The sequence below is a fragment of the Dipodomys merriami genome, unplaced genomic scaffold (genome assembly GCF_024711535.1).
Source record: "Dipodomys merriami isolate MVZ:Mamm:240054 unplaced genomic scaffold, mDipMer1.0.p SCAF_56, whole genome shotgun sequence".
Taxonomy (NCBI): Eukaryota; Metazoa; Chordata; class Mammalia; order Rodentia; family Heteromyidae; genus Dipodomys; species Dipodomys merriami.
The window spans coordinates 4,728,884-4,800,972 of NW_027206135.1; the positions used below are offsets into that span (position 1 = coordinate 4,728,884).

At 39.3% G+C, this 72,089-nt stretch overlaps 1 protein-coding gene, 1 long non-coding RNA gene and 1 other non-coding gene across 6 annotated transcripts; 1 reads left to right on the top strand and 2 right to left on the bottom strand.

The window, feature by feature from the left end:
• Positions 1-4,002: 4,002 nt before the first annotated feature.
• LOC138812190 (phosphatidylinositol 3,4,5-trisphosphate 3-phosphatase TPTE2-like) lies at positions 4,003-38,863 on the bottom strand. 4 transcript variants are annotated; one of them, XM_070000182.1, is made up of 11 exons: positions 38,844-38,863; positions 37,191-37,293; positions 36,993-37,056; positions 32,282-32,342; positions 30,978-31,057; positions 30,792-30,880; positions 24,786-24,847; positions 21,930-22,010; positions 16,058-16,163; positions 13,183-13,288; positions 4,003-4,370 (listed from the first exon to the last, which is right to left on the bottom strand). In XM_070000182.1, exons 5-10 carry the CDS (start codon positions 31,019-31,021, stop codon positions 13,215-13,217), a joined length of 456 nt encoding a protein of 151 aa, XP_069856283.1. In that variant the 5' UTR covers positions 31,022-31,057; positions 32,282-32,342; positions 36,993-37,056; positions 37,191-37,293; positions 38,844-38,863; the 3' UTR covers positions 4,003-4,370; positions 13,183-13,214. The 4 variants fall into 4 exon arrangements, with proteins under 4 accessions (XP_069856283.1, XP_069856286.1, XP_069856284.1 ...); XM_070000183.1 differs by lacking the exon at positions 4,003-4,370 and adding an exon at positions 11,789-11,987; XM_070000185.1 differs by lacking the exons at positions 13,183-13,288; positions 16,058-16,163 and adding an exon at positions 5,372-5,410.
• LOC138812192 (uncharacterized) lies at positions 37,928-44,435 on the top strand. The gene is made up of 3 exons (XR_011367567.1): positions 37,928-38,103; positions 41,987-42,033; positions 44,400-44,435. It is a non-coding gene; the product is annotated as an uncharacterized lncRNA (long non-coding RNA).
• Positions 44,436-45,038: 603 nt separating this feature from the next.
• Trnaa-ugc (transfer RNA alanine (anticodon UGC)) lies at positions 45,039-45,101 on the bottom strand. Its single transcript has one exon. It is a non-coding gene; the product is annotated as a tRNA-Ala (tRNA).
• Between the last annotated feature and the right edge of the window lie 26,988 nt (positions 45,102-72,089).

The window sequence follows — 72,089 nt, forward strand, 5'->3', positions numbered from 1 at the left end:
GTGCACCCCCATTAACAGGAAGGAAGCTTTAATGGATTGAATAATCTCCATCACCTGTGTGAAACATATGTGAGGAAAATGAAAAGGGAAGGAAGGGGGCAGAAGAGACCACAAGCCAGCAGAGATGACCAAGACTGTTCTGTGGACTTGACCTGGGGGTAGCCCTGCTCACCTCTCACCACCGCTGTGGTACTCCCGCAAAAGACCCCCACCCCCTCTGGCCCCAAAGAAAGATGTTTCTGGAGACCCTGTGAAGTTCAGCCAGTGCGCTTGGACTTGAATCTGTATCTGTATGTGATCATTTTCTGCTTTGAAACTAAACAGAAAATGATAGAGTATGTCAAGAGAAATTTGTTCATGATCTTTGCTGAATTCATATACTAGCAACTATTATCCTTAGATGTAAAAGTGCATGCATGCATCACACAATGATCTAAAGCAGGTGAGCATCCCTTTCAGAAAAAGGACCTAAGAACCCAGGAACAATTCTTCATTCTCCAGGTTTGTGCTACCCTGAAAGGCCAAACACCACATTGCATGGGAGTCTGCTTCTAACATGCTGTTCCTAGTCCCTATCTGATTGATAGGCAGAAAAAATAGCCATGATTAGTGAAAGTAAGGAGGGAATAATGGCAATAGGAAGCAGAAAAATAGATGGCATATAAAGTTTGAGTTCTTATGAAGTGACTTGAATTTAAAATTAAACAGCAATAGGGCATTAAATATTGGGTTAGGTTTAATAGGAAAGAATCTTAAACCTTGCAAAAGACCTTTCTTTTGCAGATGTCACCATTAATTTCCACGAGAAACCTCATTTCTAGGGAAAACAGAAATACTTCCTTTTCATATAACTATGTATAAGTTTCAAGTTCTACTAACTTCCTAGTTTTAGGTAAATTTTAGCCAATTTGAATTCACATGGAGCTTGACCAAGTATAATTTAATCTTTTAGTATGGAGAGAAATGAACTAGCAGATCCTACATTGGAGGGTATCAACAATGAAAAGTCTGATACATGCATATATGTGTGTTATGTATATACACACATGCATATTAAAACACACGGGTATTAAGCTAGATTTTTCTGGGAACTACATCAAAAGGATGGGCAATGCAGCTTAAGTCTGTACCACTCTTCCCATTTCCAAGTTAGGTGAATGAATGAGAACCCAGTTAGAAGAAAAATTTCTTGCTATTTCAGTGAGCAGTGAGGAAAACTCTTAGAAAGCTGTCATATAGCCTGTGTATGAGACCCTACTGGAATGGGTAGTGTACATTTTCTAGGACTGTAGTATCAAATTCTCAGGAGCCAAGTAGCTCATGCGCTAACAACTTATCTCACAGACCTAGGGGATGGCAGTTTCGTGTCAAAATGCCTGTGGGGTTGGCTCTTTTTCAGGACTGTGAAGAATCTTTCCATATTTCTTTCCCCTGTTTTGCTATTTGTTGATAATTCTATGAGGTGAAGACTGTATTTTTAATGCTAGTTTATGAGTCTGATTTCGAGGTTTCTAACATCATTTGTCTTGGAAAAGGGTTTTATCCCTGGCACTATGACATGTTTGTAACTGCTTAGATATGTAGTAACTATGTTTCATAATAAAATCTACCATTATGCAAGGCTGGTTCCCATCCCAAGTCTGTAATACACTGAAAACTGATCCTGAGGCCTGAACTTATGTTAAGGGAAGATAGATATATATGTTGATGGACATGACAAGTAGGCACAAGGACTGGAGAATCAGCAACTGAACATAGGGTAAAAGGGATTTTTACATATAAACAACAGTACAGTTAGAGGAGAAACACAAAAAGCTACTTTGTTTTAGTAGCAAACCAGGAACTGAAAAGTTTGTTTTCATGTTTTCTCAGAATAACTATGTCCATTCCCAATCCATAACCCTCATTCCTTTATACATATACATATATATGTATATATGTAATCTTTTTTGTGTCATTATCATGGTCTGTAAAGTTTGTAAATTCTATGAGCTGTGCCAATACAACTCTTTCTTCCACATCGGGTGATATGTGCATTTCTTTCCTTTTGCTTAGTAGTATAACCGGTTCCTCTTTCCCTCTCATTCCCTCCCTCCCATCACTGCCCTTAGCTGATGGGCTGCTCTCTTGTATGTTTTCCCCTGTTTCCCTCTGACTCTATGCCCTCCTAGCTTCCCTCAGATGTGCACATCTATGTGTGCACAGGCCATCTTTGTCCTGTAGACAAGGGGCTCTCGCAGGAGACAGCTCCCCACATCCCACGCCCCGTGGCGGTGGTGGTCTCTCCGAGCCCGGGCTCCACCTTGCCAGCTGCCTAGGATGCCGTGTTCCTGGGTGGTGGCAGGTATGGCTCAGCAAGGCGAGAAGCATGGAGGAGACCACAGGTGGCCTTGGGAGCTAGCCAGCATTTTAGGCCCTGGAGCCCGCTGATCTGGGGCCTGGTGTGACCTGCCTGCCCTTCAGAGGGAGACCTCCCCCTGCCACGAGGACACATGAAGGCCCTAACGGTCCTGGAAGGCGAGTGGAGCCCCAGATGAGGGCGGTGCAATGGGTGGCGGCCAGGCGGTTGGGCCGGTGCCAGCGGAGAAACGGAAGTGAGGACACAGGTGCTCACCAGAAGTCCCGGAGGTCTACTGGCCCTCGTGGGCCTGTGCACGTAATATGGAGATGCTGCGCTCCACTTCCCCAACCTTTCTGTTTGTTTTTCTCATGGGGGTGACAGGGATTGTCCGTTAGTGCTGGCAGCGGGGTAGATGTGCGTGGACTGGAATAGAGATGTAAGGGGATCGGTGTGATTCCTGGGGTGCTGGGCAGGGTAAAGGTCAGGCCGGTGGCAGAAGCAGGAGTCTGTGACTTAGTGGTAGAGTGCTTGCCCATAGTGCATGAAGTTTGGGTTTGATGCATTTGATTCCTCAGTGGCACATAAAAAGTAAAAGCCAGAAGTAGTGCTGTCGCTTAAGTGGTAGAGTGGTAGCCTTGAGTAAAAGAAGCTCAGGGACATTGGCTAGGCCCTAAGTTTGAGCCCCACCCAGGACTGGCAAAAAGAAAAAAGAAAAAAGGAAAAAAAGGAGCAGGGAATTGGCTTTAGTATTAAGAGTGCCTGCCTAGTATGCATGAAGCCCTGGGATTAATTCCGTAGTACTATATAAACAGAAAAGGCTGGAAGTAGCACTGTGGCTCAAGTGGTAGAGTGCTAGACTTGAGTAAAAGAAGCTCAGGAACAGCGCCCAGGCCCTGAGTTCAAGCCCCAGGAGTATAAAAAAAAGTTAGCACCCAACGTCCCTAAAGAGGTTTACATTCAAAATAAGGCAGAGCTGGGCATTTGGTGGCTTATGCCTGGAATCCTACCAACTCAGTAAGATGAGATCTGAGGAATATGGCTTGATGGGAAGGATATCCCAGTGTTTCTGGACTCCAAAACTTAGACCTGGCCAGAAGTAAACCTATGGCTCAAAGGGAAGAGCACTATCCTTGAGCAAAGCAAATTCAAGGTTAGTGTCCAACTGCTGAGCTCAAGCCCCAAGACTGGAACAAAATGATTAAAAAGGCAGAGAGCTAGAGAATGAGTCTATATGCCAACAAATAGGGAAATGGTAAAAAAGAATTATAGAAAGATTCTTTTTCATAGTTGATAAAGAGCTAATGACACAGAAATTTTAACATGAGACTTCTTACAACCTTAGGGTTGTAAGATAAATTGTGAACAATTTTGCTTGTAATAATCTATTACTGCAGTCATACAAAACATATACTCCCCAATTCAAATAGCTATCTGATAGTTTTCTAAAAGTTTTCTTTGCTGCTTACTGAAATGGCATAGTCTGTCTTCTCATTCATTCATTCATTTAACTTGGAAAAGGAATGTTACAGACATAGTTGTAATGCTCAAACTTTTGATACAATTGCCAGAAAATCTGGCTGAATATGTGTATCTTTATGTACATGTATATATACACATAGGAATGCATTTCACCTTTCAGTGACATATTGCAGTATATACTCTGTTGGCTTATCCTCCAGTGTAAACTCTGTTGGTTTAGCTTCCAAGGTGATCTCTGTTGGATTATCTTCCAGTGTAAGTTTTGTTGGCTTATCTTCCAGTGTAAGCTCTGTTGGCCCATCTCACCTTTCACTGATATCTTCATGTACATACTCAGTTGGCTTATCTTACAGTGTAAGCTCTGTTGGCTTACCTTCCTGTGTAAGATCTGTTGAAGCATCTCACCTTTCACTAATGTCTTCTTGTAAGATCTTCTGGCTTACCTTCCAGTGTAAGCTCTGTTGGTGCATCTCACCTTTTGATATCTTCCAGTATAAGGTCTTCTGGATTATCTTCCAATGTAAGCTCCTTTGGCTCATTTTTCTCTGTGCTAAAGGATTAAAATATACAGAGTCAAATACCAGGTAACTTTCACCAATGTTATGTACAATTTACCTAAAACTAATAAGTTGGTTAGTTGTATGAAAGGGGGGCATTTCTGTCTTTTCCTAGGAATGAGGCTTCTAAGGAATTTTTATATTAAACAAAGGTTTCATGCAGAATTTAATAATTGCTCTTTACTAGGCCAGGAGTCTGGCTCAAACTTGTAATCTTAGCCTCTCAGGAGGTTGAAATCTAATGGGCACAGTTTCTACCAGTGTGGACAGAAAAGTCCATGTATCTTCAATTAACTAACAAAAAAGCTGGAAGTAAAGCTGTGGGTGAAGTTGTAGAATGCCAGATATAATCAGGGACATTGCTCATGCCTTGAGCTCAAGCCTAAGGATGGCACATTTAGAAAGAATATTGGTTTCCTAGTAAACCTGACAAAATGTTTAATGTCCTTTTGCTGTTTAACTAATTATAAATTCAGTTCAACTTCACAAGAACTCAAACCTCACTTACCACCTAATCTTCTGCTTCCTATCTGCTCTATCCCCTCCTTACTGAAGTAATCATGGCTGCCTTTCCTGGCCTGTCAGATACAGATGAGGAGCAGCAGGCTAGAAGCAGGACTCTCTTCCTGTGTGATGGTGGGCCTTCAGGATTACTGAGTTCTGGAGAGTGAAACACTGATCCAGAGTCAATGATCTCCATTCTCCTGAGATCTACAGAATAGTAGGACTGCCTGTTTCTAAAAGGGACTCACATCCCTTGGCTCTTTATGAGTTGCATACATGCACTTGGATACTCCAAGGATTGTGGCTGCCAGTCCTTGAATTCACAGCAGACCATGTCCAAGTCTCTTCTGACCTGCTCTATCATTTTTCTAATTAGTTTCAAAACTGAAAATCACCAGGTGCACTTTTTGATAGGTCATCATGTATTCTGTCAATTGTTGTCATACTCCAAAATGGTTTACCCTGCAGATGACTAAAGAAGACAACTTACCCAATATTCAGGTTTTTATCACAATGGACCAAAATGTCACTGTGAACAAATGAAAAAGAGAAAATTAAGTTGCACTATGTAGCTGAAATCCCATTGTTTTTCTACAGTCATGACCACTGAAACCATGGCCTTGTGCAGGCTATACAAGTGCTCAGTCACTTGACCTAAATCTCCAGCTCTTCTGTCTCTACCACCACCTCTCTCAAGTACTGAGGTTTGAACTCAGAATCCTGCTTGCTAGATGCACATTTGGAGTCATGCTTTAGTCTCTGCTGGCTTATTCAGTGATCTCCTTGTTTGTGTTTTCAGCATAATCTGGGATGGATGAGCATGCCTCGGTCTCACATCTATTACCCTAGCTACTCAGAGGCTGAGAATAGGGGATAACAATCTGAAGCTACCCAAATATCTTGGGGAGTTCATCTGCAATTAACGAGCAAAATGCTGGCCTGAAAACAGGTTAAAGAGTTAACGCATCAGAATAAGTACTGTAAGCTTATTTACCCCCACTTTGGGTTGACAGCCCTCTCCCTGGGTCCTTCACAAGACAGGCCCTGCCATAGTTGTCTATTCCCATGGCCCTGGCCATGTCAGCAATGGAGTCTGGATACTAGTTTTAAATGCGGATCCTTGTGTTTTTGTTATTTGGACATCTCTGGGGATTCAGTTCCAGCCTCTAGCCCTGTCATAGACCTGCTATGTCTCCCTCCCTGTGTTGCTGCAGTCAAGAGATGGGGCATGGAAGGTTGCATGCTGGCTTGGTCCTCTATAAGCCGTAGGCTGCATTTTTTCCTGTGGAGGCTGCCAGAGGAGAGGTGAGGGTTTAGATGGCTGTGAGCCTCGTGTGGACATTTGGCTGGTCCTGGCAGTGTAAAAGGCTGTAAAATGCTCTTGTCTAAAATTGGCTAAGAGACAGTGTCAGGCCAGTTTCAGGTGACCCCCACCCAACCTTCCTCCAACTGAGCGTATTCAAAAGGCCAATGGTAATATGCCTGGCTAAACAAACAAGCCCAAAAAAATATGTCCCAGCAAGTGCTTTGTTAAAAATCTTGTCTTAAATCTTTGTCATCTGCAAGAATATAAGACTGGCAGTAAAAAAGATCTCTTGCCACTAAAAATTTGACAAAATGTACGTACAACTGATTTTCCTTTTTTGCGTGGTTTAAGATCTGTATAAGTGTGTGTATGTGTGAACATTTTTAAGAAAAACTGTCAGAATATGAAAAATATTTTGGGTAAATTAAGATTAAAATTCAAAAAGGTCATGAGTTTGTACACTTACCAAAGATCTTAAAGAATTACTGTGTTGTTTTAAAGAGGAACTTTAATGAAAAGGCTTTCTAAAGATTTTTTAACTTAAAATTAGAAAATCTGGTATTTTTAAAATACATAAAGTTGTTTACACTGTAATCAAGTTATCTGGCTTACAAAGAAAGGCATCAGGAATTTGGGATTTATTTCCCTTGGCTCAAATTTAGAAATAATTATTAGAAATTTAAATGTAAAGGTTTGATTACCACTGCTAAAGAGTTTACCTGTTCTGTCTGTCTAAAACTGCTTGAACTCAGGGCCTGGGCATTGTCCCTGAGTTTCTTTTGCTCAAGGCCAGCACTCTACCATTTGAGCCACAGTGCCACTTTTGACTTTTTCCTTGTATGTGGTACTGAAGAATCGAACTCAGGGCTTCATGCATGGTAGTCAAGCATTCTACCACTAAGACGCATTCCCAGCCTAAATCAAATTCTTATTGCATGACAAGAATGTTGGCTTAAGCCCTTGATTTTCCTCACAATTCAACAACTTTTAAGACACATAAATGTATTTTATCATTTAAAAAGAAGGAAGAAGGTGAAAATTTCCTGTCTCATCCTTTTTCTTTTACTTGTGTAGATCCTTAGCCCCAAAGAAATAATTTCTCTCACCATTTTTCTAGGCTAGCCTGGAAAAATGTGTGACCCTATCTCCAAAACAACTAGAGCAGCTAGGTATTGGTGGCTTTTGCCTTTAGTCTTACCTGCTTGGGAGGTTGAGATTGAGAGGATCACAGTGTGAGCTAGCCCAGAGGGAAAACTGTCAACATGGTCATGGGTGCCTATCATCCCAGCAAGGATGAGAAGCCAAACACAGGCAGTCTTATTTCTTTGGAAGTAGGCAGCATCTTGGTAGTAGCTAAAGGACTCTGGTAAAACACTACTTTTTCCTACCCATCACTCTTCATGGAGATTCAGGTGGAGGGGGGGAGAGTTTCCAAGCTGCTCTTTAGGAAGCTTCTCTGTAGTACCTATTCCTGTGTTCCAAAACTGTTTTCAGCTTTTTTCTTTCCTGGCACCAGAGTTTGAACTCAGAGCCTTGAGCTTGCTTAGCTTGCGTCGCTGGCACTCATCACTTGAGTCATGCCTCCAACCCTACAGTCTCTGGATATGTTATACACGGAGACTCAGATTTTTCTGCCTGGGTTGGCTTCAAACTGATTCTCCAGAGCTCAGCCTCCTGACTAGCTAGGATTTTAGGTGTGAGCCTTACCAACACCCAGCTTGGAGTTGGCTTTTTAAAAACCTATGCACTGATTTCTCTTTTCTGCTGATCACCCATGCTGAATGCTAGCATAAGGCCTATCCTGTCAGGGGACTCAGTTATGTGACAGCAAATAAAGCATCTGTGATCAGATGTTTAAGGCAGGTGCTGGGGATGTGATGCTTAGGAGGAGGAGGGAAGAGGGAAAAGAAAGATTGGGTGGATTAGGAAAAAAAGGACTAGATGAGAAAAATGATACAGGGACACTGCTGCTGAGAGAAGAAGTGGGTCCAGAAAAGTATCTCAAGGGTTCATGGGTCTCCTCACCTCTAAAGGCTCCAACCCTGAAAGGCCTAGACTGAGCTGAGACTGGGAGCCATGAGAACAGAAAGCAAGGGGATGGAGCCCTACCCTCAAGTGGAAATAGGCAAAGGAAGAAGAGAGTTGCTGACATGGCTACACATTGCCTGCCCAGTGGGCAGCTCCAGAGAGGAGTTCCTGTGTGGGGAAACTTAGATGGCTAGGAGTTATGACCATCTATGTATATAACCATGAGAAAAACTCAGAGTGGGAAGACTTATCCTCAGGTCCTGTCCCTCAATTCTACAGCACTTACCTTAAATTGAATAAATTACAATCTTTGTAATTTTGAGGGTTCTTTCAGGTGGTAAATTCCAATTATGTATGTTTTTCATTTCATAATATGGAATGTAATGACTTTGTGGTAAAACAACAGAAGCCTCGATTTTAGTGGATTTAACATGACAAAAGCAGTTAAAAATTAAGCAGACATCGAGTTCCATTGCATAATTAATAGTCTTATGTATTTGCCTCATGACTAATTATCTACCATGGGAAAAAGCGCTGACCTGAGACCTGCAGGGAGGAACATGGAAGGAGCAGGTCCTGCCTATGGCTTGCTTATGACTGAAAGGACAACTACGGGAATAAAAATGCTTTGGTAGTAGCTGCTGTAATGAGTTAGAGGAAGGACTGTGGTTTAATGGATGGTTCCTCATCATGGGAGAAAGAGACCTCCACTAGCTGCAGTAGATAATTAGATGTCTTTTTTGGGTGTCTCTAAGAGCTAGAGTTTCTTCATCTGCCCTTTTCCCAAATTTGTTTTTGTAAGGAAACCCTGGAATTCTCTAAGTCTCACATTCCTCTTCTACAGAAAGTTGCTCACAAGGGCTTTTCTGGGACCTCTCTTTGAGGAACTGAAGAGTTTTGGCACTGTGCATTAACTATCACATCTTCAATTAGTAAAAGCAATATGCTGGGTGTTGGAGGCCCATGGCTGTAATCCTGGCTACTCAGGAGGCTGAGTGGGGACTGAAAAGTCTGGGAGAATCCATCTCTAATTAGCAAAAATTTGGGCTAGAGGTGTGGCTCAACTGGTAGAGTGCCAGTTATAAGCAGGGAAAGCCTACTGAGTACACGGTCGCTGAGTTCAAGCCCCAGTACTGGCAAAAAAGGAAAGGGCAGTGGTGAGAAAGTCTCCTGAAAGTTTTTATCTCTCAGGTAGCAAGGGGAATGGCCACAGGAAAGGGCAGAATGTGACAATGTGTAAGAAGGACCTCTGAGCAGAGAAGACTTGGTTCTGCAGCCTCTCTACCCTGCATTGCTCTCCCAGTGACAGCAGAGCTCGGTAGGACATAAACCAAGGCCATGGAATAACTTCAGCAGGGCCACCAGGAAAATCCTTCACTCTGGCATTAGTGCTTAAAGTGCCTTTTTACTCATTGCATGCTTCACACAGCCTGGGTAGGTAAGCAACAACAGATATGGAACACTGACCAAGTCCAGGCCTTCGGCCCAGCCACCCAACCAAGCCCTGGCAGAACTTGTAAAGCAGAGGATCCATGAACAGCAGACCATTGTCCATTGCTTATTCTGATTGCTCTATGGAGTTCCAGTAGAAAGCCAATCCAGACCTGTCAGCCTGAGCCTCCCCAGTGCTCTTGGTGGTATGGCTATTTCCATGGCTTTCTGCCAATCCACAAACATGGGAGGTGCAAACGTTTTAAGTGTGCAAACCAGAAAAAAAATGCGGCAACTTGTAACTGTCAGAAATTTGGATGAGTCTTGACATGGAGAGAAACCTCATCTATAACCTTCTTATTTCTAAAAGAAGGTTTTTAAAAATGAGAGATTGCTTCCCTTATCACTAGTATTGAAAAAGACTTTACTTAACCAGCTATTCTACCGCCTGGTTGCTTAAGCTTGCCTCGTTGTCTGACTGGATTACTGCTGCTTGAATTTTAAATGTTGAGCCACAGCACAATTCTGTTACTGGGATTAAAGGGAGTAATACTGTGGAAGGGTCTTGAGAGCATTCTCCTTTAGAGGAGTCAGATTCAGGGCGGGGAAGGAAAAGCCTTGATGTGGCTGCTCTACTGGCTGTTGGAACCCTTTTTCTGGATATTGGTGATAGGGAGACCAAGGGACAGAGAGATGTAGGCTGCCTGATGTATTTTCAGGCTGCTGGCTCGTGCCCATCTTCCATCCCACAGGGCTCTGAGCTCCTGTCTGTGTCACTTTGGCATCCATATTTCCGTTACAAAAGTCCACATTGGTAATTGGCAGACTTCCCTGACCATTGTGCTCCAAGTGGTCAATGTGCTGATTATAAGGTTGCTAAATTGGAATGGTCTGCTCCAAATACTTCCCTTATCTTTATGAATTCTTTGCAGAGTGTGTTTTCTGCATTGTAGGGGCTTGAGAATTGAGTCAACCTTGCCTGCATGATGTTTCTGTCAGTGAGAGGCCATGCATGATGATGGTTCTGTGAGCTTTTATTACCTAGTGACACCATAGCTGTGGCCATTTGTGGAAAGATATCCTGATATTTGCACAATGATTGTAATCACCTAGTGACTTGGTTCTTAGAAGGTGGCCCTGTGAAGCAATGCTAATAAAAGCAAAACCATTCAAGTAAGGACATCATTCCAGTCATGTTAAAATAGAACTCTTTTTGAAGGCAATCATGGCCTTAAAATAGTGTGGCAGTAAGTAAGGTACTTAAAGTACCAATCTGTACTAACGAGAAAGTAATGATGACTGTGTGTTCATGGGGTTAGCCAGTGTTTGGAAAGATGTCTTTCCCTTCTCAGTGTTACCAAGGCTTAGGTGAAGTTGGTTATGAGCAAAGGTAGTGAATTTTCAAATAAGAACTCTAGAGTATTCATTTTTGATGTTACACAAAAGCAGAAGTTAATGAGATTTATAATTGTTTCTCAAAGTCCTTTTGTCCTCCCTCGTCTGTGTGTCTAATCAAAGATGGTTTGTCACATAAGCCTCTTGTGTCATGTGTGGTATTGAGGTGAGGGGTAAGTTGTAAAACATCTCTCCCCTTTAGCTTTAAAACTTTCCTGACAGTCTGACATAGGAATAGTTTGTGAATCAAGCAATCTGTTTTCTGTTTTCAGAAATGACAAATGTTAACCACTTGTGTAAAAACATGGGAGTCCATAGGTATTGGTAGGATTACAATTTTTAGATAGCTTTAAGCTATGTCAGAGTTCTTTCATGTGATCCCCACTGCTCTTCTGTATGCTGTGTTCTCAAATTAAATACAAGAGGGAGACTATGTGAAGTATATGCTTTCAAGAAGACATCAGTGAAGCTGGGCCTCACTGACTCACACCTATAATCCTAGCCACTCAGGAGGCTAAGATCTAGATGATTGAATTCAATGCCATCCAGGGCAGACAAATCTTCAAGCCTCTTATTCCAATTAACCATCAGAAATCTGGAAGTAGAAGTATGGTTCAAGTGGTAGAGCATCAGCCAGGAGTAAGATGCAGAGTTCAAGCCCTAATGCTAGCACACCACACCAAAACAAAACAAAATCATTAATGATACTTTGATATAGAGTTTATTTAGTGGGTTTCTTTTTTTTTAGTGGTTTCTTAATATATACAGAAATATAAAGTATCATGAATTTAGACATCGGTGGTGTGGTGCCTCAGATAGTGTGCCAAAATAGAATAGTTTATGTAACTACTCTTCAAAGTAGATCTCTACAGCAAAATCAGTGGGATAAAACCCACATATTTTGGGTTTATGAAGATTATCCAGTTCATTATGCGTTAGGTAAAGCCTAAGGATAGGAAGAAAAGCCATTACCTTTTATTTTAGGGCTAACAGAAAAGTCATACAATACAACACTCTTGTTTAGAAAGAGACTTGCTCCTGTAACCAGAAACTAAGCTCCATTTGCTTTCCTTACTTGGCTAATTCCACCTCTTGGAGGTGACATAGATACCTTAATTTTCAGATGCAAACACATTGGTCCCAACATGCTTCCAAGGGAATTAGTTACATCCAGTTTGAACAAACTATGAAAATGTCTATAATTGGCAGAAATTACCCACAAATATATTAGGTATGTAATGAAACTCAGTAATAAAATACTGTTTTGTTTCTTTTGTGTCAATAAGGGTCTTGTGATATCACTTAGCCTTTCCTGCTCAAGCTAAATCTATCACATCAGACTATTTCACTGGCTAATTGAAAAGTCTCACAGACTTTTCTGCCTGGGCTGGATTCAAACTGTGATCCTCAGATCTCAGCCTCCTATGTAGCTAGGATCAGAGGCCAGTGAGACACCAGTGCCTGTCTGTATCTCTTATTTCTTTTGTTTTTTTACATTAATTTACTTTATTGTTATTATAAAGGTAATGTACAGAGGGATTACAATTACAGGAATCAGGTAATGATTACATTTCCTGTTGTACAATGTCTCTGTTCCCTCATTCTCTTCCAAGTCCCTTCCTCTCTCTCCACCCACAAGTTGTATAATTCACTTTCATCTGTGTCCAGTGAGCTCCACTGCTGCCCTTTTTCACCCTTTATCCCTCAAGTTCTATAGTCTTCATACTCCCTCCTTGAGGTATAGATGTGAATACACCATACAAAACCAAGAAAGAATCATCAAAAATTGATTTTTGTAAAAAGAGAGCTCTTATTTCTATATGCTGAAGTGCTAGCATTCTCTCTCTCTCCTCTCTCTCTCTCTCTCTCTCTCTCTCTCTCTCTCTCTCTCTCTCTCACACACACACACACATACACACACAGTTTTAAATAAATATGAAGAGGCATGTAGGCATTGTGTCTTTGCTATCATAGCTATGAATCACCTGCCCAGTGGGTAGCTCCAGAGAGGAGTTCATGTGTGGGGAAACTTAAGACAGCTAGAAGTTATGATGATCTATATACATAACCGCGAGCAAAACCCTCTCAAAGAATGGGAGCACTCGTCCTCAGGTCCCATCCTTCAATTCCAAAGCACTTACTGTGAAGCGAATGGACTACAATTCTTTCAATTTTAAGCTTTCTTTTTGGCGGTAAATTCCCGTGAAACACATTTTTTACAATTTTGAAATATTCCACATAATGATGCTGTAGAGCAACAGAAGTCCCAATTTTAGTGAGAATGCAAAGTTTAGAGTCAGTATCCTAATCTCTCTTTTTCAGCTTAAGAGCAGGAAGAAATTAAGCAAACATTTATTGTGTTCCATTAGATAATTAATATTCCTTAATATTCTTATGTATTTACCTCATGACTAATTATCTACCATGGGAAAAAACACTGACCTCAGACCTGCAGGGAGGAACATGGAAGAAGTAAGTCCTGCCTATGGCTTGCTAATGACAACTAAGGGGCTAATACTGCTATGGCAGAAGCTGCTGTAATGAGTTAAAGGAAGGACTGTGGTTTAATGGATGGTTCTTCATCAGGTGAAGTAGATAATTATATGTCATTTCTGGATGTCTCTAAGAGCTAGAGTTTCTTCATCTGCCCTTTTCCCAAATTTGTTTTTGTAAGGAAACCCTGGAATTCTCTAAGTCTCACATTCCTTCTCTAGGGAAAGTTGCTCCCAGGGGCTTTCCTGGGACCTCTCTCTGAAGAACTGAAGAGTTCTGGCACTTTTTAGAAGCCCAGTTCTTAGAAAAACTTTTTAAAATGGGAGTCTATAAAATTAATGGTTTTCAGACTAATACTTATCGGGCCTTGCCATTTCTGTCCTAGATGTAAATGTGCCAGTGTTAGCTTGAGGCCACCTAAAGCCTTCCTCGATGAATCACATCTTCCTTCAGTATTACCATAGTACATCCACACCCCCTCAGGACCTGCCATATTCCAGGAACTGAGCAAATGTAGACTTCCCTGGGAGGAACTGCTCATCACTAAGATCTGAGTAACTGCATTTTAACTTACACACCATCCCATGACTGGGGTTTTGAAATGGTTGCTCAAGGGGTTCTTTGTATTTGTGGTAAATGTAGTTAGGACAGTGGGCAAAAAAGACCTGCCACTGTAGTTTATACACAGACATGGAAGATGAAGCTGTTTCTATTGGATTACATCATATCCTCACCGATTATTCTTTACTAACGAGGTGTGGAAGCACAAAAAGAAAGCACTGCTCTCATAGTATTTCAGATGATTCTAAACACATAGGGTTAAAGAAAAAGGTTATTTTCATAATAAAATGGATACCAAGAACTAATGATCCCAAGAGATTAAAATTACTCCCTTATTTCTTTATGTATTTATCAGCTGCAGCCTTCTATACAAAGTACTCAGGGACTTTAGGAGAACACTGTTTCAACTAAACTGTAAAGGGTCAAGCTTAGTGCAGTAAAATAGAAAAATCTGTTAAATTGGATTTCATAAAAGAGCATTAGCAGCCAAGTGCTGGTGGTTTATGCCTGTAATCCTAGCTACTCACGAGGCTGAGGTCTGAGGATTGGAGTTCAAAGCCAGCCTGGGCAGGAAAGTTTATGAGACATTTATCTCCAATTAAACCACCACAAAACCAGAAGTGGCACTGTGGCTCAAAGTGGTAGAGCACTAACTTGATCACAATTGCTCAGGGATAGACCCTGGCCCTGAGTTCTAGTTCCATGACTACCACCACCGACAACAAAAAAGCATAGCAACAAAGTGAAAAACTAAGCCACAGAATGAAGGAAAATATGTGCAAATCATGTATCTGATGACGGTGTTGTATCCAGAAGACCTCTTTCAATTAAAAAACAAAAGCCTGGGCTGGGAAGGTGGCTCAGTGGGGGCGGGGTTGAGCTGCCTTTTAGGAAGCTTCTCTGTAATACCTATTTCCTTTTTTCCTTTCTTTCTTTTTTTTTTTTTTTGGTCTAGTCCTAGGGTCTGAACTCTGGGTCTGGGTGCTGTCCCTCAGCTCTTCAGCTCAAGGCTAGCGCTCGACCACTTGAGCCACAGCACCACTTCCGGCTTTTTTCTTTTTGCTTATGTGGTGCTGAGGAATCGAACCCAGGGCCTCATGCGTGCAAGGCAAGTGCTCTACTAGGGAGCCACCTTCCCAGTCCCTGTAATACCTATTTCTATGTTTCAAAACTGTGTTCAGCTTTTTTCTTTCCTCGCACAATAGTTTGAACTCCAACCCTATATTCTCTGATTATGTTGCAGATGGAGACTCTGTGAGTCTCTGCCTGGGCTGGCTTCAAACTGATTCTCTAGAGCACATCCTCAAGAGTAGCTAGAATTTTAGGTGTGAGCCTTACCAACACCCAGCTTCATTTTTTTTTTTTTTTGTTTGCTACTTCTCTCTTTTGCTGACCACCCATGCTGAATACTGGCAAAGACCTGCCCTGGTCAGGATGCTCGGTTGTTTGGCAGTAACTAAAGCATTTGTGATCAGGTATTTAAGGCAGGTGCTGGGGATGTGATGCTTAGAGGAGGAGGGAAGAGGGAAAAGAAAGATTGGTGAGATGAGGAAAAAAGGACTAGATGAGAAAGTGATACAGGGACACTGCTGCTGAGAGGAGCATGAAGGAGAAATGGATCTGGGAAAGAAGCAGTGTCATTTGTTCATGGTTCACCTCTAAAGGCTCCAACCCTGAAAGGCCTACCCTGAGCTGAGATTGGTAGCCATGAGAACAGAAGGCAAGAGGAGGGAGCTCTCCCCTCAAGTAGAAATGGGCAAAGGAAGACAGAGACATCTAAGACTTGCTATCATGGCTATGAATCGCCTGCCCAGTGGGTAGCTCCAGAGTGGATTTCATGTGTGGGGAAACTTAAGACAGCTAGGAGTTATGATGATCTATATACATAACCGCGAGCAAAACCCTCTCAAAGAATGGGAGCACTCGTCCTCAGGTCCCATCCTTCAATTCCAAAGCACTTACTGTGAAGCGAATGGACTACAATTCTTTCAATTTTAAGCTTTCTTTTTGGCGGTAAATTCCCGTGAAACACATTTTTTACAATTTTGAAATATTCCACATAACGATGCTGTAAAGCAACAGAAGTCCCAATTTTAGTGAGAATGCAAAGTTTAGAGTCAGTATCCTAATCTCTCTTTTTCAGCTTAAGAGCAGGAAGAAATTAAGCAAACATTTATTGTGTTCCATTAGATAATTAATATTCTTTAATATTCTTATGTATTTACCTCATGACTAATTATCTACCATGGGAAAAAGCACTGACCTCAGACCTGCAGGGAGGAACATGGAAGAAGTAAGTCCTGCCTATGGCTTGCTAATGACAACTAAGGGGCTAATACTGCTATGGCAGAAGCTGCTGTAATGAGTTAAAGGAAGGACTGTGGTTTAATGGATGGTTCTTCATCAGGGGAGATAGAGTCCTCCACTAGGTGAAGTAGATAATTATATGTCATTTCTGGATGTCTCTAAGAGCTAGAGTTTCTTCATCTGCCCTTTTCCCAAATTTGTTTTTGTAAGGAAACCCTGGAATTCTCTAAGTCTCACATTTCTTTTCTAGGGAAGGTTGCTCACAGGGGCTTTCCTGGGACCTCTCTCTGAAGAACTGAAGAGTTCTGGCACTGAGCCAAATGGGAAGGGCTGACAACATTAACTATCACATCTCCAATTAGTACAAGCAGTGTGCTGGGTACCTGTGGCCCATATCTGTAATCCTAGCTACTCAGGAGGCTGAGGCAGAGGCTGAGCCAGTGGGACTGAAAAGTCTGGAGAATCTATCTCCAATGAATCAGCAAAAAGTCAGGCTAGAGGTTTGGCTCAACTGGTAGAGTGTCAGTTATAAGCAGGGAAAGCCTACTGAGCACCAGGTCCTTGAGTTCAAGTCCAGTAAGGGCAAAAAGGGAAGGGCAGTAGTGAGGAAGGCACCTGAAAGTTCTTAAGTCTCAGGTGGCAAGAGGAAGGGCCACAAAGAAGGGCAGAATGTGGCAGTGTGTAAGAAGGACCTAGCAGAGGGGACTGGGTCCTGCAGCCTCTCTGCCCTGCCTTGTTTTCCCAACAAATCAGCAGAGCTGTCATCATCCATGGTATGCCAGGTATGGACTGAAGTCAGGGAAACCGCAAGACTGCAGGAGTGAGGAAGGGGAGATGTCTGCAGACCTCCACAGGAGACCCAGGGAACATCCCCCTTGGCTCCTGCCACCACATCCTCATACATTGCACTTGAAATAGCCACAGAATAAATGTCATAGTTCCTAACAAACCCTCAAAGGGCTGTAAGGTCTGAAATGGTGGGACACTACTTCGGGCTGGGGAGGGGCCCATGTGAACAAAGACTTGGGGAGTATGAAGTGTTGACATGCTGGGAAACAGCAAACCTCTTAAATGTGGTCAAGTATAGGATGTATAAATGCGCAGAGTGGGAGAAAGGACTGGAAACATCACATTGTAGAAGACCTCAGGGGTTCAGCTTAGAGCATTTAATTGGTTACAACAGGAAGGCATTGTGGACGTGAGCATGGAAATGGCATGATTAGAAATGGACTTTGCTAAGTTCATGTGTTATGTTTAGCCTTCTATGAGTACCTAGTTTGTGTGTGGGTGTGGGTGTGGTGACAAACAGTGGACAAAGGGAAAACCTATCTGTGGATAAAGCTGTTCAATCTGGAGACCAGTAGTTATACAGTCTTCTGCTATAAGGCCGAGCTGCTGTTCAACTCCAGTATTTCTCTGAAAGAAAACTTGGCTTTCACAGCCACATCCACAGCTAGGAATCCCCCACTGGCTGCCACACAGTCTGAAGAGAAACACAGACAAGGCACTGCATGCATAGGAAGTGATTGGCTGGGATGCCAACACATCTGGATTTTGGGTGCTTATTTCAAAACATTAATTTCTCTAAACTTCAACTTCCCGATTTACACAAAGTGCCCATTCAGAGTTGTTGACAAAATTAAGCAAGATAAGGAATAGGAAGCCCTTAGATGATCTACCCAAATTTGGAATATAAACTCTCTGAGATAAACACTTTGGTTTCTTCAGTAAAAATTATGAGAAATAAGAAAAGAAGTGAGAAACCAATGAACTTTAACTGAAGAGTTGTGGTAATGACTGAAATATATAGTCTTTAGTACTTGATTGAAAAGAACTAAAGTGAAAGGAGATTTTAGACAATTATGGGAAATTACACACTAATTAGAAACTAATATTATTGAAATATAATATTTTGGGGTATAGTCAATAATATCAGGTGGGGATTTTTGGTGGAGTTTTTTGGTGGGGGGCAATGCTGGCCCTGGGAATTGTCTTTGAGCTCTTGTGGTCAATAGTACCAGTTGATACACAGCTCCACATGTTGGTTTTTGGTGTTTAATTGGAGATAAAAGTGTCACAGAATTTCCTGCCTGGGCTGGCTCTTATATGTAATCCTCAAGTCTTACCCTCCTGAGTAGCTAGGATTACTGCCACTGGCAACCAGCAGTTGTTTTGTTTTGATTTTGCTCAAGGCTAGTGCTCTACCAATTGAGTCACAGTTCCAATCCCAGATGTTTGGTGCTTAATTGGAGATAAGAGTCTCACAGACTTGCCCTGTCTGGCTTCAAACCCCAATCCTCTGGTCTCAGCCTTCTGACTATCTATGATTACAGATGTGAGCTACCAGGGCTTGGATAGATGTTCTTCTTTTTCTTCTTTCTTTCTTTCTTTCTTTTTTTTTAAGAGTGCACATGTTGGGTGTCATCCCAAAATACTAATGAGATAGAAGAATCTGATGACTGGAATTCCTTTCAAAGCAATCCTGGCTTAGGAAAGAAAGAGTAGGAAAGGGCATCCAGGGTTTGAGGGGAGTGGGGAGGGAAAGAATGATTATGTATGGGTTGAGATGAAGACTGAGGAATATACTATATGATTCCATCTTTGTATGCTTGGGTTTGGATATGAAATGTGCTCTTAAAAGACTCATGTGTGTTTTAGGCCACAAAGCAAACTTGTCCAAATTCAGAAACATTGAAGTTATATCTTGCATTCTCTTAGACCACAAGGGAATAAAATTAGAACTCAACACCAAAAGCCACCAAAAAAATCCTGTAACACATGGAGGCTGAACAACACACTGCTGAATCACCAGTGGGTCATGGAAGAGATTAGAAAGGAAATTCAAATGTTCATGATATTTAACAAAAATGAACACACAAATTACCAGCTCCTCTGGGATACAGCAAAGGCAGTACTCAGGGGCAAGTTGATAGCTCTGAGTTCCTACATCAACAAATTGGAGAGATCTGAAATCAACAATTTAATGAGACATCTGAGCCTCCTTGAAAAAGAGCAGCAAGATAAACCCCAATCCAGTAGAAGGAAAGAAATAATTAAAATTAAATCAGAATTAAATGAATTAGAATCCAAAAAAACTATAGAAAGAATCAACAAAACAAAGAGTTGGTTCTTCGAAAAAATTAACAAAATTGACAGACCCTTAGCAAATCTTATCAGAAAAAGAAGAGAACACACCCAAATAAATAAACTCAGAGATGAGAATGGAAACATCACCACAGAAACAACCAAGATTCAGAACATTATAAGGGAATACTTTATGCTAATGTGTTTGAGAACTTGGCAGAAATGGACCTTTTCTTAGCAAATACTGACATGCCAAAACTAAACCAAGATTAGTTAAACCATCTTAACAGGCCCATATCAAGCATTGAAATAGAAACAGCAATAAGAGACCTCCCATGTAAGAAAAGCCCAGGACCAGATGATTTACAGTGGAATTCTACAAGGCCTTCAAAGCAGAGCTTACACCAATACTCCTCCAACACTTCAATGAAGTTGAAAGAAAAAGTTGACTACCGAACTCATTCTGTGAAGCCATCATAACCCTCATCCCAAAACCAGGCAGACTCATCAAAGAAAGAGAACTATAGACCCATTTCTTTGATGAACATAGATGCAAAACTTCTCAACAAAATTCTGGTCAATCAACTTCAACAATTCATCCAAAAAAAATATACCACGATCAAACAGGATTCATTTCAGGGATGCAAAGCTGGTTAATATACACAAATCAATATAATTCATTACATCAACAGGAGCAAGGATAAGAACCACATGGTTATCTCAACAGATGCAGAAAAAGCATTTGACAAGATCCAACACCCCTTTATGATGAAGGTTCTGGAAAAATTAGGAATCCATGGAACATTCTTCAATACAATAAAGGCTGTATATGACAAACCTACAGCCAGCATTATACTTAATGGTGAAAAACTAAAGCCATTTCCTCTAACTCAGGAACGAGACAAGGATGTCCACTCTCTTCACTTCTCTTCAATCTAGTATTAGAATGGCTAGCTACAGCAATAAGACAAGATACAAACATAAAAGGGATCCAAATAGGGAAAGATGAAGTAAAACTCTCCCTCAAACATTGAGATACCACCAGTTAGAATGGCTATACTCAAGAACTCTAATAACAACAGATGCTGGATGGGATGTGGATAGAAGGGAACCTTACTGCATTGCTGGTGGGAGTGTAAACTTGTTCAACCACTTTGGAAAGTAGTATGGAGGTTCCTCAAAGGACTCCACATAGAGCTCCCCTATGACCCAGCAATCCCACTTTTGGGCATTTACCCAAATGTTCACAAACAAGACCACACTAAAGCTACGACTATGTTTATTGCAGCCTTTTTTTTTTTTTTTTTTTTTTTTAACCATAGCTAAGATATGGAACCAACCCAGATGCCTCTCAGTAGATGAATGGATCAAGAAAATGCTGGGAAGGTGGCTCAGTGGTAGAGCGCTTGCCTTGCATGCTTGAGGCCCTGGGTTTGATTCCTCAGCAACACATAAGCAAAAAGAAAAAAGCCGGAAGTGGTGCTGTGGCTCAAGTTGTAGAATGCTAGCCTTGAGCTGAAGATCTGAGGGACAGCGCCCAGGCCCAGAGTTCAGGCCCCACGACCGGACCCCCTCCCAAAAAAAAAAGAAAAAAAAGAAAATGTGGTATTGTGGTTTATATACACAGTGGAATTCTATACCTCCATCACAAAGAATGACATTGCCCCATTTGTTAGGAAATGGAAAGACTTGGAAAAAATTATATTAAGTGAAGGAAGCCAGGCCCAAAGAAACATAGGTCCCATGGTTTCCCTTATTTGCAATAACTAGTATATGTCTGAGTCATGCAGAAAAGGTCAGTTAAGTTGATGTTAGGGAAATGAACCCTAAGATATGTATTCAAATGTTTTTTCTTTCATGCGATTGTTTCTAACACATTTATAAGATTATTTCTTTGTTGCTTTGTATGTCCCTACCCCACAGTATAACCCCTGCTTTCATTGTATTTTATGTTGTTATAATTTGTGGAGGGGAAGGGAAAAAACAAATCGTTTAAATAGCGATACAGGTGGACCCACTGCAACAATGAGACGTACAAGTCGTATGTTGAAAATGAACTTTACAACTTTGATAGGGGGGGAGGAGGGTTGCTCATTGTCTTAGCAGCAGTTTGTGAAAGAGCAATTCCTCTTTCCAGAGAAATCAACAGCCAGTCAATATGAGAGAATCTCCAGGAGCCAGGAAAACCTTAGGCATTGGCCTTCTTGCTAGGGAGAGGAGATGTCAAATGGAAAGTGGGATTCACTCAGGAGAAGCCAACCCAGGCAGCCCAGAGGCAAGGGTTTGGGAGTTGGAAGGGATCAGGAAACTGCTACAAGGCACAAGTGCTGCCACCTGAGTGTTAGAGAAGGGTTTCAAATGCAACCAAATTAATGGTGCCACTAACCACTTCCCACAAAAACAAAACCAAACAAAAAAACCCCTTTCAAAAGAGAACACTTACTTGTGATGGAATTGCAATCTTTTGAAATGCATTCCTGTAAGTCGTATGAAGTATTTGTTCTCCAGAGGGATCAATAGTTTCCTACAGAAAAGGGAAAATACAACCACAGTTTACCTTCACATCAGCAGTCTTTGGGCAGAGCTACTCAAAACAAGACGAACAAAACCATGTTAAGGACTTGTCTTGTTTAAGGCTCACAGACATGGGACTTTAGAGCTGGAATGCCATTAGCAATCACCTGATCCAACACTTCTTTTTACCTTCCGTGTTACAAATGAGAAGAAAAGTCAAAAGACAACCAAGTGACCTGCAGTACAGCAGCCATGGGGAACACAGCCTGCAGCATTGGGCAGACATCGTGTTTTTGGAACTATGATCCACAGTACTAAACCTAGGACACACACACACATACATACACACCACAAAACAAGCCAAAGAAACCCAATAATTCCCTTTTCATATTTTCTATGCTGCTCCATTCATTCCTATTAAAAATGTGGGTCACAATCTAGTAAGTTGATTTTATAATTCACTGGCTACAGTTTGGAAAGCATTGTCCTAGAGCACTCATTTTCTTTTTTCTTATCTCAGGCCCTTGCTCCAGGTATTGGTCCAATCAGCCCTGCCTGTGGGCAGATATGGTGTTGCCCACCGCCCCCAGGGACCATGGGAAACAAACCTGTGACACTCAAGTTAGGAAAGCAGAAGGGTGGGACTACAGAACTGGACATGGTGCAAAACCTAAGCCTTCTCTTCTCTAGACTGTAGGCCCAGAAGTCAGTGGAGCTGGGCTCGGGGTATATCCTGCAGGTGGAAACTTCCTGGCAAGATCATGTCATAAGACTGTGTGCTACTTTACAAGGTATAGCTGCCCACTGTGTCTCTGCAGAAATTTCCCAAGGCCACACATCCCCCAGAAATTGGCTATCAGGGATAATAAAAAAAATAGAGGACCAACTTTGTTCTGAGTTGAAAAGCAGTAACTTTTATCGATTTAGCAATTCAAAGGATATTTAAAGTCCTTTGGAAAACTTGCCTAACTTTGATCTTATTCTGAGGAAAGAAGAAGTCACAGTATTGGAGAGGTTACAAAAAGCATCTGATTACTGAGGGTTTTGTTTTCTTTTTGTGTAGACCAGCCTGAACTCTACTCCTGATTCTTTCCTGTCTCTGCCTCTTCAGTGTTGGGATCACAGCCTGCACTACCACACCCAACCAAGGTTATTTTGCTTTTGTATAACTTTGCTTCACTGGCTTTACCTTCATTCTGCCCCTATGGACATCTGCTACATGCTAGTGCCCACACCTGCAATCCTCCTGCTTAGAAGGCTAAAGACTGGAGGATCATGGCTTGAGGCCAGCCTTAGAAAAATATCTTCTAGACTCCTAACTCAAAAGAAGCTAGGCATGGTGGCAGGACATAGTGGCACATACCTGTTGTCTCAGCTAGGACAGAAAGCCTAAAATAAGCATGGCCAAGAACTTGGCCAGTGGTTAGTGAGACCCTGTCTCAAAACAGCCAGTGTAGAAAAGGGCTGGAGCTGGAGATATGGCTCAGTGAGTGAGAGCGCCCCTGCCTAGCAAGCAGAAGTCCTGAGTTTAAACCCCACTACACACACACACACACACACACACACACACACACACACACACACACACACACACACACACACACACACACACACACACACACACACACACACACACACACACACACACACACACACACAAGAAATTGGACTCTAATGCTGGGTTTTGAACTCTCATGCTTGCTAGGCTGCTATGATTCTGCTAAATCATGCTCTCAACCCTTTCTTTTTGCTGGTCAATTTTAGGATCAGTGCTTGCTTTCCATTCAGGCATGCACCTGAGCCATAATCTGCCTACTACAGGTTTCTCCATCATCATGAGATGATAGGTCTTCACCATCATGTCAGGCTTCCCTCTGTGGAGCTGGAGTCTTGTGGATTTTTCTGCCCAGGCTGGCTTGGATATGTGATCCTCTCATTCTCAACTTCTCACATAGCATGGAGTGAAAAAAGGTGCATGCCACTGTACCCACTGTGACTTGAGAACTGGTCTCATGACCTATTTTGTCCAAGCCACAACCCTCCTCTTCTCAGACTCCCAAATAGCTAAGATTACAGTGAGTCACCAATGCTCACCTTTTCCTTGATTCCTATTTTTTAAGTATTGTATTATACAGTTAAAAACTCAATGCATATCTTACAAAATTAAGTAAATTGAGAGAAAGGGGGGTTGGGAAGGATGAGGATAATGGTGAAAGGGTGATACTGATCAAGATGCTTTGTGGTCATAAACTGCTTTGTTGATTGAAAACTCTTTTGTACAACTACTTAGGGATAATAAGCATGTACTTTAAAAATGCGGGTGCTGGTAGCTCACACCTGTAATCCTAGCTACTCAGGAGGCTGCGATGTGAGGATTGCAGTTCAAAGCCATTCCAGGCAGTAAAGTCAGTGAAACTCTTTATCTCTAAACTACCAGAAAACTGAAAGTGGCACTGTGGCTCAAGTGGTAGAGCACTTGCCTTGAGCTGAAGAGCTCAGCTCAGGGTCAGTGCCCAGGCCCAGAGTTCAAGCCCCATGACCACCACCACCAACAAAAACCACTGTATATCTTAGATTTTGTGAATTTTGGTATTCCCTTCAATTTGTGCCTCATTGCTCTCACCATAGTCCTGGCTCAGAACAAGGAACAGGCCAGTTACTAACTGCATATTAAACAAGGCAGCACAAATCCAGATTTTTCACTTAAGCACCATGATCTAAGAACTTTCTACAAGGAATGTTTCAGAACCAAAAAATTCAACAGAGATAGTAACATCTTTCTTACCTTCGTGGTTAAAAACATTCCAGTTGCAATAAGGCAAGTGTAAATCATTGTCTCTGTTCTCCCTAGAAAAGAAGTTAGTGTTTTATTAAATGGGGGGAAAAATTCAACACATAACCTAAAACCTAAGAAAAGTGAGGGAAGGGGAAGGTTGGGAGGGGTGGGTAAGAATATTGAAAGAGATGACATTGATCAAGAAGCACTGTATTCATAAACTGCTTTGTTGAATGGCAATTCCTTTGTACAGCTACTTAAAGATAATAAAAATATTCAAAAACAAAAGCATAATAAATAAATAAATGGAATAGTGCTCATTAAAAAAAGAATGCAAGTTAGTTCCAGAGACCTTTTTTGACAGCCAATATATATTTATATGTTTTAGTTTTACTTTATACATGAGATCAAAGCTAAGGACATTAATAACTACAATTTAACATTTTATCACAAACTTTTTTGTTGCTGTTGTTGACTGTTAATATTTTTTTTTTTTGCTTGCTTGTGAGGTTTTTTGGCAACTGTTTGGTCCTAACACACAAAACAGCAGTTGAACCACCAAAAGAAAAAGAAAAAAAATATCCAAACAAAAGGGACCGTTAAGAAAAACATTTCTTCCCCCCCAGCCTAATCCACCAACAGTGCAAGCCTGGAGAGGGGCTGGGCATGGCTCTGTCTAACCCGGCGTCCGGCTGTCCCAAAGCCACACAGCAGCATGCCTATCCCTTCACTAAGCCTCTGGGTTCAAGTAAAAAGATAGACAGCGAGCGGCCTGGCTCCACTGGCCCTGCGACTCCACATGCCCAGCGCACACGGGCCTCCTTCTTTCCCATGCTGCGAACCACCCTGGATCCAGGTGTGTGAAGCCGGCCTGGGCAAAGGCGATGCCCGACCGCGCCCGCTCTCCAAGCCGATCTGCTCTCCAAGCTGATCTGTCACAATGCCTCACAGCCCCTCCCGCTCAGCCCTCCCCCCCCCTCCCAATTCAGGTCTTGGCCCGGGGAGGGCTGCCATGCGCTGCGCGGACCCTTCTCCCATGGGCTTCCATCTTGATCCTGGCCACGGGGGGGGGGGGGGGTGGAGGAGGGGGGAGAGAACTGAGAACCATGGCTTCATTGGAAAGATTTGAGGAACAAAAACCCAGCTTAAAAAAAAAATCTCCTTGCAGCCCTTATTTTGCGGCATTTTATCTGAAAGCTGGCAATGGAAACCTCTTTCCTCAAAGAAACCATTCTTACTGGTGGAAGGCCTAGCACCAAAGGGGCTTTGTGACTTATGCATTCAATGCACAGTTAAGAAAATCAGACTCTCCATTATTATTGCCTCTTGACACACAGTTATGTGTGACTCATCCACACGATGACTTTCAATCGATGACACCAAGACCATCTCCTCCTTAGCCTGATCCATAGCACACTGGAACTGAGTGCGGAAGGGAGGCATAATCATTTGGCAAATGCAATCATTTGGCAAGTGCAATCATCACTAAACCTCTCAGACAATGATGAGTTCACCCAGCTGGAAATGCCTGCTGTATCATTAACAACCTGTCATTTCCAATTGGTCAGAGAAATCTAGATTTTTCTTTTTCTTTTTTTTGGGGGGGTCCAGTAGTGGGCCTGAACTCTGGGCCTGGGTGCTGTCCCTCAGCTCTTCAGCTTAAGGCTAGGGCTCTACCACTTCAGCCACAGCGCCACTTTCGGCTTTTTTCTTTTTGCTTATGTGGTGCTGAGGAATCGAACCCAGGGCCTCAGGCATGCAAGGCAAGCACTCTACCACTGAGCCACCTTCCCAGCCCTAGATTTTCCTTACTAGGAGCTTTCCTCCAATATTTTATAGTGGTCTTGCTTGAATTGAATTTAGCTGCATAATAGATGGAATCTTCCTGAAACACTCAACTTAGTCTTCAGAAAAATTAAAATTCTGTTCAGCTTGACATTTTCAGATTTATATAGTATTTGGTCATTTGACATAACAAAGATAAATAGACACAAGATAGAAACTAACATTTATTTATTGACTTATAATGAATTTTTACATGCTTGTGAGAAAGATACCTTAGCATTAGGAATAAAAAACTGAGTTTCTACAAGTTTAAGAGATTCTGTGTGTGTGTGTGTGTGTGTGTGTGTGTGTACTGGGGCTAGAACTCAAGATCTCTCTTGGCTTCTTCCGCTTTTAGAGGGTACTTTACCACTTGAGCCATATCTCTACTTCCAGATTTTTGTTGGTTACATACAAGAATCTCTGGACTGGACAGCTGCTGAACATGATCATCAACTGTCAGCTTCCAGATTAGCAACAATTATAATTATGAGTCACCAGTGTCTGGCTGAGACTTCCACAGTCAAATAAAAAAAAAATCTTGATGCCAAGTGAGATGTCTGTCATGTTGACAGACTCAAACTGTTCTCAAAACAAGAAATACAAATGGCTAATAGATATATGAAGAAATGTTCAACTTCCTTAGCAATAAAGAAAATACAAATAAAATGTACACAAAATTGCACCACACCAAAGCAGATTGGCAATCATAAGAAAACAACACAAAGGGATGGTCGGGGTAAAAACAAAGTGTGGGGGTGGGTAACAATGCTCAATAGGAAATGTACTCATTATCTTACTCATGTAACTATAACCCCTATGTAGTATCTTTATAATAAAAAATATATAAAAAAGAAAAGAAAAAAAGAAAACAACACAAAGGCTGACAAGGATGCAAGAGAGGGGTGAGAAGGAACCCTCATATAGTGTTGGTGGGGTATAAAGTAGGACATCCACTATGGAAATCAATATGGACCTTCTTCAAAAAACTAAACATAGCTGGGCACCGGTGGCTCATGCCTGTAATCCTAGCTACTCAGGAGGCTGAGATCTGAGAATCGCGGTTCAAAGCCAGCCCGGGCAGGAAAGACTGTGAGACTCCTATCTCCAATAAACCACCAGAAAACCGGAAGTGGCGCTGTAGCTCAAGTGGTAGAGCACTTGCCTTGAGCTGAAGAGCTGAGGGACAACCCCCAGGCCCAGAGTTCAAGCCCCACGACCGACAAAAAAAAACAAAAAAAAACTAAACATAGATCTACTTTGTAACTCTTACAAGTTTAGCTTCACTAGTGAATTTTCACATAGGGAAAGAGTAATGCTAATTTATGCAGATTCACTCAGAATATAAAAAGTAAAAGTAACTGAATGTGCTTTTATGAAGTTGGAACTGAAAAAGATTATTATTAGAAAGGAAAAATTATAGCCAATCTTACTTATGCCTTGGATTCAAAAATCCTAAACAAAATATTAACAACAGGAATCCAGCAATTGATCAAGTTAATATAGTATAATGATACTGTGTTTAGAAAGACAAGTTGCTTTATCACTTGGTAATTAATGCAACTAATTACACTAATAAAATGGAAAATAAGATTACCATCTCAAAGACTCAGGTAAAGATTCTCATAGAAGTCAAAATCCATTAATGTTTTTAAAATATCTGAAACAATTTTTATTCTTTTAGGCCCCATCTTTTAAAAATTCCATCAGTTCCATGGGCTGAGGGCCTAACTTTAATGCACAGACCTTTTAGAGACATTCAAGATCCAAGCCAGCAGTGGCTCACACCTGTAATCCTAGCTACTCAGGAGGCTGAGATCTGAGGATCGTGGTTCAAAACCAGCCCGGGCAGGAAAGTCTGTGAGACTCTTATCTCCCAATAAAGCACTAGAAAACTGGAAGTGGTGCTGTGGCTCAAGTGGTAGAGTGCTCACCTTGAGCTGAAGAGCTGAGGGATAGTGCCCAAGCCCTGAGTTCAAGCCCCATGGCTGACAAAAAAAAAAAAAAAAAAAAAGATCCAAGCCATAGCAATAGTTTCATTTGCCATGGGCTTGTAAATTGCCAGATTCAAAATATTTCTACCTATGAACCCAAACCTGCTTGTTAACTAATGGGCAATAAGTTGACTCTACTGAAGTATATGACCATTTTTACTGTTACATTTAAAATCCAATGAGAAAGTCTGGTTTATAGCCCACCAAAATGTAATTGTTTATTTTTATCAAAAGTTGTAAAATATGCAGGAGACAATCATTCCAAGCCCAAAGCTAAATGAAAGAAAATCTATAGGCACTTAAATTGGCTTAATTTAAAATACTACCAATTAACAAATAATAAGTAGAATACAATTATTTACTCCTTGCCAAATCAACTTCATTTCTTCATGCTCTAAAGATTCCAGTGTAATTAAAAAAAAAAATCTCCAAGCTCTTTTCTCTCTCTTTCCTCTCTTTCCCAGCGCTCTCTCTCTCCTAGGCCTTTCCCAGCCGCATGGAGTGCCAACCTTGCCTGGTCCCAGCAGGTCTACTGAATAAACCTACCCCTTACCTTAAAAAAAAAAAATCTCTGCTGGGTTCCGTCCTTAAAAGTTTATCACAAAGTTTAAGAATACTCTTAAATTCTACTGGAACAAAAAGAAATGTAGACCAATGACAGCCAGGAAATAAATTCATAAATCTTGGATTAACTGATCTTGGAGAAAGGTGCCAAAACCACATAATGAGAAATAAATGATACTGGAACAAGTGAAAATACATGAGCACAAATATGAAATTGGACCATATCTTAATCACCAAATACACAACAACTCCAAATGATTAGAGACTTAAACATTAGACCTGCAACTCCAAAGCTACTAGAAGAAAATACTGTGAAACTGTACTTTGTAATACTGGTCTGAGTCAATTTGTTTTTGCACATATATTGAAAAGGAGAGGCAATAAAAGCAAAAAATAAACACATGGGATAAAAGCAAAATGCTCCTGCATAAGGAAGTTTATAATCAATGGAGTAAAAACATGACCTACAGAATATCCAAAAAGATTTAAGAAACTTAACACAATAGCAAGAAAATAAATTCACCTTTTCTAAAAATGGGCAAAGAGATATGTGGGGTTGCCATGTCTATAATTGCAGCACCCGGGAAGCTGAGGCAGGAGGATCACAAGTTTGAGACTAGCCTGGGCTACCTAGGAAGACTATCTCAAAAAACAAAACAAATCAGAAAGCCAAGCATGGTGTCTCACACTGTAATCCTAGCTGTTCAGGAACTAGCAAACTAGCAATGAGGAAGAATGTGGCAAGACTTCATCTCAAGTAAAAAGTTGAGCACCGCAGTGTGTGTTCATTATCCCATGTATGTGGAAAAATATAAAGTAGGAAGATCACAGTATAGGCCTGCCTATAGGTAACCAGAAAAGTGAGTCCCTATGTGTATAATAACTAAAGCAAAAAGAGGAAAAGTAGTATGTGTGGCTCAAGTGGTAGAGGGCACTAGGAAGTGTGAGGCTCTGGGCTCAAACTATAGTAATGCCAACAAAACAAACAAAATTCACCTCAAAACCCCCAAGGATCAAAAAGGGTTAAGGGTGGGACAAAGGACTTGGAAAGACATTTCTCAAAAGACAATGTGCAAGTGGACAATAAACAATGGCCATGAAACAATGCTCAATGTCACTAGTCATTAGGGAAAAGCAAGTTAAAAGCACAACGAGAAAGTACAAGTTGGTAAGGTAATGTACTTTTTAAGTAACTTGACTTAGCTATTCCACCAATGTATACCAATATAAAACTATCATGTTGTATATTATATAAATATGTACATTTTTATCAGTTAAAAAGGAAAAAATATCCTGAAATAAAAGGAAAGTGCTCTAACATTCTGAAGTTAAATACCCTTTACATTTTGATACATAAACTGGAAAATCAAAAATGAAGAAACCTAAATCATCAGTAATTGGAGAAAGATACGCTCAACCTTCTTTAGCTCGTTCCTTCATGATTCTTTCCCTTTCTTCATCCTTTCCCTTCTCTATTTCCTTTTTCTCCTTCCTTCCTTAAGCCTTAAAACCAATATTTAAAATGTTAGCAACATTAGTACTGCTGAATAGCAGTATGAATCCTCTGCTAGTCCTTTGATATTTATTTTTGATCATCTTTGGAAAAAGGGAACAGAAAGAAAAGCATTATTACCTTTGCCTCCTTTACAATGAATCACAATGACATTCTGAGCATCCATGGCCAACCAGTCAATGACTTCTTTGGATAACAGAATCATCTCCCTGATTTCACATAGAAGTATAGTTGATTAAAAAATAGTTCCAAATATTCAAGCCCAATGAATTTAGTACTCTTCTGACAGTGTGGCACAAAACTTACTCAAGGGTAGGGACAAAGGGATCTTCGATCTTAATCCAGCGCATTCGGTCATGAGTGCTGCAGGTCAAAAGACTCCTCGCCTACAAGAAATAATATACATGTCATATCTCTACGCCCAATAAAGCTGAAATTTTCTGTTGGTAATTCCCATTTTTCTGCAAAAGGAGCTTTCTGGGAAGCTTCTGTTGCTTTAAAACTATTCTTAAGATCAACAGCACAAAGTTTCCCAAGAGGGCAGGGCACTGGTGGCTCATGCCTGTAATCTTAGAAACTCAGGAGGCTGAGATCTGAGGATCGCAGTTCAAAGCCAGCTCCAGGCAGAAACATCTGCAAGACTCTTATCTCCAATTGACCACCAGAAACTGAAAGTGGTGCTGTGGCTCAAGTGGCAGAAGTGCTTGCCTTAAGTTGAAGAGCTGAGGGACAGCGCCCAGGCCCAGAGTTCAAGCTCCACGTAAGAGGGAAGCAGGCATGTCAGTGGACCAGAGAGGCAATGGAGAGGTGAAGGATTTTAGGGAAGGATTCTAGGATAAGTGGTTTGTTCACCTCTGGTAATCTAAAATCAATTTGTTGTTTCCTACACCCCACTTTTAACCTTCTAGCAGACTACTCATCCTATCATCACACATGTGTACCATGGAACAGAGGTCTAAAATGCTCAGTCCCTGGGAAATGGTCATTTAATGTATAGACAAGAGAAAACAAAATCAAGAATGACACAATGGGAAACTGTTTTCTACAGGCTTCTTTTTGTTCTTCCCGCGTGGGTCAGAGAACATACCTGCTGACTTGTCTTCAGTACAATCTGGCATGAAAGACAAACTTCTCTGAGCCTAAGAGCACAAGCAGACCTTCCCTGAACCCTGCCTTGATAACTCTGCCTCTCTGGTCTCACTGGCCTACCTCCCTCATAGGGAGCTTTGTGCTACAGAGCTAACTTTTCCTACCAAACAGGACCAGCATGAAATAAGGATTTCTGATCTAACTTCCCATCACTAAATATTTACAATTAAATGAAGCATAAAAAGGGATCATTTAGGGCTGGGACTGTGGCTCAGTGGTAGAGTGCTTGCTTAGCATGCATGAGGCCCTGGGTTCATTTCCCTGGCACCACATAAGCAGAAAAAGCCGGAAGTGGTGCTGTGGCTCAAGTGGCAGAGCACTAGCCTTGAGCTAAGGAGCTGAGGGACAGCGCCCAGGCCCAGAGTTCAGGCCCCATGACCGACAAAAAAAAAAAAAAAAGAGGATCACTTTCTTATACATTTTCTATCTACAGTAGCAAAAATATTAAGTCATATACATACTGCAAAGGTTGCACACTAAATAATGATCAGAGTGTTTGGTGTCAAGGAAGCGGATGACCTCCTAAAAAAGACAGATACACATCTTACATATCCAACATAACACATGAACAACCCTGGAGTTAGTAGGAGTAATCTAAAATGCTATTCATTTTTATTTACTTGTCTCTTTCTGGTCCCTTCTAGGGAACATGCAGGAAATGGAACCTCCTGATAGTTTTTAAATAGCCTCCAAAATACACATTGTTTAATTTTTTTAAACACTATAAATTTACTACATATAAATCCACATGGTTTAATATATATTTATAAATGCACAGTGCTTAGTGCTGTAAATATACATTGTTTATGGTTATCTAAGAAAGAAATTAATTGGTCAACTACCTTAAGTAAGTCTTTTTGAAGTAAATAATTAACAGTAAGGAACATATGGTGGGTATATCAGAATAGGTGTTTTTAAAACAGTTATTTGACTATTAGTTCCCCTATGCTCTATGTAGATAAACAAGTATAAAAAAATATAATTGTGGCATGCAACATAGAAAAAGATAACATTTTAAATCGCTAATAGGAATATGGAGACTTTTTAGCTGACCTATGTTTCCTTGTTTAGAAATGAATATATATATATACATATATATGGGTATATGTATGCTTATATATACATAACCATAACTTTAAAAATAGGAAACAATAATTAGTATTTAAAACTGTTCTAAGCTAACAGAATTTTGAGCTAACTTATCCAGTAAAATACATACACACACACCTTTGTGTAATAGGAAAGTGACTGTCATAAAATTAAGATATTGGTTTCCTAGCACGAGAGCGTGTTTGCTGGCTTGAAATTAAGAAGAAGAAAACTAAAGCATCAAGTGCTCAAGGGAAAGAGTAATAAGTCAAAAAGCTGAACACTGCACAGAACAGGAGGCAAGAAAAATAAATATGCATCCAAGTTTCAAGGGATAACTTGAACAAAATAGAACTAAGATGGATTTAGAAAGCTAAGATCAAAATTCACAAATAAGAAATTTAAGTGACCCAGAACATCACAAACCAGGATATCATAAAAACATTTGCACATCAGTGTTCATTGTAGCACTATTCATAATAGCCAAGTTATGGAAACAGCCCCTACAATAAATGAGTAGATCAAAAAAATGTGGTAACTAAGCACAATGGAATTTTACATAGCTATTAGAAAGAATAATATGTCCTTTGTAGGGAAATGGATGGACCAAGAACAATCATGTTAAGTTAGGTACATCAAGTCAAAGAGACAAACAGCATATTTTTTTCTCTCATATGTAGAAGCTAGATCTAAAATACACTGGGAGTACTCCAGGCAGTTACACACAATGCGACCAATGGAGGATACTCTTGGGGGTGAAATGCTTATGTGCCTCTGATCAATAAAATAGTATTTATCAAAATGAACTCCAGGAAATTGATGAGGTTTTTTCTTTGTTATTGCATTATTTTTTTTTGTCTTGTTTCTTTGTTCATTTGTCTTTGGGAGGGCAGGGAGAGCACAGAAATGAAAGGACAAAGAGTGAACAAATGTAGCAGAACATCAAACACTATGTTGAAAATGAACTGTACAACTTGTGGGTAGGGATGGGAAGGAAAAACTGGGAGAGAAAGTGAAAGAAGGGGTGACATTCTTAAAAAGAAATGTACTGTATTTTCACTTATGTATATTTCACTTATGTAACTGTATTTTCCTCTGTTTATCACCTTCATAAGAACAATAAAATCATTTAAATAGGGATACAGGTGGATCCATTGCAACAATAAGATGTACAAGTCATTATGTCGAAAAAGGAACTTTATAACTTGGGGGGGGGTGTGAGATGAGAAGGGATGGGAAGGGGAAACAAAGGAGGAGGCAACAATGCTTGATAAGAAATGTACTCATTACCATGTCCATGTAATTGTAACCCCTCTGTATGGTATTTTCACAATAAAAAAATAAAAAAAAAAAAGAGTCTCTCAGACTTTTCTGCCCAGGCCGGCTTTGAACCGTGATCTTTAGTTCTCATCCTCCGGAGATTACAGGTGTGAGCTGCTGGCGCCTCGCTCAGGGATTTTTTTTTTTTTTTAAAGAAAAAAATCACTTTTACATTTCTCTTAATGTCCATAAACAATGACATTAAGATTTGATTTTTCTGCTTTTGTTCAATTGTATATGTTTCACTGCCATATTTTTTGAACATTTCAAATACTTCTCATCTAAATTAGCTGAAAGGGGATTTATTTTTTTTATTGTAAAGATGCTGTACGAAGTGGTTAGAGTTATATGAGTAAGGCAATAAGTACATTTCTTTTTTTGGGGGGGGGTCCAGTCGTGGGGCCTGAACTCTGAGCCTGGGTGCTGTCCCTCAGCCCTTCAGCTCAAGGCTAGCACTCTACCACTTGATCCACACTGCTACTTTCAGCTTTTTTTCTGTTTATGTGGTGCTGAGGAATCGAACCCAGGGCCTCAGGCATGCAAGGCGAGCGCTCTACCACTGAGCCACCTTCCCAGCCCCAGTACATTTCTTGTTGAGCATTGTTACCCACTCCCTTGTTGTTTTCCCACCATCCCTTCCTTCTCCCATCTCCCTGACTCCACATTCACCCCCCCCCCAGATTTACTGGTAAAGTTTATTTCCAATATCCTGTCTTGTGGGTATTATTATTGCAATGGGTCATCCCGTGTCCTTATTTCAGTGTTTTGTTATTCCCTTTCCCCTCCCCCCAAATTACACAAATGTATATACAAGATGCAGGGTACCAAAATCAAGTACAGAGACAACAGGGGATACACCATAGGCAGAAGAACATATAAAGGAAACAAAAAAAAATCACATAGTACAAACAACAACAAAGAAAGGGGATTTAAAGCATGTAGAACAAGTTCAACTACCAAGAATCTACAATGGTCACACTCTGTCACCAGATGGCAGTTTCTATTCCTCAGATGACCCAGTAGCTGCTCAGAGATGCCCAGATGAGCCCCAATGAGGTAGCGAATCCTGTACTAATCATTTGGCCCACTCCATTAACCCCAACCCAAATTTACAAACCACAGCATCTTGAGCTAAATAAATGGTAGCTGTTACAAATCAAGTAACTTTTGGAGTAGTTTGTCACAAACACAAGCAAGTTGGTACCATGCTATTAAGATTTTTCACCTGAAAGAATAAATCTGTGAATACTGCCTCTCTAGGTCAATCTGAAGCTTGAGTCTACAGTGTGCAGTGACAAATTATTGCTGGTTATATGAATATGCTTATCTCTATGGAGTTCCTATAGAGTGACTGTTGTAGAGATGCAGGAAATGATATGGAAATAATACGCTCTGAAAGTCAAAATGATTATGTTATAACTGTCATCACAGATGGGAAATATATAAAAAGTATTCTACATATAACCAAATTTTTTTTCAGAAAGAGAACAGAACTAGATATAGAAACTGACAGGAATAGTGATACATTGCTAGGATAACCAAGATAATATATTAAATTATGCAATAGAAGGGCTGAGAAGATGGCTCAGTGGTAGAGTGCTTACCTTGTATGCATGAGGTCCTAGGTTCAATTCCTCAGCACCACATAAGCAGAAAAAGCTGGAAGTGGCACTGTGGCTCAAGTGTTAGAGAGCTAGCTTTGAGCTGAAGAGCTCAGGGCCAAGTTCAAGACCCACAACGGACAAAAAAATAATAATAATTATGCAACAGAATACTAGTTAAACTGGCATGGTGTTCTTTAGGGTTTAATTGGTGCTTAGTGCTTTCTAGTGCTCTTGGCTCAGAAAACTTGAAACCTACAGAGTAGTGACCTCATTCTCTAGGTTTTAGGAAGATAAAAGGTCTTTCTTGGATCCTTGAGATATTTACCCAAACCAAATTAAGTCTAAATGAAATTCCAATGGAGCCACCTGAAAAATCCATCCCAGCCAACAAGTCTTCATTTGAAATGATATGAGATTACCAAAGGTAATCTATCCATATGTTAACCTAACATACAGCATATGCCATCACAGATAGAGTACTTTGAAAGATTATGGTGGGAGAGTAAGCAAGAAAGCAAGGAAAAAGCAAGCAAGCAAGACAGAGAGAGAGAAAGGGAGATAAAAAGCAGAAGTAGGATGGAGGGACAGAGGAAAGAGAAGGAAGGGAGGAGGAGGAAAGAAGGAAAGAAAGAAGGGGAGGTAGTAAGGAGAAATAATTAAAAAGGAAGAAAGCAAATAAGAAAGATAGATAAGTAGAAAGAGAAAAAGAAAAGCTGGGCATGGTAGCTCAACCTTGGGAACCTAGGGAACCTAGGTGGCATAAGTTAGGGGACCATGGCAAGACTTCATCTCAATTCATGGCTTAATGCAGTGGTATACCCCCATCATCCCCAGTGACGTGGGTAAGCACAAGTAGAAGAATTGTAGCCCAGGACAGCTGGGGCATAAAGCAAGATCCTATCTTGAAAATAGCCAACAAAAAGGGGCTAGTGGTGTGGCTCAAATGGTAGAGCACGTCCCTAACAAGCACGAGGGTCTGAGTTCATTCCCAGTACCACAAAAAAGAAAACAAAAACAAATCAATGTGACTTAGATACACATACTTTGGTTTGGAAAAACCAAAAAGAATATTACCCACCAGGAAAATGTGAAATTAAGGTTAGCGTCAAAACCCAGAACTGTAATTAATATAGTAAATCAACAGTTAAGTTTCACAAACCAGTGGTGTAGGTCAAGTTAAGGGTAAGTCTATCCTTGCTGTATCTTTCTGTATCTCCTGAGATCTGGGAGTTGAAAAAAGAAAATATATATAGTAAATAAATATTATAAATATAAATCAAACACAAAGAATTTATATTGCTATCTACAACTCCTGCAAGTATTTTATGGTACGATAAAACATGCTTTATCCACTTACCAGCCTTCTTCTAGTATCTTCTTCAAGGTGTCTCCTCTGATTTACTAGATGAAGCAGTCTTAAAAGCGTGATGAGCTGCAGAGGTCGCAAGATTGCTATCACTCTAAATTCATAGATAAATTTGAGATAAATTTGAAAATATCCTTTTTGGTTCAAAAATAAAAGAATTTATCAGTGTGGATATTAAAATGTATAGTCGGTATACTAAATCTTCAACCCCAGGGCCTTGTGCATGCTGCACTAATGTTCTATCTGTCAGCTATACCCCTAACCCCAGAAGGTATTTGGTAACATGTGGATATACTTTTGGATGTCACAGTCAGATCTAGTGATGGAGACTAGAAATGCTTCTAGACACCCCACCATGAATGGGTATTTTGAGAGAATTTTAGAATGTTCCTTCCTTCCACCTTGCCCCAGTAAATAATTATCTAATCTAAAATGTCAATAATGATAAGGTTGAGAAATATAAGTTTATTAGAATCGGTAGACTAAACGTTTTGGCTTAAGGGCAGTACTTTTCATTTGCTCCCCAAATGAACAGGGTTTTGTCCATGGGTGTTACTCTTTTTGGTAACAGAGGTTCACTATATCCACTATGGGCTTATCAGGCAGGCAACAGACTAGACTACCTCCCAAACTTACTGGCTAGTGATTCTCCTCCCATCAGAAACACCATAGCAGAGAACTGCTGGTGTAGATATGTAAAAACAAGTCATCTGGATGAAGTTGTTAAACACAAGTTGCAAGTCTAGGGGGAGCCTGAGGTGTTTTCTTGCATGATAGCAAGTTCTCAAGTGAGGGTAAGGTTGCCTATTGGAGGACTATATTGACTAGGGTGATTTTCAAGCTCCAAAAGTCTACCACATTATACATTTACTTGGGAACCAAACTGAAGCCCTGGGAAATGAAGGTAAGGAAGAATCTACTTATTTGACTTCTAATAAATGCACCTAAAAGCCCCTAGCATCTACATTCATTTGGAGATAGAGATATAGACAGAGATAGAGAGACACATACACAGACACAAAGCCTTCATACACATTATACTTTCTAATCCCTTACTGCTTTAACTTTGCCTTAACATTCTCCATTTCTACCAAAATGACATTGCAAAATTTTTCCACTGGGTTGTAGTGCATGTCACTTTCTTGGTTTCTATTTGCTGGTTTTTTTTAGAGAATTATGACTGGAGTCACTCAAGACTTTACACAAGCTCAATACTGTTATGATTATAGGAAAAAACCTAGATTGGTAGGACTTCAAATGGAGATTTAGGGAGAAGCTCAAAATATTACAAAATTAAAATTTCTTCATTAGATGTTCCATTTCCTGTATCCAAGTAAGGGTATGTAAATATATATACTTTTTCCTGGCCTTAAAGGCCATCATCTTGTAGTGTTCAAGATATGAGAATGTAACAATATTTTCACTTTTTTCTTTCTTCTTTTTTGTGGTACTGGGATTTGAACTTAGGTCTTTGTACTTGCTAAATAAGCACTTTATTAATCAACCCATGTCACCATTCCTAAATATTTTATCTTCGAACAGAGACTAAACAGCATCAGTTCACTATACAAGATTCAAGCCATAGAATATGAAAAAAATAAAAGAATGGATAAAAGAAAACTACAGATAGGTCATATTTCATACCGTGACATGTCTTTAAAAATTTTAAAATCCAGAAACATATATGTAATATCAATGCAGAAAGTGACACCGACGATCAGTGTGTCTAAGATGTTAAATGTATCAGAAAAATAATGCTTTTTCCTGTAAAAGATAATAAAAATGATTACCTTCAAGAGGAGCACAAGTTATTTGAAATTGTACTTTAATGGATTATTTAAAATGCATTGTCTAGACTAGACTAGGGGAAAATACAGTATTAAGGAAAGTTCTCAAGTAGTAAATTTACACTTACTATATATTAAATTAACTTTAGAACTAATTTAAACAAATTTTATTAACTTTACTATTTAATATTTGTATCTATCACATGTGCAAAATTACATATTTGCAGATTAAGACTGCAATTTAAACTTAGTAAATAAGAGATATAACCAAACTGCTTGGCAAGAGGCATGCACTGCCTTCTCCAATGTAGATGGGAGAAGGAAAGTGGTAGTGTATAGCTCTTAAACAAGCAGCTCAGTAGGTCACATCCTTAGAGAAATGGACTAAGAATGTACGAGGAGCTTATGAGAGGGGTAGGAAGTGCTATTCTGAACCCACACTGGAATCCCAAGGGGCTGCTGATTCCTTCCTGGGACAAAGACAGACTTCTATCCACCACATGCTCCTTTCCAACATTGGCTTCTGCAGAGGTGAGGACTAGGCTTTTGGGAAAGGAAAACCTTTTTCAGGCTCTCACTAACCTAGCAGTAAACTCTCCTAAGCTCAAAAGAAGGAGGATAAAAAGTCATCAGGAAAGAACACAAACTGCCTGAAGTGCTCTGGAGAAAGGGAGGCCAGGAGATCCAGTCCCTGACTCCCATAGCAGCCCAGCTGTAAGGCTTGTCTGACCCACCCACCTTCTCAGAAAACCAGCAAGATGAAAAGGAAAAAATATCACTTTCTTCCTACCACATTTCACTAATGAGATAAGCATTCCTCACATCACCTCCAGACCTCATCAAAAGTTTTTGTTTGAATGACCATTTGAATGAATGACTATTTATGATCTAGTATCTAGTATTTCATATACCACCAAATCTTTTTTTTTTTGGGGGGGGGGGTCCAGTCGTGGGGCTTGAACTCTGGGCCTGGGCGCTGTCCCTCGGCTCTTCAGCTCAAGGCTAGTGCTCTACCACTTGAGCCACAGCGCCACTTCTAGCTTTTTTCTTTTTTGCTTATGTGGTGCTGAGGAATCAAACCCAGGGTCTCATGCATGCAAGCCAAGTGCTCTACCACTGAGCCACCATCCCAGCCCATACCATCAAATCTTAGTTGAGATTCAAGTCATAATCAAAGTACTAATATTTAGACTTCACATACATGTTCCTCTTCTTAGTATATATGTCAACACATTAATTGCCTAGCCCTTTTCTATTTTTTACTTCTTTTTTTATTACATATATATTTTATTATATATATATTATTATATATATTATTGTACAGAGGAGTTACAATTATATGAGCAATATAATGAGTACTTTTCTTTTCAAGCATTGTTGCCTCCTCTTTGTTTTCCCTTCCCATCCCTTCCCATACTCTGCCAAGCCCTTTTCTGAAATCCCTTTAAGCAGTGGATGTATTCTAAGAATACATTGTGGGAGTGTCAGCTGTAATATAAAAGTAATTTAAGCCAGTCAATGAAAAATTGGGTTTGGACTGACCTTTATCTGTGGCCCATAACTTCAAGAATTATTATTATTATTATTATTATTGGTAGGTCATGGGGCTTGAACTCTGGGCTTGAGTGCTGTCCCTGCACTCTTCAGCTCAAGGTGAGCACTCTACTGCTTGAGCCACAGAAGCACTTTGGTTTTCTAGTGATTTATTGGTTTTCTGCCTGGGCTGGCTTTGAACTGTGAACCTCAGATCTCAGCCTCCTGAGTCCTAGGTTTACAGGCATGAGCCACCGGTGCCTGGCTTCAAGAATTATTTTGATGAAGAGTTACACATCTGGTTGTGTTGACATGCTCGTTATCTTAGGCTCCCCCCTTTTTTTGTAGAGGTAAAGCAAGTTGTTTAATAGAGAGTTTAAGAGGAGTTTAATGTACATGATGAAAGAAAAAAAGGGCTTGAGCTAGTTGGCTCAGGAGCTTAGCACACTTCTCATAACAGCACAATGTGGACTTAGGCTCAAAAAAAGAATTAAACTTACCCGTCTACGTATATTTGAAGAAGAACTTCAATAAGGAAAAATAGGCTAATTGCTAATGATGTCACTCTGTATTGGAATGGAATATAATGTTCGCTCTGAGGAACTAAAATATCCACAACCATCAACACTAGGTCAGTTAAAAACAGCAAAATTCCAAGAATTCTGAAATAAAGACAATGAGTAAAACATTCATTAAAGCCTTTCATCAGATATGAAAATGTCAGTGGTAGGAAAAATTATAGTGTAGTAGAATCTCAAAATATGACTCCATTTTTACCCTGATGTAGGTACATCAGAACACAAGCTGGGTGTGCCTGCGCAGCAAGCACAAGGGCCCCAATACTACTAAAACACCAGGTCCACTTTGACTGGAAAGATTTTTCTTTTATAAAGATAAATTGAATAGATTTTGAAGTATTTTGTTACAATTGTAACTCAAAATATTATTAAAGTTTACTATGAGTCATAGTATAAACCATTCTCTCATGTAGAGAAGTAGCCTAAGTAACACGTCACCAGAATTGAGTAATTACGTGTATAAGGTGCTTGATAGAATGCACTCCATGCTTTCAAAACCTTATAATGCCTACTTTATTATTTTTATTTGCATAAATAGAAAATGTGTGTCAATATACTATTACTTAGACAAATGTCACTTTTTTGCAAGTTTAAATGTCTACCTTAAGCCAATTTTTCAAAATAAGATTCTATTAAGAAGAAACAAATGGAGTATTTTGCAACACCTTGACAGTGAAAATTCTTTTTGTTCCATTTTGACTTTTTCAGATGCATTGCCATTACAAATATTGATACTAAATGACATACACATTATTTCATTGCTTGTATTTCTAGAATCTCACATACCGAAAAGGTAGGGATGTCATAATGAAACGTAAAATCTTCTTGGGATCACTGTTGTAAAAATTAATAAAAATGAAATCAATCACATATTGTTTCTCTAACACAGATGAGTTTAACTGAAAAGCAAAGGCCTCTATAAGAATCAATTTAAATGTAACTATCCATTTAAAAGGAAATTCTTGAGCAGTTTTATAACAAAATGATGTTTTTACTAATATCTGAAATCTTAACATTTCTGTTTCATGTATTTTCACTTTCATAGCCATAATATATGTGGAAAACAATAATATTTCCCTTGGGCATACAGTTCTAACTCTGACACTATGGTAGAATTAGACTTGAAGCCTTAACTAGTGTACATGTGGTAGAAGGGAGCTGCTTTCAGATGTCAGTTCTTCCATGAACAAATTGTCATCATACCTTAGCCAGACCTGTTCCCCACAGCAATGAAATCAGAGACATCAGAGATGAACATGGGCAGTCAATGGGTCTTTGTCTTTTAATCGTCATCTCTTGAGACCGATGACTAGTATGTAAAGGTTTCCACTTAGGGTTGCAAGTGAACCTTACAGGTAAGATGTTTTAGTAAAACCTATTTCAAATCAAAACACCCTAAAGACTGGGCTTTTCCCATTAATCCAAAGAGGGAGAGCCTGTATAATGACTGGGAAGTAATGACTATTTTATCACATAGCTGGAAACAATGCACCATTACCCTGCTGAGGCTTCCAACAAGGGATCAAAATTCCACTCCGAGTGGAACAAACTCCAAGACAATGCCCTTATAGCCTGTGCCCAAGACTGTGAAATGAGAAGAACAGAGGCAGTGGCAAAGCTGCTCATGGAAGAATACTGTTAACTTGAGATACAGGGAATTTCCAATTCTAATCTTCCCTACATCTTCTCTCTACTGCCTACTTCCCCTACATCTCCTCTCTCCTACTGCCTACTGCCTATTTCCTACTATCGTTATCCTGGCTTCGCATGCTAAGGCGATGGATCAGGGACCAAGCTGGCCCAAGAGGTGAATTATCTCCCCCAGGAATTCTAGTCCCTCACTATAAGCCCTCTCTGATCGCACACACCAGTTGAGTCTCTGGGAAACAAAGAAGTGTTATAATAAATGTGAACTTGCCTAACAGGGTGACAATACAGAACCATATGTGACAGGCTCATGGAGGCACAGAGGAGAGACTTGGAGGTAGCTCTGGCCCCTCCAGTCTCTCTTCTGGTTATTGTTAAAGAGCGCCTATATAAAGCTGTCTGTACAGTTTACAGGATAAAGATTGTGACTTATTAGCCTTGTAGACAGAAAAACTTATGTTCCTATTTGGAAGCAACAGATAGCTACTTCAACATGTAGCAACTCAAAGCATTTGAGCCATGTACCTGCGCTCTTTTTTTTTTTTTTTTTTTTGGTCCGGTCGTGGGGTCTGAACTCTGGGCCTGGGCGCTGTCCCTCAGCTCTTCAGCTCAAGGCTAGCACTCTACCACTTGAGCCACAGCACCACTTCCGGCTTTTTTCTTTTTGCTTATGTGGGGCTGAGGAATCGAACCCAGGGCCTCAAGCATGCAAGGCAAGCGCTCTACCACTGAGCCACCTTCCCAGCCCCTGTACCTGTGCTCTTAAGAGCAATTAATCCAAAGCTGTACTCAACCCAACAGGAAGGAAAAAAAATGAAGAGGTAGGCATAAGGAAGATGTCTTACAGAGGAAAGGGGTCAAAAGAAATTTAGGAATACAAAATAAATGAAGAGTATTTAATGTAGCATCAGATGTACCAGGTGGAAATGCAAATAATCATTCTAAAAGCAAAGGTAAACAACATAATAATAATACAAGGAGGAAAAACAAAGAAGGAGTTGGTGAAGATGTGCCTCAAGTGGTAGATACATCTATCTAGCAAAAACAGGGTTCTGCATTCAAACACCAGTACAATACCACTAAAACTCAATATATTATTAGAGGACTTTGGGGTTTATCACAAAATTTAGTGTTTCTCACAAAATTCAGTGTTTAATGAAGAGAAGAAAAGGGAGAGAATGCAGTCAAGCATGTAATAAAGACTACAAAACTAAGAAAAGTAAGAGAAGGTTGGGAAGGATAGATGAGAATGTTGAAGGGGTGTCATTGATAAAAATGTACCACATTCACAAACTGCTTTGTTTTTTTTTTTTTTTTTTTTTTTTTTTGTCGGTCGTGGGGCTTGAACTCTGGGCCTGGGCGCTGTCCCTCAGCTCTTCAGCTCAAGGCGAGCGCTCTACCACTTGAGCTACAGCGCCACTTCCGGTTTTCTGGTGGTTTATTGGAGATAGGAGTCTCACGGTCTCTCCTGCCCGGGCTGGCTTTGAACCGCAATCCTCAGATCTCAGCCTCCTGAGTAGCTAGGATTACAGGCGTGAGCCACCAGCGCCCGGCCACAAACTGCTTTGTTAAATAGCAACTCCTTTGTACAACTTCTTAAAAATAAAAAAAAATTAAGACAGAAGTAAAATCAGCTAACATTTTCTGTCTTTCAGAAGTACAAGTGTGGTTTGGTTCTAGCTACTGATGAAGAAGAAAATGGATAATTATTAAGATATTAAGATACAAGCATGGACAATTAGAAATAGACTAGACGTTTCAATAAAAATGAAAGGAATAAAATAATCTAATAGAAAATAATAAATACTTTTATTTTTACTTTTAATTTATGCTAAAAAACAAGGACACTTCATAATTAAATGACACTATCGACTAAAAGGACTAACAGACATCTACAGAATATTCTATCCCTTCTTCCACAGATTCCTGTAAATAGCTCAGAGAATTTTCTCCAGAGTAGATGTCATTTTAGTGTCTAAAGAAAACCTTAAATAATACAAGCAATTAAAATAACTTCTTTAATTTTCAAAATCACAATGAAACACTAGAAATCATCAGCAAAAGAAACTACAGAAAATATTCAAGCATGTAGAGACCAAGCAATGTATATATTTCTTAATGATCAGTTGGGTGACTGGAGAAATAGTGATGGAATACAACATTTCTTTTTTTTTTTTTTTTGGTCCGGTCGTGGGGCCTGAACTCTGGGCCTGGGCACTGTCCCTCAGCTCTTCAGCTCAAGCTCTACCACTTGAGCCACAGCGCCACTTCCGGCTTTTTTCTTTTTGCTTATGTGGTGCTGGGAATCGAACCCAGGGCCTCATGCATGCAAGGCAAGCGCTCTACCACTGAGCCCCTTCCCAGCCCACAACATTTCTTAAATCAAATAAAAGTGAACAAAGTTTACTACAACCTTTAGGGTAGAGCAAAGACAGTGCTAAAAAGGAAGTTCACAGTTTTGAATAGTTACATTGAAAAAACTCAAGAGAAATCTCAAAAAATAACTTAATGATGCATCTCAAGCTCTTGAAATTCAAGACGGGATACCAAACAAAATAGGTGGAAAGAAATAATAAGCATCAGGAAAGAATTAATAAAATTAACACCAAAATAACAATATAAAGACTCAATAAAATGAACAGTAGGGTCATTTAAACATAAACAGGATTGGCAACGTTAGCCAAGCCTAACAACCACCAAAAATAAGCTTCAGAGAAAACATAAGAATCTATATTCTCTCTATATTCTAATAAACTGAAAAATCTGCAAAAAAAAAAAAAGAACCCAGGTAAATTGTAAATGCATATGGCCTATTAAAATCAATAGGATACAAAACACCTAAACAGATCTGTAACAAGCTATGAAATTAAAACGGTAACAGAGTCTGACAAGAAAGACAGTCCAGGACCAAACAGATTCACTACTGAGTTTTCTCAGAGCTTTAAAGAACTAATTTTAATGTTTCTTAAACTATCTAGAAAGGGAAAGAATGCTACCAAGCTCATTCTATGAGACAATATCATCAGATACCAAAACTAAGTAAAGACACAAGAAAAAAGTTACAGGCCAATGTCCCTGATGAGTGTAGCCACATATATTCTCAATAAAATACTTACAAACCAAATTCAACAACATAAAATTGTCATACACTACTATGATCATTGTCTTTTTCATTTCAGCAATGTAAAGATGGCTCAAATTATGCAAATAAGTTAATATAAACAGAACGGACAAAAATCGCATAACCATCTCAACAGATGCAGAAAATGCTTTTCTCAAAAATTAACATCACTTTTATGATAGAAGTCCTGAAAGAACTAGGAATAGAAAGAATACATCTCAAAACAATAAAGACTATCTGTGAAAAGCCTGTAGCTAACATTGTATGAAATCGGAAAAAAATGAAACCATTTCTTCTACTGTCAGGAATGAGGCCGAGGAGTCCCTATTTCCGTCCTCATTTACAATAATGCTCCTTATCTTATCCAGTGTAGTAAGGGAAGATAAAGAAAAGAAGGGATACCAACAGAACAGAGGAAATCTAATTATTCCTATACAGATGTTGGAATCCAATATCTAAAAGACCAGAAAGATTCCAGCAAGAAAAACCTGTTAGATGTGATACTTTCAGCAAAGTAGCAGGATTCAAAAGCAATGCATATAATTAATAGCTTTTTCTATTCTCCAATATTGTACAAACCATCTATATAACACTGACACAAGTTGGTAAGTGGTTAAATAACCAATGTAGTGAGAAGCAAAAGTCTCTTCAGCCTATCTGCAGTTTAGTGATTTTTCAGAATATAGTTAGTGTTCACATGCAAAACTATCGAATCAGTGCACTAGGAAGTTTCCCAGATAAGATTACTTAAAAGAAAGTAAAAATTGCTCACAAACAAAAATTCACAGAACTGAATCCAAAGATGTCTAGGAAAAATGAGGAAAGGCTACTATTGAGAATAACATTCTAATTTTTCTATTAAAATTTTTGTATTAAAATTACTGTCTATGATGTTTTTCAAATTTTAAATTACAAAAACTATTTGTGAGCCGGGCGCTGGTGGCTCACGCCTGTAATCCTAGCTACTCAGGAGGCTGAGATCTGAGGATCATGGTTCAAAGCCAGCCCAGGCAGGAGAGACCGTGAGACTCCTATCTCTAATAAACCACCAGAAAACCGGAAGTGGCGCTGTAGCTCAAGTGGTAGAGCGCTCGCCTTGAGCTGAAGAGCTGAGGGACAGCGCCCAGGCCCAGAGTTCAAGCCCCACGAACGACAAAAAAAAAAAAAAAAAAAAAAAAAAACTATTTGTGAGTAGATTTGTTGTACTGGTTTGTACAATTAGTCACTGGTGTATATAACCTCCATACGTTTGGTATCTTTCCATAGTTGTGCTTTTTGCCTCAGTAATGGCCCTGTTTTTCTAAGGCAAGCGATCCATCAATGGCTCCTTCTCTTCCTCCAACATCAGACTGATTTACTCAGTGTGTGTGTGTGTGTGTGTGTGTGTGTGTGTGTGTGTGTGTGTGTGTGTGTGTGTGTGTGTGTGTGTGCATGTGTGTGCGTGTGTGTGTGTGGCAGCAACATATTGATCACCATCATCTATTTTGTACTGTTTAGTTGCCAACAAGGGCAAAAATATATCATTAGAAGTTTGTTACATGGAAGAGTGACATGAAAAATTATCTGAACAATAAAAATTCCTTAAATCTGAAGTATAAAATTTTTAAGAAAGAATTTTAGACTCTTTATCCAGAAAACTCCTTTTCCCATGGTTATTTCCAAGACTTAATTGTGAAAATTACTTTCTCTTTCTCTCTCTATATGTACATATACATAAACTTTACATGTCATAAGTATTAATTTATATACTATATATATATATATATATATATATATGTGTGTGTGTGTGTTTACATGTATCAGTCAGTAGTCTTTGATAATATACTCTTTGCCAGATGAGATACACCAATCTCTCATAGGAGTTAAAGACTACTGAGGTCATTTTGTTCAGGTCAGTGTTTAGGATAAAAAATAACAATACTTAGAGATGTTTTGTTTAAAATACATACAATTACTCTATATTTTCTAAGGGGTTGAACTCTAAAAACTTGTACATTGAGTAGCTATTTACAAAGTAGTATACAACTTTTATCTACAATTAAGTCTCTTATGATGTGTAGATAATCTTAAGCCTCCTCTGAAGTGCTACTGTAACAGCATCAAGAATCAAAATTGAAGTTCAACTTTTTATTGCTGCAGCTGGCTAATATGTGTAACAGCATTTTGGATTAAATTTATTTTGAAATTCAACTTGAGTGTATAGGTATCCATCAGCCTTTCCCTCTTGAATTTCCTCATTCACAAGTCCTTCCACCACCCTGTACTTTCCACATTTCATGGGTGTCTTTTCCCTGCCTTGGATGGGGGGATGGCGGGGAGGACTGGGACTCTATTCACCATTATACTGGGTTTGCATTTGGGATACCAGCCTCACATGGTGGCAGAGCTTTGGTGGGTGAGAGACAGATGCCAGGTCTATTAACTCCATTATTTCTGCTGAGGGTGCTACTTTTCCTGCCCACAGGTGTTACACACAATTCCCTCCTCTCTTGCCTCATACAGACATTACCATACTCTCTTAGAATTTTTGGCTACTATCACAGTTTAGGAGTAAAAAGCATTCTTATGAAATTTTTTTTCTCCAGACAACTAAGATAGAAAGGTACCTATGGATATTACAACAAAAGGACCTTAGAAAAATAGTATCAAAGACACTTCATTGTCACCAATACTGCTAATGAATTCTCAATCTGTTTTTTTCTGTAAATATGCTTTCATGCAAGTGTAAATATGTATATATTTAAACACATATATGTACATATACATATAAATGCACCTGTGTGTGTGTGTGTGTGTGTGTGTGAAAGTATATGTATATTTACTCACCATTTACTTCTGTCTTCTTCCACAGATTCCATTGTGGAATCAGATGAGAGTATGCTAAAAGATAGAAACAAAGCATATAGTCAGACACTGTATGGTTTTATAGACTTGATTTTTAGTTCTAATTAGCTATACTTTATCTTAGAAATTTGTTGACCTTTAAAAATTGAATTTAAAATAAGAAATTTAACATGTCATTAAACAATGACTAGAGTTCAGTTCTTTCCTACTGAACCTAAATCTAAAGGGTAACCATATTTTATAGATGAATCTTAATTCTTCAATAACCCACAAATCAATCAAAAATATTTTGGTCAATCTCCATGCATTTCAACATTTTCTGTAGTTTATCTTGATGCCTATTTCTAGTTTAGTTCCATTCTGGCATGATACAAACAGGAATACAACCTTTGCTTATATGTGTTAAGCCTTCCTTTATATAGTTACCATACAGTAATAGAGAGAAGAAAAGAAAGAAAAAAGAAAGTAATACTGCCTCTGTGCCCTAAAATATTATTTACTTTGGAGAAAGCTTCTTGGGTTGATGTTTAATCTGTAACTGCAGATGTCTGCTTCCATTTGCTCCATGTTGTCAGTTAATTATGAAGTTTCCTTGTTGATTTTTTTGCAGGGGTCGAGATAATTAAGAGGTCTATCTATGCTTCTATATACAGTAGTGCTCGCTGTATGAAATTGGGTGCACTGATCTTTTTTATATCCTCTTGATGGTATCCTTTGTCAATATGAAATGACTGTTATCTCATAATTTTTGAAATTTTCTTTGCCAGATATGAGTACATTTACATCTGGTTAATTTCCATTTCTTAGAAAACCTTTTTCTATCTTTTCACTTTTAGTGTGTTTTGTCTTTGCTAGAAAGTTATACTTTCTTTTCTCTCTTTTTTCTCTCTTGTTTCTTCCCCTTCCCCCCCCCCTCTCTATTCTCTATTGAAGTTTATTAAAGTTCAACTTCAGTTTGTTGGCACGTGTCATTCTTATCCCATATAATGTCCACCTAGAAACAATGGTCAAACATGTTTTGCCCTTTTTGGGTAACTTTCTACATTTTAGAAATTTCTACATTTTAGTCTCTTTTATCTGTGAATATGTATATAGGCTCATACACTGAGGTATGTATGTGGGTATTTGTATACACATGTCACATGTGTGTATATATAAAACACTTGTATCATGTCTGGTCAAGAAGTCTGTCACAGGGTACTGCTACATAAATATTCATATAAGGAAGGCATTTAAAAATACTTTTTAAAAAACATTAAAAAGCATTTAAAGCATTTAAAAACATACTCAGACACCATAAGACTAATCAAATTCTATTCAAATGAGCTACAATTTCTGCACAGCTCATGTGCATGTTGGCCTTAACTTATATCAAAATCAGTTGTTTAGCTTGTATGTTTTAATGAAGATTAGCTTCTATAAAAGTTTCATGACTTTTACCAGTGAATTTAAAAGCAGTGTCAGTATTTTCATTTGACATTTCAAATTTAACTTCAGTTTCCAGATATAATTTTTTTTAGCCATGTGACTTTGTAATTTATAACTATTCTTATTATAAGTCAATTGATCTTTTTTGTTAAGTAGTGTACCAAGAAGATTCAAGTCCATATGTCAGGTTATGAGTGAAGTACATCTTTTAAATACTCTTTCCATCCTCAAAATGGAATGATATTTAAAACTTGATATGTAACCCTGTCATTTGGACACCAGCATATCATATATTCTAGAATAGTCATTTTAATCTTGTCAAAATGTAATGAGTAAAAGCTGGGATGTCTATAATCCTTGGATTCAGAAGACTGGGGTTGGAGGTTTGACAGAGCAGCATGACTACATGGTGATAATCTGTCTCAAAAAAAAAAAAAGGAAGGAGGCTCAAATTCATGCTCAAAATCAGGCTCAAATCCATGTTTAGAGTTACTCAGGAGGCAGAAAGATTATGATTTATAGCCAGACAGGGCAAACAGTCTCTGAGATCCCATCTTATCCAATAAGGCAGGCCTAGTGGTACATGCAAAAAAGACCTTATCCCTAAAGTAAAATATGCTGAAGGCATGGCTCAATGCTAGACCTCTTACCTACCACCTCAAATTCAAACTGAGCACCACTAAATTGTGAGTGAGACACAGAAGGAGAAAAACAGTGACAGAAAGAGAAATCTGTATGAATATGTAGGGGCCAATTCATTGTGCTATGTTTATGTGAATATGTACATAAATAATAAATATGTCTATAATTCAAAATTGATAGTCCTTTATGTTTGTCTTATCTGTGCTGGCAGCTGCACCATCAGACACTGATATGAACTCCTAAGAAGAAGTTCTAAAAAATTTCAAAAACATAAAGTCAGATACTACAAGATTTATTCTTAACTTTAAGGTTAAAATTAGATACAATTTATGTACAGCTAATAAGCATCAGTAACTGGAATGGCTGTAGCTTTCTTCCTCACAGAGATGAAAATTCATTCATTCATTTATTTCATTCATTACTAGTTCTGGTGCTTGAGTTCAGTAACTGGTCACTGTCCCTGAGTTTTTAGATCAAGGCCTGAACTCTACCACTCCACGTCTGGCATTTTGCTAGTTAATTTGAGATAAGAATCTCATGGACTTTCCAACCAGGGCTGACTTTGAACTGCAGTCCTCACATCTCAGCCTCCTGAATAGCTTGGATTATAGGCAGGAGCCTTCAGCACCTGGCTTAAATCTTTTTATTTTTAATGAAAAGAATTAACTGTAAATACTTATGCTGCACTGCTCACAATGGAATCAAAGGACAGTGGCAAGATTTTTTTTTTTTTTTTTTTTTGTCGTTCGTGGGGCTTGAACTCTGGACCTGGGCGCTGTCCCTCAGCTCTTCAGCTCAAGGCGAGCGCTCTACCACTTGAGCTACAGCGCCACTTCTGGTTTTCTGGTGGTTTATTGGAGATAGGAGTCTCACAGTCTCTCCTGCCCGGGCTGGCTTTGAACCGCCATCCTCAGATCTCAGCCTCCTGAGTAGCTAGGATTACAGGCGTGAGCCACCAGCGCCTGGCCTAGTGGCAAGATTTTGATTTGTCTTTTCAATCAGCTGCGGTTTGTAGGTACAGTTCCCCTGATCCATCCAGATTCCTGATTCTTAAATCCCTCACCTTCCTCCCCTTCACCTTGAGTACTGTCCTTTCTGCCTTCATCGGTTCAAGAGACCACAGTTGTGAGCCAGAAGCTCCATCCAGTCTGCTGAAGGGATTAGACTTGGGGCACCCACTTCACATGGTTCCAGCACTGAGGCTGGGGAAGGAAGACTTCTAGGATTCTTAGCTTCATTGTTTTCTGTTAAAGGCTTTGTTTCCTGTTTTCTTCTATACCCTACTGGCTCTAAATAAACTAACTAAATTGAGACTCCTTTGTATAGCTAACTAAGGACAATTTTTTAAATTAAAAAAAAATCCCCCTTGGTATCTCCAGGAAAGACCACATGCAGTAACTAAGAGTGACAAACTCTAGGAATAAGAAGACTCCCTCAATAATAATGCTTCCCCTCTTTCATCCTTCCCCCTTCTTCTCTTCTTCCTGCTTCTCCTTCCTCCACACCTTCTACCTTTTCTTCCTTCCTTCCTATCTTCGCTTTTCTTTTCCCTTTTCCCTTCTCCTTCTTTGTGGTTTTGATTGGACCCAGAAGCTTGCTCATGCTACATATTTTAAATTAAAAGACATCAAAGTACAAGAGTACATCATGAGAAGATATTAAGAATATTATCAAGGGAAATCTGTTTACATGGATGCCACTGCAGTGATTTGATTGTCTACTTGCACGTTCACACACACACACACACACACACACACACACACACACACTCACACAAACACACACAGCATTTTTAATTTCTATCTTACGTTTTAATTGTTGCTTCGCTTGGATGAATTTCCTTGGCTTTCGTTGATACCTTGCTAAAGGATTAGAAGGAATATAGAAAGAAACCATGTCAGTTTGGGTTCCAATTAGTTATAATTACTATTCAACTAACAATCATCAGGAGCAAGAAGACTTCCTCCACGACTTGTTCTTTCCACCACGATTCAAAAGACAAAAGTATATTCTACATAGTAGTTTATCATTTTAAAGCTTATAATTTTAAAGCTTGTACAGCAGACACATACTGCAGTGCATTCATTGAGAATGGATCTAATGAACTTTTCTATCTGGACTGCCCAATTGCATTCCACCCAATCTCAACTTCTCAGCTTTCCATATAGAATGTGGGCTTATTTATAGCTCACATTCCACTGGTAGACCCATCACCAGGTATTGCTGAAAATGCATAGGTAGAAGGGCGTAGGATTTTTAAATGCACATAGTAAGATATCACATGACTTCCTAGACTGCAAACTCTGTTTCAAATGATTATATAGCATAGAAACTATTGGAACCTTTGTTTCATACAAATCAATTACTTTGAAACTTGTCAACCATTTTCCACAGAAGTGAGTTGTAGGGATTTGGAATGGACACATTTGGTCAGCTAACTTCTTAATAACTCTACCTTTCTATTCAGGTGTTTACATCCAAATTAAAGCAGAGTCTACACTTACTGTGTTGCTTCCCTCAATTCAATTGTATTGTACAGGTACACATCTATACTAAGTTCTGGATAGTTAAGTTCCAGAACCTGTTATTCCTTATGTCCAACATCATAAATACCTTTCCTTCTCTTATACAATTTAAACAGACTCCAGACCTGGGGCAGGGGCCCTGAAAAATGTGTAGCAGGTGTGGGTTGAAAGCCAGCCTTTCATGGTGGCAGACCTCTGCATACTGAGGATTTGGGTACCAGCTTTACATAGTGACAAAACTCTGGGTAATGAAGAACACATGCATAATATCTAATGGTTGATCCTCTGTTTGCTCCATATCTACATGTTTTGCTCCAAACCAAACACTTTTGTCCTCTGGTCCTTTCTATAACAGACTCATTAAAAGGAAAGTTTGTATTTTCTTAGGATTGTTACTAAATATAGAAGAAACATATGTCTCATGACCTGTTCCTTTCTTACTTGATTTAATCTAAAGAAGAAATATTCAGAAGTGATATTCAGAAAGAAGTTATATTCAGATCTTTTTGGATTTAAGCACAGTGTCAAAGATCCTGTATTGCCATGGTACTTGAAAATAAATTTTTAATAAATGCCCCTATGCAGGTCTATTACTGTTTCTGAATGTGAACCATTACTATTTTTACAGACACAAGTATATGGACTATTTGTATATAAAGTTTCAATTCTAACTTTACATTGTATCTATGAACATAAATACATATCTATATAATTATATACATCATAGACTCATTTTATCTCACCTTCCATCATTGATTTCTTCTTCGTATACTGATAAATAGTCACATGAAATCACCCTATAGAATGTAAGCATACATGTAGTCAGATATCATGGGACTTTTAATACTTACTATTCTAGGTCAAATTATTCTGCAGCTTATAAAATATAGAAGCTTTAATAGGCTCAATAGCTATGTACATAAGACCAATAAGATGATGCTAAGTGAATAAATTCTAAGATATGGCAACAAGAGGTTTTTCTTCTTGTTGTTTTTAATGTACTATGTTATTTCCTTTTTCTTTTGTGTTTTTTTCTCTGTGGTTTATCTCCTGCTGTCACTGTATTTGATTTTGGTACTCTGGGTAGTGTATATGAGTTTATCTGAATTAGGGAAGGGAAGGGGAATAACAAAATGGTGAGACAAAGGACAAAGGGTGAACCAATGCAACAGCACTACTCACAAGACAATATGTTGGAAATGAACTGTACAACTGAGGGGGGGGAATTCTGAAGGGAGGGAAAAGTAGGAAAAAAGTGAGGGAGGGGTAACAAGTTTGACAAAAAATGCACTCACTACCTTGCATATGTAAGTGTAACCCTCTGTATATGTCACTTGGACAATGAAATTAATTAAAAAAGAAGCTTTATTCTCACGTAAATCAGTTATTTAAAAGTTTATTCATCATTTCTTTTACAGATGTCAAATTTTATAGATTTCTAATGGATTTATTCTGTCTAGGAAAAAAATCTTTTAAAGTCTTTTACAGCTAAATGAAAATAATGCTAGTCTTCTGTGATTTATTTCCCCAATTTGAATGTGTTGTCTAAGTACAAATCCCTTTTGAATTATTTTTAAGCAACAGCTCCTGAAGATCACCATCCTAAGAGTCTTTATGCCATCCCACAAGATCAAGGCACTAAAGGCCTGACTCAGGAATTCTAAAAATGGGCCAGAAATGACATAGCTGGCAAGATCAATAGAAAGCCCACCGATTGGGAGAAGATCTTTACTAGCCATACAACGGACAAGGGTCTCATATCTAAAATATACTTGGAACTCAAAAAATTAAACCACCCAACAACAAATCCTCAAAGAAACAACTGCCCAATAAATAAGTGGGCGAAAGACTTAAAGAGAAGCTTCTCTGAAAAAGAAAGAAGGATGGCCAATAGACACATGAAGAAATGTTCAACATCCCTAGCCATAAAAGAAATGCAAATCAAAACAACATTGAGGTATCACCTCACTCCAGTTAGAACAGCAAAAATCAAGAACTCTAACAACAACAGATGCTGGAGGGGATGTGGACAGAAAGGAACCTTACTTCATTGTTGGTGGGAATGTAAACTTGTTCAACCACTTTGGAAAGCAGTATGGAGGTTCCTCAAAAGACTTCACATAGATCTCCCCTATGATCCAGCAATCCCACTTTTGGGCATTTACCCAAATGTTTACAAACAAGACCACACTAAAGCTACCAGCACAACTATGTTTATTGCAGCATTATTTACCATAGCTAAGATATGGAACCAACCCAGATGCCCCTCAGTAGATGAATGGATCAAGAAAATGTGGTATATATACACAATGGAATTCTATGCCTCCATCAGAAAGAATGACATTTCCCCATTTGTTAGGAAATGGAAAGGTTTGGAAAAAATTATATTAAGTGAAGTAAGCCAGGCCCAAAGAAGCATAGGTCCCATGGTTTCCCTTATTTGCAATATCTAGTATAGGTATGAGTCAAGCGGAAAAGGTCAGATAATGTGATGTTAGGAAAATGAACCCTTAAATATGTATTTTAATGTTTTCGTTTCTTTCATGCATGTGTTTCTAACGCATTTATAAGATTATTTCTTTGTTGCTTTGTATGTCCCTCCCCCACAGTGTAACCCCCGCTTTCACTATATTTGATGTCAGTATAACATGTGGAGGAGATGGGGACAAACAAGTCGTTTAAGAATTCAGGTGGACCTGTTGCAACAATGAGAAGTACAAAATGTCATGTCAAAACCAGCTTTACAATGTCGGTGTGTGGGGGGGAGGGGGGTATAATTGGGTGGGGGGAGGGGGGAGGCGGGGAAGGGAGGTGAAGGGTAAACAAAGGAGGAGGCTGCAATGCTTGGTAAGAAATGTATGCATTATCCTGCCCATGTAATTGTAGCCCCTCTGTACAGTATGTTCTCAAATAAAATAAAATAAAATTAAAAAAAAAAAAAAAAAAAGGGCCGGGCGCTGGTGGCTCACACCTGTAATCCTAGCTACTCAGGAGGCTGAGATCTGAGGATTGCGGTTCAAAGCCAGCCCGGGCAGGAGAGACCGTGAGACTCCTATCTCCAATAAACCACCAGAAAGCTGGAAGTGGCGCTGTAGCTCAAGTGGTAGAGCGCTCGCCTTGAGCTGAAGAGCTGAGGGACAGCACCCAGGCCCAGAGTTCAAGACCCGCGACCGACCAAAAAAAAAAAAAAAAAAAAAAAAGAATTCTAAAAATGGAAAATGGGTTTGATTTGAGAACCAGCCTCTTGTGGTAGCAGAACTCCTCATAAACAAGGCTTAGGCTACCCAGTTTCACAAGATGACATAGTCCTGAATAAAGGATTCTTTATGTGTGATCTTTGACCTTTTGTGTTTAGGGCTCTACTACTCTTTATCCAATATTATTTCTTTGCTCCCAAAAGGATTCTATTCTTTAGTTAACTCCATTTGTAAAAGGTTGCTACAAAGAATAACCAACATACTCCCTAGAAAAAGCATACTGCTCATGACCTGTTTCTCTCTTACTCTATTTGTTCTACAGGAGGAAGACAGTTAATCACAGATCTCTCAGAGCAAAAAATTAGATGTGGTGTCAAAGGCCCGAGAAATTTCCAAGAGACAACACACATCTCCATTTTCCCCCTCTCTCTACTTGTTTTTCTTTTTCTCTTTTTTTTGTTTTTCTTTTTTATTTTATTTTCTTATTTATTTATTTCTAGTGTCAGTATCGGAGTGTGAACAATGGCTGTCCCCTTTCTAGCACAGTTTTTAGGTTTGAGGCAAAACTTCACTCCTTTTGTGCTTAGATATATTTTGGATAGGACTTCTTGTTTTGACCAGGTATGGGTATCAGTCCATGATATTCCTACCCATGTCTCCTATTAGCCAGGGTCTCATGCTTATGCTACACTGCTCCACCACTCTTGTTTAACATTTTGCTATATGTGTATGTGTGTAGGTGGGTATTTTTCTCATTATGTCTTTAGAAATATGTATGTGAGGATATGTATATATATGTATGTATTTACAGGTATACTTAGAATATTCTTGGATTTTAACTCATATTTCAATACTAGATCCCACAGTAGGTGCTACTGCCAATTATTTCAGGATAAGGAATGATCAGAATATATACGCAGGCATAACACATAACCAGCACAACTTTTAAATCTGAACAGGTTAATTTAAAAAACCCACATGAAACTGTCATTTCCTAAGATGCTTTACATAGGAGTAGTTAAAATCAGAGGACAGGTAAAGATGAAGTTCATTCATTGGTTTATTAGAATTGAACCTTTACATGGGGACCTTTATTTCAAGTTGAAATTTAGGTTGTAGGTACTGGAATTACACAGATACAACTGATTATCAAGTCTTTCAATCACTTCCTTACTGTCACTCATTGTGTCTTTACTACCAGTCATATAGGGTAAGTTTGTAGACCAGGGATACAAAAGACAAGAGAATCATTCTTGATCTGTAGTGGCAGCCAGCAGATCACAAAAATAAACAAGAAGAAAGGAACAAGGATACATGAAAGAAAGAGAAGAGACTGTGAGCAATATGTTTTTTTTTTTCCTGATCAATCAGAACCTTATGGTATATTGGATTAGCCTGCTCAATTGCCTTAAACGATTAAATTTAAAAAACCCTGACCCAATGATATGCTGCCTATTAAATATTTATTTCAATAGTAAGGACTGATTTATAAAACTAGTATGGAAGAGAGGAATGTAAGAATATATTTCTGGCAAACAATAAAACAAAACAAGGACGAGCAGCTTTTAATGTAAGAAAAATTAGACTGCAGCAAACACTGGCAAAAACATAGAGAAGGACAGAAAATTATGAGAATATGTGAAATAAAGAAAAATAATATTTGTAAAGATACAGTTACACAATACAGGACAATGTGCTTCTATTAAACCAACATCATTAAACCTACAAGGCAATATCATTAAACCTACAAGGAGATATAGTCTTGACCACAAGAAGTTAGAAGCATCATTATCTGTTCCTACCAAAGAAAGATTATTCAAGCCAGGTGCTGGTGGCTCATGCCTGTAATCCTAGCTACTCAGGAGGCTGAGATCTGAGGATTACGGTTCAAAGCCAGCCTGGGCAGGAAAGTCTGTGAGACTCATCTCCAATAAACCACTAGAAAACCAGAAGTGGTGTTGTGGCTCAAGCGGTAGAGTGCTCGCCTTGAGCTGAAGAGCACAGGGACAGCACCCAGGCCCAGAGTTCAAGCCCCACGACCGACAAAAAAAGAGCATTCAAAATTATTTTTAAAAAACCATGCAAATTAGCTGACAGTCATTTGAAAATCAGAGGATTGATAAAGAAATCAATAAGGGCCAGGTGCCCATGGCTCAGGCCTGTAATTCTAGCTACTCAGGAGGCTGAGGTCTGAGTTTTGCAGTTCAAAGCCAGTCCGGGAATGGAAAGTCTGTGAGACTCTTAGCTCCAATTAATCATTAGAAAACCGGAAAAAAGCCAGAAGTAGTGCTGTGGCTCAAAGTGGTAGAGTACTCATCTTGAGCTGACGAATACAGGGACATTGCCCAGGCCCAGAGTTCAAGCCCCATAACTGACCAAAAAAAATCAATAAGGAAATTCAAAGTTTCAATATAATGTTGGAAAATACACTGATTTTGATGTGGTAGCTCAAGTTGATCTCCAAAAACTACAAGAGAGAAGAGCAGTGACAGGTTAGGGGTTATGTATAGGGAAGTAGAGTGGGGATGGATAAATAAGTAGAGACCAGAGGTCACACAAGAGTAACTCTAATGTTCTATAGAGCATAATATTAGAGCTTGTTGGAGAGTAACTGAATGTTTCCAAATAACAAGTGAAGATTACTTTGAATGTTTCTACCACAAACCACCTATGTATAACAAAGATCTTAGAGAAATGCCTGTCTGATCATAACAATTAGTATGCACATGTTAAACCAATCACAATATATCCTATAAATTTATCCACTTTCATGACACTTGTGGCTCATGCCTATAATAAATCCTAGCTCCTCAGCAGGCTGAGATCTAAGGATTACAGTTCAAAGGCAGCCCAGGTAGGAAAGTCCTTGAGACTCTGGTCTTTAAGTATCCTCCAAAAAGCCAGAAATGGAGTTGTGGCTCAAGTAGTAGAGCACTAGCCTTGAGCAAAAAAGTTATAGGCCCAGAGTTCAAGCCCTACTACCATAAATGCATACTACCTACATGCATAAATAAATCTACTTAATGTCTGGATTAAAAAGAAAACATTCTGTAAAATTACACCAGAGAACTTTTCCACTTTAGTGTGCTACATTTCTATTCAAGTAGACTTAAAAGGTGCAAAGGTATACCTCATGTTACAAGTATGCTGAAACAACAATGACATGCTATACTGCAGTTATTTCAAACTAGACTCAACAGGTGCAAAGGTATACCAACAAGTATGCTGAAACAACAATGACATTCTATACTGCAGTTATCTCAAATCTGATCTCCACTTTTCTTGGTGTGTGAGATTATGAGTGTGCAAGATTCCACATGTTTATATAAAAATAACCTAACACAAATGTATGTGTATTTATCTGTACATATGTGCCATACATGTTTATACCATAAATTTATATCAATAGACACATTTTTGTCAATGTCTATTATGGTCTCATTTACAGTTCACCTTTTATTGGCAATATGGAAAATTCATCTGGAATAATGTTATATGATTTTTAAAAAACCATATTGTCAGACCATCATGTGACTACTAGATTTCACATTATGGTTCAAATTAACCTACTACATAAATCACTACTGTTGAAAATTCTGTGATTCATTCTTCCCATAAAAATTAGATTTGGAATGAACACATTTGGTCTGGTAATCTATTAAGCAAATAAATTTTGTGTTCAGGAGTTTACAAACAAAAGTCTAGTATAAGCTTTTGTTTTTATTTTATTTGGTTTAGGTATAAATCCTTTCTACTTTATCTAATATTCTGATTCAGGTTTTTATAGCAGCTTCTTACATTCATCATCATTAAGTCTGTCCTTTTCTTAACATCAGGTTAAGAAACAATAAGCCTGAAGTAAAGGCTCTGACAAATTTTTGCTGGGTTTGAGATGAGAGCCACCCTCCCAATTGGCAGAACTCTACATTAACAAGGGTTTGGGACATCAGCCTTACATACTGACAAGAGTTCTAAATAATGAGGGAAAACATACATCATTTCTGGTATATGATGCTCAGGGTGTATTGCTTCATATCTACCACCTCCTAATCTCTGATCCAAACAGGATTGAGTCCTATGGTCCAATCCGTTAGAGACTCTCAAATAGAGAACCTGGTTATTTCCTAAAGGACTGCCTATTATTAAGAGTAACAAAAAGGACTGACTACAACAGATTACTTCTAACGGCATTTTCCTGTCAGACGTCACTTGATCAAAATATAGAAATTATCAAAAATCTCTCAGTGGGGACATCTAAATAAACTTCCAAAGAGTCAGTGTAATCCCAAGGTTCTCCAGAGGATAACTTTACAAATTTCAGTCTTCCCTTTTTCCATTAGCTGGTACTGCAGTTGGATGACAGGGCTTCCTGCCTGCTTGCTTATATATAAGCACTCTACCACCTGAGCTATGGTCCAAGTCTTTGAGAGCTTTAGATATGTTTTCAGAAAAGGTCTTCCTCTTAGGCTGGAAAGTGACTTCAAACAACAATCTGATTCCTATGATGCTAGAAGGGAGGGTAATATACCAGTGAGCTCATATGTCAGACTCACTGTTTCAGATGAGGGTTTCAATAACTGCTTGCAGGATAGCTTGTAAATGAGATAACTCTCAGGTGCCAATTCCCACACAGCTGGCATTAAAGGTATGTGTGACAGCAAAACCTTCCTGATAAGACATGTCCCCCCCCCTTTTTTTTGTCTGCCGTAGGGCTTGAACTCTGGGCCTGGGCTTTTTCCCTGTGCTCTTCAGCTCAAGGCAAGCACTCTACCCCTTGAGCCATACCACCACTTCTGGTTTTCTAGTGGTTATTGGAGATAAGAGTTTCATGGACTTCCCTGCCCATGCTGGCTTTGAACCATGATCCTCAGATCTCAGCCTCTTGAGTAGCTAGGATTACAGGCGTGAGCCACTGGTGCCCAGCTACATGTCCTTAATTTTACTAGTGGTACTGCTATTTGAACACAGGGTCTTTCATGTTTTGATACACTCTGCAACACACATGCCACAGTCCTTGCTTACTATTTCTTTTGTGTTTGACTGTTCAGTTCTAGGCACAATGTATAAGCACATGTATTCATGTGTCTGTACATATATACATATTCAAATATATACAAAGATATAATTGGCATAAACTTCTACATATAAACTTGTCTATACATGAATTTTATGGGCTTATTTGTATCTCACCTTTCAGAATCTGGTATTGAACACAATTCATATGGACAAGGTCTATGGGAATTAAAAATACATATCATTAAATATCATATGACTTCCTAGAATTCACATTCCAGTCTTAATTACTCTGAAGATCATGCACAAGTGGACTTTAATTTTTTTTTACCCAAACCTTTCATTCTCTTTTCAGCCATTATTTGGAATAAAGATGCCACTACATTTTTAGATCATTAAAGAAACACACTTAGCCATAAAACACTGCCAATAAGCATCACCTGAATCTAGGTCTGAGTGGATTTCCAGCTCAGTGGGTTGGACAAGAGGACAAATACAAGATAATCTCCAAAGGCAATGAGAACAACAGTATTCAGCGAGCCACCAAAGGGTTCGAGCTTCAACTCACTTAGGGACAGGAATGCTGATCAACCATGATCTTCCTCTTAGCAAACCCCCAACTTTTCAAAGTCATTGTAGATAATAGAGTGCGAGTAACTAGATATTTATTCATTTATCTGAAAGACAACTGTAGTGTCCATCATTCATGCATTGGGAAATTCTTCAGAGTGACTGTTGGAGCAAGGAGCCTTTCATGTGCTCCCACTCACTAGTGCATTTTTATTTCCCAGAAAATCAGTTATTCTAAAACTTGTGAACCACCACCCAATAGAAATGAATGTTATAGCTTGGGGATGGACATATTTGGTCTGGGAAAATACAAAACTACTAAACATTTATGTTCTGTGTTTGCTACTAAATAAAACTAGTGTTAACTTTTTGTGTTTTCCCCATAAGTTCACTGTGTGTTCTAATTACAAATACCTTCTACCCTATTTAAGTTCCTTATTCTCCAGTCCTTGTGCCCACTTCTTATGTCCAACATTATAAGTATCTATCCTGCCCTAACACATAGTCAGGCCTGATGTAGGGACTCTTTTCAGATTTGTGATAAAAACCAGCCTTGCACAGTGTCAATAATAACATTTTAGACACTAGCTTCATATAGTGACAGGGTTCTGTGTCACATAGTGACAGGGACATATGCATGATCTTGATTTTTTTTTCTTTTTTGTCAGTTGTGGGCCTGAACTCTGGGTCTGGGCGCCTTCCCTCAGCTCTTTGGCTCAAGGCTAGCGTTCTACCACTTGAGCCACAGAACCACTTCTGGCTTTTTCTGCTTATGTGGTGCTGAGGAATCAAATCCAGGGCCTCATGCATGCAAGGCAAGCACTCTACCACTGAGCCACCTTCCCAGCTCTGATCTTGTTTTTTTATGGACATGGTTCTGTGGCTCACTATCCTCTATTTCTGTTACTTTTTCTTTTCTGTAAGCAGAATTTTCTCTCCTTTGGTCCAATGCACAACAACCCAAAAGTAAAAAAATGCTAGTTTCCAAAGGAATATGTTACTAAAATGACTGTTGTAAAAGAAGCATACTTATGATGTATATTTTAAGATAACAGAAAGTTAGTAACAAATATCTCAGTGAATACATTTAGACATATTGTCAAAGATACTGTGTATTATCAAGGGACTTCTGAGGATCATTTAATAAATCTCAAACTCTTTTTCCTTTTGCTGTAGTCTGAGTTGGTTTTCTCTTTCTCCCTCCTTTCATTTTTTATCTCATTCCTTCCTTCCTACCTCCCTCCTTTTCATCCCTTACTCTCATTCTTTCATCATCTTTGGGGGGTGGGGCTTACTGTAGTTAAAATATAGGTTCCTTGTCTTCCAGACAGCTGCTCTACCATAACATAATGGCCCAATTTTTTGGTGCTGATCTAGGGATGTTTTCCATAGGGTTACCTGTTCAGATAGTTCTGGCACTAGACCATGATCTTCCTAATCATGTTCCTAGCAGCTGAGATCTTAGGCCTGCACCACAGTTTCTTTTTGTTGTTGGTGGCAGTGGTGGTGATTGAGGGGCTAGATCTTAGGGCCTGGGTGCTGTCCCTGAGCTCTTTTGCTCAAGGCTAGTGTTATTCCACTTTGAGCCATGGCTGCACTTCCAGTTTTCTGGAGATTAATTGGAGATAAGATTCTCATGGACTTTCCTGCCCACGCTGAATCATGATCCTCAGATCTCAGCCTCCCTACAGCTAAAATTACAGGCATGAGCCATCAGCACTCAGCCACAGTTCCTTTTGTTTGAGATTTGTCTGGTTTGTTTTATGTATGTATGTTCCATCTCATATTCTGTCTAGAAACATGTATGCATTGAATATATGTTTATTTGTTATATTGGTTATGTACTCACTCATCATCGACAATTCCGAGGAGAGGAACAGGTAAGACTTCTGAGAGGTCCACACTAAGAGAAAATAGTGAGACACAACATAAAGTTTTAGCATACATTATTTGCCAAAGAACTAGTGACTCTAGGCATGACCATGTTGGGATTTGTCTACTCATGTTCATATCTGCATCTATACTTAGTTCATTTATTACAGTTGGATCCTTATAATAACATATATCCTGATACCTTAGAAAATCAGTAAACAATTCACACTTGGAATAGTTTTATAGTATTACCATTGTTATAGTTTTAGTTTCAGTTCAACTCTACTGCCTACGTAAAAATCCCTTCTACATCTAAGTAGGTTCCCTGTTGCATAAGTCTATGCATACACTTCTTACATTTACAATCCTAAAGTCTGTCACAAAATGAAACAATTATAGGAGTGAAGCAGGCACTCTGGATGAAGTGTGTAGGGTTTCCCTTGGCAGAGTTTGATATCAATAAGGGTTTGAGACACCAGTCTCACATAATGACATAGCCCTGGATAACAAGGGACACGTGCATCATCTCTAGTATGTGATACTCAGGTTGTACTGCTCCATATCTGCCAGTTCCTCCTCTATGATCCCAACAGGATCCCCTATTTTGGTCCAATCAAATAGAAATAACTCTCCAATAGAAATCCTGGTATGTCCTAAGGGATAGCCTCTTAATAATTTCCTTCCGTACTTCATTTGATCAAAATTCAGAAAACATGCAAAGATCTTAGAGAAAACATCTAAAAAGACTTTCAAACATTCACTGTAATCCCAAAGTTGTTCAATTCCAATCCTGTTCCACACTTTTCCATTAGCTGGCACTGCATTCAGATGACAAGACATCCTGCCTGCTTGCTAGACAAGCGCTGTACCACCTGAGCTATGGTCCAAAGTCCTTGAGTGCTTTAGATATGTTTTCAGATAAGGTCTTCCTTTTAGGCTGGGAAGTGACTTCAAACAACAATCTGATTCTTATGATGCTAGAAGAGGGGTCGGAGAGGTAATGTACCAGTGAGTTCATATGTCAGCCTTACTGGTTCAGATGAGGGTCTCAGTAACTGTTTGCAGGATGGCTGAGATTACCCTCAGTGTCCAATTCCCACACAGCTGGCATTAAAGACACGTGTGACAAGCAGAACCTTCCTGATAGACATGTCCTTAATTTTACTAGTGGTACTGCTGTTTGAACTCAAGGTCTTTCATGTTCTGACACACTGCATCACACATACCACCAGTCATTGCTTGCTATTTGTGGCATTATGTCCAAGCGTTCAGTTTCAGGCACATGTAGGTGAATGCGTATGTGTCCATGTGACTATACATAAATACGTAACAATACATACATATAAACATATGTGTGTCTATAATAGGCATAAACTTCTACCTATATATTTACCTATCCATATTTTACCCCCCCAGGAATATACACATCAGTTTCTTTAAGAGCAAGACCAAGTAGTGACACTTCTTCATGGAAAGGCTTGTGTATATATCACAAAATATCAGGACCTAGACACTTTATCTAGACATCTCTCTAGGCAGAAAACCTAACGATAGCTTAACACCAATACCAGAACTTTAGCAGCCAAAAGAAGCTCATGAATTGTCCACAGTCTCACACCTGAGGTGCAGTTCTCTGATTCCTAGATCCCATTCTATAGGCCTAGAATCAGTCTATTGCATGGAACAAAATCATACACTTCTAGGATCCTGTATGACTCCATTGAGAACCAAGGCTAAGGCTTTACGGATTTGGTGATGAGGTGGGGGTGGGCATTTCTTTTTTTCTTTTGGTCGGCCGTGGGGCTTGAACTCTGGGCCTGAGTGCTGTCCCTTAGCTCTTCAGCTCAAGGCTAGTGTTCTACTACTTGAGCTACAGCACCACTTCCGGTTTTCTTGTGGTTTTTATTGGAGATAAGAGTTTCATGGACTTTCCTGCCCGGGCTGGCTTTGAACCATGATCCTCAGATCCCAGCCTCCTGAGTGGCTATGATTATAGGCATGAGCCACCAGCGCCCAGCGGATGGGAGTTTCTATGCAAGATCCAAATAAAGGAACACCCAGAGTGCTTTGAAGTCTCTGGCTTTCCAAATCTGGCTAGGAAGTGCTGCTTGGGTTCTGGTGTTCCCACTCAGTGAAGGCGCTTTCCAGGCCTAGTGATGGCCAACTGGGGCCTGGATCTCAAGCAACACAAGTCTGCAGCTAAGGTTCACGGGAAAGACAAAATCCCAGTGCCTCACATTTGGCCACATTGTGGATTTGGCCAAATGGTTGCATAAGAATAATGCTGACTGGCCAATCTGGTGGTTTTTCTCCTGGGAAGACCAGTCACTTTGGTCCCCACTTTCCTTGTTTCTGAGCTACATGAGAAGCAGAGACAGCTTCCAGATCAATAGTTGCAAGCTGAGAGTTTGGGAATCGATGGGAACACTTTCCATGTCTTCCCCTGAAATAATCACGTGACCAAAGGCTCAACCACCAGGATGGGCTCGCCTAGGGTACTCTCCTATGGTTCTTTCATGCTGCCATTTAATTACAGAGAGCAAGACTAAGGCCTTGGCCTCAGAGGAGTGGCAGCCCCTGGGGTCCGTGAGGGGCAGCACCGTGAGGAACCCAGAGCCGAGCACATCTTTGAGGGCCAACAGCCTCAGGTTACTGAAGATCTCAGGCCAGCTTCGCCTGCAGCTGTGGTCTTTGACCAGCAGCTGCAGAGCTGCAGGCCCGGAGGAAAGTGTCATCCAGGGATGTGCTCAGATTGGGGTACTCCTTTCGCACCATGTTGTGAAGGGCCTGGCCATCCCAGAGTCTCCACTCAGGCTTCTCCTGCAGCTCCTCCAGAGCTTTGAGGACCAGCTCTTCAGTCAGTGAGCATACGTAGCCAGGAGGCTCAGCGGGTGGCGGCAGCTCATTCTTGGAAAACCGTGCCACAGAGGGGCTGGTTCTCAGAGAGTCACTTTCTTCTGACATTAGCCACTAGGGTCCGGGCCCTGCTGCAGGGCGGAGTGCGGGTCAATGGGCAGCTGGAACCCCTATCCATATTTATAAAGGGTTAATTTGTATCTTACCTTCTTTCACACAATTCATATGGGCGATCCCTATAGGAACTAAAAATACATATAGTCAGATATCATGTGACTTCCTAGATTCACATTCTGGTTTAAATTATTCTGAAGATCATAAATATAATTTTTAAATATTAATTTTAAATAAAATGGACTTTAACTTTTTTTTTTACTATATCTTCTATTCTCTTCTCATACTTTATTTGGAAAAAAGAGCACTACAGTTTTAGATCATTGAAGAAACACACTTAATAAAAAGTAACACACTTAGGCATAAAATACTGACATTAAGGATCACCTGAATCCAGGAATGAGTGGATTTCCAGTCCAGTGGGTTGGACAAGAGGAAGGGTGCAAGATACTCTCCAAAGGAGAAGAGAACCACATTACTCAGTGAGCCATCAAAGGGTCTGGCCTTCAACTCACTTAGTGAAAGGAATGCTGGTCAACCATTCATGATCTTCATCACAGCAAATCAAAATCTCCAAGTTTCCAAAATCATTGTTGATAGAGTACAAGTAACTAGAGACTCATTCATTATGGAGGACCACTGCAGTGTCCTCCATTCATGCACTGAGAAAATCTTCAGAGTGACTGTTGGAGCAAGGGGCCATGCAAGTGCTCCACTCCCTAGTGTCTTTTTTTTTGGGGGGGGGGTCGGGTCATGGGGCCTGAACTCTGGGCCTGGGCACTGTCCCTCAGCTCTTCAGCTCAAGGCTAGCGCTCTACCACTTGAGCCATAGCACCACTTCCAGCTTTTTTCTTATTGCTTATGTGGTGCTGGGGAATCGAACCCAGGGCCTCAGGCATGCAAGGCAAGCGCTCTACCACTGAGCCACCTTCCCAGCCCCCTAGTGTCTTTTTATTCCCAGATAAAAAATTATTCTGAAACTTGTGAACCATTTTCCCATAGAAATGGGTGTTATAGGTTGGCAAAGACATATTTGAGCTGGCAAATATAAAACTACTAAACATTTATGTTCTGTGTTTGCTATTAAACAAAAGTAGAGTGTTAGCTTTTTGTGTTTTCCCCATAAATGCACTGTTTTTTCTAATTACAAATCCCTTCTACCCTATTTAAGTTCCTTATTCTCTGGTTCTTGTGCCCACTCATGATCAGCATCATAAGTATCTACCTTATTTTAAAAATCATAAGGAAATTTTAAAAAAGAAATAAAACGTGAAAAACAGAAAGAAACAAACAAAAAGTACCTATTTTTCTCTAACACATAGTCAGCCCTGACATAGGGTCTTTTTTCAGTGTGTTACAGACTTGGGATGAGAACCAGCTTGCATAGTGCCACAGATAGACATAATGACATTTTGGACACTAGCTTCATATAGTGACAGGGTTCCGCATTATAAGGGACACAAGTACAATATTGGTCTTTTATGCCCATGGTTCTGCTGCTCATTATCCTCTGTTCCTTTTTCATTTATGTAAATAGGTTTCTCTCCATTGTTTCAATTCACTATGGACTCAAAAACAGAAAACCTGATATTTTCTAATAGAAAAATATCTAAGATGCAGTTTCTTTTGTTTGAGATTTCTATGTCTGCTATGTATGTTTCATCTTATATTTTATTTGACTGTCTAGAAACATATATGTATTTAATATATATACATGTTTGTTGTCATATTGGTTTTATACTCACTCTTCAGTATCAATTCCAAGTAAAGGAACAGGTAAGACTTCTGAGAGGTCCACACTAAGAGAAAATAAATAGTGAGGCATGACACAAAGTTTTAATACACATTTTTGGCCAAAGAGCTAGCAACTCTAGACATGAATTTGTTGGGCTTCAGCCATTCATGTGTTCATATCTGTATCTATCCTTAGTTCATCATTTGTTACAACTACATCTTTGTAAGAAAATAACAAATATCCTATTTTTTTGAAAACAGTAAACATTTCACACTTGGAATAGTTATCTGGTGTTATCACAGACTGGCATAGGGCATTTACTTCACATTTCACTACAGTTATACATATGAGAAATTCACAAGAATTACCAGTCTAAACTCATTACATCATTTACTTTAATTCACCAAGTGTTTTTAATGCCAGTAACATAAAGTGAGTCCATAGACTAGATAGGTGAGAGAGAGGGGGGAGAGAGATCCATCTCCATCAACAGGCAGCCAAAAAAACCCATAAACAATAAATTAACAAAAGGCACAAAAAAACAAAAAATAAAACAGAAAACAGGCCGGGCGCTGGTGGCTCATGCCTGTAATCCTAGCTACTCAGGAGGCTGAGATCTGAGGATCGCGGTTCAAAGCCAGCCCGGGCAAGAAAGACCGTGAGACTCCTATCTCCAATAAATCACCAGAAAACCGGAAGTGGCGCTGTAGCTCAAGTGGTAGAGCGCTCGCCTTGAGCTGAAGAGCTGAGGGACAGCGCCCAGGCCCAGAGTTCAAGACCCACAACCGACAAAAAAAAAAACAACAACAAAAAAACAGAAAACAGCCATTATTGTTAGCTCACACCTACTACTCAGTAGGCTGAGATCTGAGGATCACAATTTGAAGCTAGACCAGACAGGAAAAGTCCATGAGACTCTTATCTCTATTTAATCACAGAAAAAGCCAGAAGTGGTGTTGTAGCTCAAGTAGTAGAGTGCTAGCTCTGAGCAAAATGCTAGATAGCACCTAGATCTATAGTTCAAGGCCCAGGACCAAGAAAAAACAAAAGGATAATGTGAAGAATATCAGAGGTAGAATACTTAGTACAGATACTGATCATCTAATGGATTAAACTTAAAAACCCTTACGCAAATGATAACTCTCTAGAAGCCACTCATTTTGTAAGTAAAGATTTACAAAGACTTAATTGAAGCAAGGGAAGAGCATTTTCCCTGGAAAGGAAACCAGGAACAATCAAGAGTCCCTGTGTTTCTTTGAAAAAAAGAGATTCTGTATCAAAAGCTGGATAATAATAATAAAGAACAAAGACAGACATTATCCAAAAAATGGAAAATAGTAATTTTAAACATACAGGCATTCACTACAAGACAAAGCTTCTACATAAAACCAAAATCATTCAATGCAAAAGGAGACATAGACTCAAATATGATGGAAGTTGGGAGAGCCAATACCAACTGTTAACCAGGAAGGATCATTCAGACAATAAGTCAATTACAAAACATCACAATATACTCTAAACCAAAGTGGTCTAAGATACACTTAAAACATTTCATCCAAAGGGGAGACCTTGATCAAGATGCACTGTGTTCATAAACTGATGGATTGAATGGTGACCTCTTTGTACAGCACTTCAGAATTTTGCTCTTCTCCTTTTACTGGGCCATTCCCCAGCATAAATGGTTCTTTGTGCAATAAACCATTTTCCAATAAAGTTTCAAAAGCTGAAATTGTTCTCTATATCAACCACATCAATGAAACAAAAGTAGAAAACAAAGACGTAAGAAATTATATAAACACATGCAAGTTACATGATATCTACTCAACTTTTGAGATAATTCATAAAAAATAATCTTTCTCAAACGAATGAAAATGAAAACATAGTATTGCAAACACACTCATTTCCACATGTAAGCTCCAAGTAAATCTCAAAGAAATACTAGGAGGAATAGCAGTCATGGCATGACCAAGGCATGTGAGGAGAATCAAGAGGATGTTAATAAATAAAGATGTGTTTGTAAATAGAATAATTCCCTCAACAGCAAAGGCTAGAAATCATGAATTCACAAATGTTAAAATATCAAGTGAAAATACTATTGGATATTCTGACAGAAGCCAATGATAAATAACTAAGATCATGGCAATGCTAATTATGCAATCTGATCATCACACTTAGTGGACCAAGTGTTTAAACTCTTACAGTACACACTAGACACATGTCCACCTACTACATGTCAGTAAAAAGGAAAACATATTTTTTAAAGCTAAGCCAGAATCACATTTGTACAAATGAAGCAAAATGGTACAATGCTGTGACCACATGCCACAAGGAGAGGATAAAGAAACACGAACAATGACATTCTGTATTGCAATTCATCTCACCATAAATTTCCAAATTCATCTTCACCTTTCTTGATATGTTGTTGTAGGAGCCAGATTTCATATATATGTATTATAAGTACATGTTCATGAACATATATTTATATATATATATATATACATATATATAATCCATCCATTTCACTTCATGTCTCTTTTATGGATTTATTTATCTCTCACTTTTTTATTTTATTATTTTATTATGAAAATACCATACAGAGGAGTTACAATTACATGGGGCTCTCACCTTTTATTTAGAATTAACATCTCTTGTGCCCATTCATCTGAAGGCCTGTGGGATTTAAAGTACATAGACTCAGACACCACATGATTGCTACACTTCACATTCACTTACTCTGCTGCTTATATATGTTCATGGAATTTCATTCTCTTGTAAATCAGTTTTTTGAGACTTCACTACTTTTCAGTAGAGGTTAGTTTTTATAGATTCAAATGTCACGTTGTTATGGTTTTAGTTTCTCCCAATTCAACTCAACTGCCTAGGTAAAAATCCCTTCTACTCTAGGTAATTCTCTGCTGCACAAGTCTATACACATTTCTTATGTTTGTGATCCTCATACACAAAATTTTAAAAATCACAGGTCTCTGTGAACAAAGTATGCAGGGTTTCAGTTGAAAACTAACCACCCATGTGGCAGCTCTATATTAATAATAGTTTGGGGCACCAGCCTCACATAGTGACAGAGCCCTATATAACAAGGAACACATGTATCATCTCTGGTATGTGATGCTCAGGTTGTACTGCTCCCTAGCTATCCCTTCCTCTGCTATGCTACAAATAGGATTGCCTCCATTGATCCAATCCATTATAAACTAACAAATAGGAAGCCTGATGTTTTAAGAGACTGCTTGTTATTAGAAGTAACAAAAGGACTTACTACAGTAGATTACAGATTCTAATAGCCTTTTCCTTTCTGACTCCATGTGAGCATAATAGAAATCATTTACATAACTCTCAGTGGAACCATCTAAATAGACTTTCAAAGATACAGTGTAATCTCAAGGTTCTTTGGAAGGTAACTTTACAAA

What these genes read in the sequence shown, in the direction of transcription:
- LOC138812190 (XM_070000182.1), bottom strand. Translation starts at nt 31,021, where the DNA reads ATGCGCTGGATTAAGATCGAAGATCCCTTTGTCCCTACCCTTGA. An exon ending in GAATGTTTTTAACCACGAAG is followed by an intron (nt 22,011 to 24,785) that starts GTAAGAAAGATG and finishes CCTTTTCTGTAG; the next exon opens with GAAACTATTGATCCCTCTGG. An exon ending in AGATTGCAATTCCATCACAA is followed by an intron (nt 16,164 to 21,929) that starts GTAAGTGTTCTC and finishes GTTGCTTTACAG; the next exon opens with CATCGTTATGTGGAATATTT.